The sequence below is a fragment of the Neoarius graeffei genome, chromosome 17 (genome assembly GCF_027579695.1).
Source record: "Neoarius graeffei isolate fNeoGra1 chromosome 17, fNeoGra1.pri, whole genome shotgun sequence".
NCBI lineage: Eukaryota > Metazoa > Chordata > Actinopteri > Siluriformes > Ariidae > Neoarius > Neoarius graeffei.
The window spans coordinates 61,662,055-61,734,143 of NC_083585.1; the positions used below are offsets into that span (position 1 = coordinate 61,662,055).

The 72,089-nt window shown below is 42.8% G+C and overlaps 2 protein-coding genes across 6 annotated transcripts; both read left to right on the plus strand.

Annotated features, from left to right (window-relative positions):
• The first annotated feature begins 7,356 nt into the window (after positions 1 to 7,356).
• LOC132864369 (E3 ubiquitin/ISG15 ligase TRIM25-like) lies at positions 7,357 to 38,126 on the plus strand. Of its 3 annotated transcripts, XM_060897788.1 has the most exons (6): positions 7,357 to 7,977; positions 24,611 to 24,706; positions 25,734 to 25,967; positions 26,156 to 26,315; positions 36,874 to 36,933; positions 37,262 to 38,126. In XM_060897788.1, the coding sequence occupies exons 1-6, from the start codon at positions 7,393 to 7,395 to the stop codon at positions 37,786 to 37,788; spliced, it is 1,662 nt and encodes a 553-aa protein (XP_060753771.1). In that variant the 5' UTR covers positions 7,357 to 7,392; the 3' UTR covers positions 37,789 to 38,126. The 3 variants fall into 3 exon arrangements, with proteins under 3 accessions (XP_060753771.1, XP_060753772.1, XP_060753770.1); XM_060897789.1 differs by lacking the exon at positions 36,874 to 36,933; XM_060897787.1 differs by lacking the exons at positions 36,874 to 36,933; positions 37,262 to 38,126 and adding an exon at positions 27,686 to 31,375.
• Positions 38,127 to 50,917: 12,791 nt separating this feature from the next.
• Positions 50,918 to 70,818, plus strand: LOC132864379 (E3 ubiquitin/ISG15 ligase TRIM25-like). Of its 3 annotated transcripts, XM_060897801.1 has the most exons (7): positions 50,921 to 51,520; positions 62,364 to 62,459; positions 62,692 to 62,925; positions 63,114 to 63,273; positions 64,149 to 64,205; positions 69,539 to 69,649; positions 70,054 to 70,112. In XM_060897801.1, exons 1-6 carry the CDS (start codon positions 50,921 to 50,923, stop codon positions 69,613 to 69,615), a joined length of 1,224 nt encoding a protein of 407 aa, XP_060753784.1. In that variant the 3' UTR covers positions 69,616 to 69,649; positions 70,054 to 70,112. The 3 variants fall into 3 exon arrangements, with proteins under 3 accessions (XP_060753785.1, XP_060753784.1, XP_060753783.1); XM_060897802.1 differs by lacking the exon at positions 69,539 to 69,649 and having other exon boundaries at positions 50,918 to 51,520; positions 70,054 to 70,818; XM_060897800.1 differs by having other exon boundaries at positions 69,539 to 70,105.
• The last annotated feature ends 1,271 nt before the right edge of the window (positions 70,819 to 72,089 follow it).

Consider the following 72,089-nt stretch of genomic DNA (forward strand, 5'->3'; position numbering starts at 1 on the left):
AGTTAACTTGTCATATGAAGTCACCAGGGAATTCCCCTGACTTCAACCCACAGTGGATGGAAGCCTGGCACCCTGCTCACAATAGGAGAACAAAAGTCTAAAATTCAAGGTAGTAAGTAAATATTTCACTTAACATGTATTTTCATCTTATTGTCTAATAAACCAAGATAACAATCACATTGTTGTTGTTGTTGTTGTTTATTAGGCATGTACTATGGTATTGTGTGATGACATAACCTGGGCCACATCCTTCCGTTCAAATGTAGGTCGACATCAGAAGCAATGGCGGGTCGTTTTGGGAGGAGTGAGCCTAGGCCCACTCCTCCCTTAACTAATCTTGTGTCATGGTGATACATTACCGTACTAATACTTTTACATGTAATTAAGGTATGGGGCTATAATCCACAGATTACCAATAATCCTACCAACCCTTACCATTGTTAAATCTCTTCTCTCCGGGCAACAATATTGCCTGTTAATCAAGATCAAATTTTCTCTAAACTATCACCCAAAATTGAAACGCTGTTAATTTGATTGTGATGGGATTTCTTTGCATTTCAGTCACTCCCAAAAGGTACCATGCCATTCCAGTACAAGAAAAAGAGGGAAAAGTTTGGATCAACGCCAGCTGCTGACATGTTACGGGCTGCAAAACGTGTTCTTGAAGGATCTGAAAGTATCCGTGCTGTTGCAAAGCAAACCGGTATACCACGTGCTACCCTCAGACGCTGTGTAGACAATGCTAGAAAAAATGGCCTGGAGGAAGCAAGAATGGCACCAAACTACAAAAATGTTAAGATTTTAGATTTTTTTTTTATATCTTTACTGTTTTACAAGTTTTACAGTCTGATTTGTTTTTTTTTTAATACGTTTCATTTGTTACAGTTCAAATAAAAGTTTGTATTTCATGACAAATGTCATTTGTTCATGATTTCAAGCCAGTGGTCCAGTCCTCCCCATGGGGTGGTTCACACCTCCCTTAGATCGGGAGGAGTGAGCCATAAAATTAACAGGCTTTTTCTCCCATCTGTAGAACTGATGGTTGCACGATTAGTTGTACAACTTGGTTCGTGTTGCAACTACTCTGAATACCTTTCATTTGCATAGGATCATTTTAACTTCGGCCCTTTTATTTTGGCTAGGGGTCCAAAAATAAAAAAGCGGCTCACTCCTCCCCACTCTCCCCTACATTCAGTACTTGGTTGGGGCTCCTTTGCCATGAATTACTCCGAGTGGTTCCCAAAGTGGGGGTCGCGGAGGGACTCCAGGGGGGTCGCGGAGAGACGGGACTGTTTGCATAACACAGAAAAAAAAAAAAAAACGGGCATTGGAATGTTTTGAATGGCGTCGGAATGTTGGTAATGCGTCAGCCGGCAGAGAGTCATTAAATCAGTCTATAGAACCCAATCACTCCATAATCGCTCCCCGCGCTCCAATCTGAATTTCATTCAGTGTATCGCTGCCACGGTCATTAGAATTCAACTGCTCCCTTTCACTCAGTAATCGCGCTCCGCCCCTCACCGCTGCGTCGCACCTGTGAGACAGAGGGTTTATGCTGACTAAAAAAAAAAAACACATAAAATTAGTAACGTTCGCTGTTTGAGAAGAAAACACATCTCCCCACAATATGCCATTTCTGACCAGCTCCGATGAAGAGTAGCGTGTTTAAAAAGTCCCAGGATGTGTGACGCGCGTCAGCAGCAGCTTCCTTTTGCAGTGCTGTGCGTCGACCGATGCTTTCAAATCCACCCATTCGAGCCGCAAAAATAATCATTAGGAAAATAATGGTACTAAACGCCAGCAAGTATGGTCAGGGCCGTAACCAGGATTTTTCAAATACCGAGGTCAAACATTGCGATACATCTTATTTGCCAAAAAAAAAAAAAAAAAAGTCCTAATATGGTGACTTTTCATACATTTTGGAAACGAGTCAAAATCACAAGCCCAACAAGATGAACATGTAGGTGAACATGTTTATTTTAACAATTTCAAAACTGCACGATCACAAAAGTATTTTGTGTGTGTGCGTGAGTGAGTGACAACGCAATCTAGCCGAGCCTGAATGGACTTCAATTGCTTTTTAAAAAATATCTGCCCTTTTCAATAGCAAAATACTAGACGGTTATTGGACAAAACCGACTAAACCGCTCCATTCGGAGACTGAGCCTCACTGGAGATGGGAGTCAATAAGAGGGGCGGGACAAGACTTCCCGAGAGGAGGCTCATCTCCAGCTGCTGATTGGAGGAGGAGCTGTGAACGCGGCTGGGCTGCTCATGATTGACAGAAAGCAGTCAGAGGCGGTACATCATGCTGTAAATAAAATGTGAACATAATAAGTTTGCTACCCGTTTTCATTTCCGTTCGAAAATACAACCAATGATCAAAACAATAGTGTCTTGTGTTCACGTTAGCCTATAGTCTGGCAAGTTAGCAAAATAGCTCAAGTCTCGTCAGCACCAATAACTTCATAAACAACAGGTCCCGACTGCCCAGCCTTTTCTGATCTGAAACACACCAAATCACATCGAGAGAGAGAATAAAAGAGTTTGTGCCGCCTGGAAAACGAAAATCCTATCTAGCTAAGTGGCTTCCACTGTTGTTGCTTGAAATGCTAATTAAAATTGCACTGTTAATGATCATAAGCATTCCGGACTGGCAAAATTAACTCCCCTTCTTCCCTCTTTCTTTTTCTCTCACTTGTTGACTTTCCAGAGCTGAGTTTGGTTTGTTTTAGTGTAGTAGACTTCTTCATCTTATGTCAATTTTCAGATTCATCTCATTATCTCTAGCCGCTTTATCCTGTTCTACAGGGATCCTATCCCAGCTGACTACGGGCGAAAGGCGGGGTACACCCTGGACAAGTCGCCAGGTCATCACAGGGCTGACACATAGACACAGACAACCATTCACACTCACATTCACACCTACGGTCAATTTAGAGTCACCAGTTAACCTAACCTGCATGTCTTTGGACTGTGGGGGAAACCGGAGCACCCGGAGGAAACCCACGCGGACGTGGGGAGAACATGCAAACTCCGCACAGAAAGGCCCTCGCCGGCCCCGGGGCTCGAACCCAGGACCTTCTTGCTGTGAGGCGACAGCGCTAACCACTACACCACCGTGCCGCCCCAATTTTCAGATTCCACGGCTAATTGACAAACTGACTGGCTGCGGAGTCGGACCTTGATGAGAACACTTCTCAGCTCTTGTGTATCCCGTGGTGCTTAGCTGACTATCGCGAGGCTGCCTGATATGAAATGTTTCCAATGTCGGATATTTCAGCTTCGTTTAAAAATGATTATGTGGACTTTATTTTTAGACAAACACATGAGAACAGGGGGATGCAAGCTGAATTTAGAATTTTCCACCGAACAAAGTCAGAACGATTTTCATCATATATTAATTTCACATTACTGAGTGAAAAAAAAAATACCGTTGGAAAAAAATGCCGAGGACATGACCTCGGTGTCCTCAATGGTAGTTACGGCCCTGAGTATGGTATGGTAGTATGGTTTTCAAAACTTCTGCAAATGTCTCCCATATTTTGGTCTTTCTGTTGGTGCGTTTTTGGAGCTTCAATTCCGTCTCGCGCTGCGCTCAGCAGTCAGTCAGCCAAGTCTCGTCTTTGAGAGAAAATTGTGTCAACGAAATTAATCGGCATTTCAAACATCATGTTTTTAAGTGGCTGGGTATCAGATTGAGACATGGCATTCACATCACTGGTGGTTTCACTTGGACAAATAATAAAGGACTCTTCAAATACACCTTTTATAAATCGTGGTTAAGCTTTAGAACGTTGTGCTCACGCCGTTTATAACTGCGGCACGGCTGAATAGCATTGAGTGCACAGTTTTACTAAGTCCGCTTTAGTAGGCTACAGGAGCGCAAGCTCGTGATTTAAATGTGAGCATGCTTTGCAAAGTGACTTGGCTGGCCAAAGGGAGAAGAGCAGCACATTCCACATGTGGCATGGCTCGCCAGCACCCTGAAGAGGACAACTACTTCAGCCCTGTTTGGAATTTTTTTTTTGTTTGTTTGTTCTCATGGAGGGAATCCATCATTTTGCATTTTTCAGTCAAGTTCCAAATTAGGGCGGCACGGTGGTGTAGTGGTTAGCGCTGTCGCCTCACAGCAAGAAGGTCCTGGATTCGAGCCCCGGGGCCGACGAGGGCCTTTCTGTGTGGAGTTTGCATGTTCTCCCCGTGTCCGCGTGGGTTTCCTCCGGGTGCTCTGGTTTCCCCCACAGTCCAAAGACATGCAGGTTAGGTTAACTGGTGACTCTAAATTGACCGTGAGTGTGAATGGTTGTCTGTGTCTATGTGTCAGCCCTGTGATGACCTGGCGACTTGTCCAGGGTGAACCCCGCCTTTCGCCCGTAGTCAGCTGGGATAGGCTCCAGCTTGCCTGCGACCCTGTAGAAGGATAAAGCGGCTAGAAATGATGAGATGAGATGAGAAGTTCCAAATTAAATGTACTGACAAGAAAGTTCTCACAGTAAAATATTTACAAACTGAAATATTTTGTAATGTCCTTTTTTGTACATAGCTACAACAAGGTAGGCCCTAGTTAAGAATATTAAGAAGTTATCTATCTCATGAAAAAGGTGTAAAACGCCTGTGGAAAAAAAACCAGGTAAAATGAGTTTTAAGAAAACAATAAAGTGACGCACTGGAGATTGTAGTACCGGTAAGAACTTATTCCACTGCATAATGGGTGGTGGTGGTGGTGGTGGTGGTGGTGGTGGGGGGGGGGGGGGTCGATGTCAGGGGGTCCCAAAAATATTCTGAAGTCCAAAAGGGGGTCCCCAGCCAAAAAGTTTGGGAACCACTGCGGCATGGAAGCGATCAGCCTGTGGCACTGCTGAGGTGTTATTGAAGCCCAGGTTGCTTTGATGTTGACCTTCAGCTTGTCTGTATTTTTGGGTCGGGTGTTTCTCATCTTCCTCTTGACAATACCCCATAGATTCTGTATGGGGTTCAGGTCAGATGAGTTGGCTGGCCAATCAAGCACAATAATATAATGATCAGCAAACCATTTGGTAGTAGTTTTGGCACTGTGGGCAGGTTCTAAGTCCTTCTGGAAAAGGAAATTGGCATCTCCATAAAGCTCGTCAGCAGATGGAAGCAAGAAGTGCTCTAAAATCTCCTGGTAGATGCTGCGTTGACTTTGGACTTGGTAAAACACAGTGGACCAACACCAGCAGATGACATGGCACCCCAAATCATCACAGACTGTGGAAACTTCACACTGGGCTTCAAACACCTTGGATTCTGTGCCTCTCCACTCTTCCTCCAGACTCTAGGACCTTGATTTCCAAATGAAATGCAAAATTTACTTTCATCTGAAAAGAAGACTTTGGATAGGGTGACCAGATTTCCCTAGTTTGAAACTGGAACACTTTTGCGCGCAACCATGCTCGTGCACGCACACCTTTTTTTTTAACGTAAACGTGACACTCAGAGAGGTGCTCTTATCATTTTGTTGAAGCTCACATTTATCAACATCTCACATGAAATAAAACAAACAGGCATTTTGTTATCTAGTAGCATAGTGGTATACAGATCAGTTAAATTATGGTCAGACAACAGATTTTGTAATGGCTGAGAATAGGCCAGGCTATGTCCATAGGCCAAATTTACACTGATTTATTTCACCTGTTTGTGAGAACACCAAGAAGAATGCATATGCACATGTAGGCTATATCTCTAAAATTGTATGCACTATAGCATGAACTTAAAAAGTAGATATGTGACCTCAACATAGCCTAGGTCAGAATCAACCTTACTAACCATTCCCCACAACTGAATGAATAAAGCAAGAAGATGTGGACAAAAGTGAACACTTTAATGGAAGGTGCAACAAGCTGTTCAATATGGCCAAACTGTCAGAATGGTATGTTAAACAGAAACTAAAAAGACACAAGTGATTTGAGAATATATACTACAGAAGCCGAGAGAGGCCCTTCATATAATCCTTTTTTTTATTCACCTTGTTATCCCGAGATAACGACATAATTAATTCAGGATCTCGAGAAAACAACACAACTAATTTGAGATCTCGAGAAAACAAAACAATTATTTCATGATCTCGAGTAAACAGCTGAGAAATGGTTCATTCAGGTGCGCCAAGAGACTTGTGATATGCTGACTTTGGGGCTATTTCTCATTCTGTATAGACGCAACTTTGGTCATTAGAATGTCTGGAATAATCGATCACCTAATAAGGCAATATTTTGATCAGGGATTGACACAGGGAGAGATTGCATTAAGTCTTTTAATAAGGGATAATTTCAAAATTAGTCCGCGGCACCTCCGCAGAAGACTGGCCCGGCTTCGTCTCTACCGACGGAGATACAGTGATCCAGCTGAGATCATGAAATAATTGTTTTGTTTTCTCGAGATCACGGAATAACGGTTTTGTTTTCTCGAGATCTCGAATTAGTTGTGTTGTTTTCTCGAGATCCTGAATTAATTATGTCGTTATCTAGGGATAACAAGGTGAATAAAAAAAGATTATATGAAGGGCCTCTCGTGGCTTCCATAAATATACACTCAAACAAAACAGCAGTAAAGGAGGAGAGGAGCGACAGCCCGAGGAAAGCCCCCACAGGAGCGCACAGCATTTGCAACATAGGCTACCCAACTCAGTACAAGAACAAAGCACTTACAGTGTGTGCAGTAGGCTTCGTGCGCATTGTTCTGCACCTCTCGGAGGAAGGGGTAGGTGCCCTGTAAATCTTTGGAAAAGGTACATTTTCTTTTCGGCATAATTGCTGCGGCATTACTGCTGCTAGCTGCTAGACAAAGAACATTCGTGCCAGTTAATGTTTATTTTATTGTTGCATGGCAACACGTTCTGTTGTCTGGAATAATGTGGCTAAATAAACACCCATGCCACAGGGCCAGGGGGCAGTAACCAGGAAAGTTTGCGATTCCTGTCAATTCATCAAAATAGTAAATGCAGACATTTCTCTGCTAATGATTCCCATGCTGCTCAGTCGCAAACGTCACGAGTGGCGAAAACCAGGACATATCCGTGTCCCAACAGACTTTTGTCGGGACTCGGGACACACAACCCCAAATCGGGACTGTCCCGGTAAAACCGGGACGTCTGGTCACCCTAACTTTGGACCACTGAGCAACTCAGTTCTTTGTGATTTAAAGCTGACACAGTGATTTAAATCTGAATCTAAAATTGTAGGATGGGAGTAATTGACAAAATGTGTTTAATTTCTAGAAATCTGGAATTTACCAGTAAGTGTGAGTTCCTAAAGTTGGCACTCTGTGCTCTAGTCCAATAGGTGGCAGTAAAGCACTTTAAGCTGTCAAAAACCATCAGAGAAGAAGGAGATCTGCTTCTCTCTCTCACACATAGTGTGTGCATGTAGGAAAATGGCAGAAGCCAGTATTTCAGTGGATCAGTTCAGCTGTCCAGTGTGTCTGGATCTTCTGAAGAATCCTGTAACTACTCCCTGTGGACACAGTTTCTGTAAAGTGTGTATTAATCACTTCTGGGATGAGGAAGATCAGAGGAGGGTCTACAGCTGCCCCCAGTGCAGAGAGACTTTCACCCCAAGGCCTGTTCTGTGCAGGAACAACATGCTGGCTGAAGTGGTGGAGAAACTGAAGAAGACTGAACTCCAAGCTGCTTCACCTGCTCACTGTTACGCTGGACCTGGAGATGTGGAGTGTGATTCCTGCACTGGGAGAAAACGCAAAGCCACTAATTCCTGTCTGGTGTGTCTGGCCTCCTATTGTGAAGATCATCTTAAACCTCACCATCAGTCTCCTGCCTTTAAGAAGCACAAGTTAGTTGAAGCCTGTGCAGAGCTCCAAGAGGAGATCTGCTCTGAACACAACCAACTGATCGAGATCTTCTGTCATACTGACCAAACCTTCATCTGTTATTTGTGTACAATGGATGAACATAAGGGTCATGATACTGTTGCAGCTAAAGCAGAAAGAAGTAAAAAACAGGTGAGGAAATGCAAGCTGTAGTTGGTTATGTGACATAAAATAATATTTCAATGTGTTGTTTGCATAAAAAGACTGAGAGAATTTTTATAAAAGTGGCTGCTGGTGTGGAAGTTCATACAAATGTACAAATAATCGTCATGACCATAATGACTGAACTTTACTAGCCAGCACCCATACAATAGATTTTTTTTTTTTTACCGTAGGTTATTAAATTAAACGCAAGATGGCATTATTTTTTATTACTGTTATTTTATGTTTTTAGTTAGGTTTTTTTATATTAGATTTTATGCTAGTTCTGTTGTTTTTTTTCCCCCCACCTAAAAAGTGATTTGTGCCTGATATTGTGTGTGTGTGAGAGAGAGAGACTCCAGGCTACTAATCAGAAGATCAGGGGTTCGAGCCCCAATACCCAACCATGGTTATGCTCACATAAGTTGTGGTGAACTCGGGTTGCACAAGGGTCAATTTCAATGTGAATTGTTCCACCTGGGTTGCTCATGGCTGTTGTGGGACGAATGAATCTCATGCAAATGTGGGTGCACATTGCTTTCCGTGCTTTGTTCCACCAGTCACTTAAAAAAAACTTAACTTTATTGCAGTTTATTCAAGACAAGCTGCAAAGTTACTCAGCGTGTGCATGAGTTCTGAGTGAAAATGAAAACACTGATCAAAATCTGCTACATCATAAGTGTCCACCATGATGGTGGATATACAAAGCACCTCAGATGGCGGCCGCTGAAAGCGTGTCTGCAAACAATGCTGAATTTTCTTAGTATTACCACGATTTGAACAGTCCAGCGAAGATTCGATACAAAGAGAAGATAGACGTGTGGTTTTAACCCATGTTATTTAAAGTCAAATTTTTCTGAAGATAAGACACTTCTGCCGACCATCGAGTACCCAGATATCACGTTCTATCTGGTTTTGTGGGTCGACAAATCTCAAATGAAGGCTTATAAGTCCATGGAAGCTTATAACTTTTGTCTCTGGATGGGTAAATATGTTATCAATTAAACCAGTCAATGATGATAAAGCAGTTGTACTTGCAAGGATAAGTTATGGCTTCTTTTGCATTTAGTTTACTTCTATGTGTAAACAACAGACGAAGTGTGAAATTTTGACAAGTCTCTAGCTTTATGGCTCACAAATCACATTTCAATTTACTTATTGCGCCCAGTCTGGATCGTTTCTATCGTATAATTTTGCTGGTGCTCCTAGAAGCGAAATGGTAATCCACGTTTTAAAATGATAACAATGACCGAGTGAACCACGACAAGAGAACACTCATTTTATAGCAAGATTCTAGCAACACAAGATACCGGTATAATTCTTCCATGATATTATTGGGAGAGCTTTTAAATCTGACCTGAGATTAAATGATCACTGCAAACACGAGTTGTTTTGGTTTTAGCCTTGGTTAAATCATTGTCAGCCCTGCCAGTGTTGTTCAGCCATGCTCGTCTCCTCTCTGTACTAAGCCTGAGAGTTTCCTCGCCCTCTTTCCGAATCACAGACGGAATTCTAAAAAATCTGAATTTACCATGGTCTCGAGTACTGTTGTGACCACAACTATACACAGCACAAAGATATGGCATAGCTTAGAGAACACTTAAAGCAGTGAAAACAAAGAGAGTTGTGCACGCGTGACTATAGAGTGCTCCGAGATGATGCTAAAAATAGTAACACTGCGGTCTGCGCGGCCATCTTGGAAGTCATTCGCTCCAGAGCGCTCATAGAGTACACATCATAGAGTACACATTCACCGATTCGTTTCCGCGTTAGAGGGCTTAGAAGCTTGGATTTTTTAAAGAATTTAGACATCTGAAGTGATGGAGCACTACTGTGAAAGTTTGGATAAGCAGGCACGGGAGCGTTATGCTGAGAAGGTACGTTTCATTGGGAATGTAGATCCATACACTGTTGGTGAGAAGGAATGGAAAGCTGACCCCAGCTTGTTGCCGCATGTGACATACACCGATCTTGTGAACTATCTAGTGTTTCACCCAAGTCCATTTTGTGAACTAAAGCATGTGTACATAAACATTACTAGGCCTAGATCTTAAATGCCATTTGATGCAACAATGCAGTGCAGTAGACATAAGCTACCTAATGTGACAAATATATCCATTAATCATTGCTGAAAGTACATAGAAAAGATAATAGTTTGTATCACATTTATTTTAGTAACTATGAAATTCAAGACAATTTAACCTACCTGTCACAAAGTGATCAGAACAAATCCAGATACAGTCAAGTTGTCCTAAATTTGATCGGTTGATGGCATCCAGCCACTGTCGTCTCCTCCGCTCGCTTTTCTCCTGTGCTGCAATTCCCTGGTTAGTCACGACTTTAGGGAGTCTGTGGAAGCTTTTGCCACCCTTTTCCCCCCGGCTACTACAGCCAACAATGACGCACGTATTCGGCATTGTCACCCCTTTTTGCTTCGCTGAACAACAACAATGCACTGACACAGCGACCTTTGACTTCCAATATGGCCGCCGCTGGGTTCGCGCTGACCTCGAAGCACTCTATAGTGTTTTATATGGAATGCCACTTGACCCCGCATTTCTATATCCACCAACATGGCTGACATCTGGTTTTCTAATTGGCTTTGATGTCGCTTGCAAGCCAAGGATTAAACACTCACATGTTCTCATGCATCTCCTTGATTATTATTAGTAGGTATGACTCTTTAATTATTTCTTAAGTTGTTACTGTTAATGGGGTGCAGGATGAAGAATGAAGCCTTTATTGTCACGTAGTCACAAGTACTAGTGAAATTAGTTGTCAACCCGTCCGTGCATCATACATACAGGTACATACATACATACATACATACATACATACAAGTGAGACAGGGGGAATAGACAGGACAGGAAGACAGGGATGAAAAATACAGAGTAACATGAGGGGAGGAGAAAAAAAGCAACCCCCACACTATGCTCCTACGGGGAGTACAGTGTGGGAACGTTAAAAATACACCTCAGCACATGAGCACAAAATAACACAATACAACACGAAAACTCGAGACTCAAGGGGGTGAGGGAGGGGGCGATCATGGGAGGGGGTAAGGGGGGAGGGACAGAGGTATTGAGGTATTTCACTCACGCGACCAAGTCATGTGATGCTGCCATTTTGGACGGCACGGCTCGAATCAGTTTGAATGCGAGGAAGGCGACAAACGAAAAACATAAAAGAAAAAGGAGCGAGATGCAGAAAACACCTTCACTATCCAGCGACGTAGGGCATTTACAGGGCGAGCAGAGGGAGAGGTATTTGCAAAAATTGAGGTTAGCAGGCTTAGAGAACGACGTTTACCTGCTTCCACCAGGATTGTTCACTGACAGCTAAGATTTGTTCACATTTTCATTTACTTTCGGTCCTCAGGATAAAATGTTATTAAATGTCATTGAAATAACTTCTTAGTCTGTTGAGACATGGCCCGTTATAAGTTTTTCCTTTACTGTATTTACTAGTTTACTGAGCGTGCGCCGGGGCGGGCTAGCTAGCTAGCGCTCCGGGGCTGGCCGGGGCTAGGTAGCGCTCCGGGGCTGGCCGGGGCTAGCTAGCGCTCCGGGGCTGGCCGGGGCTAGCTAGCGCTCCGGGGCTGGCCGGGGCTAGCTAGCGCTCCGGGGCTGGCCGGGGCTAGCTAGCGCTCCGGGGCTGGCCGGGGCTAGCTAGCGCTCCGGGGCTGGCCGGGGCTAGCTAGCGCTCCGGGGCTGGCCGGGGCTAGCTAGCGCTCCGGGGCTGGCCGGCGCTAGCTAGCGCTCCGGGGCTGGCCGGCGCTAGCTAGCGCTCCGGGGCTGGCCGGCGCTAGCTAGCGCTCCGGGGCTGGCCGGCGCTAGCTAGCGCTCCGGGGCTGGCCGGCGCTAGCTAGCGCTCCGGGGCTGGCCGGCGCTAGCTAGCGCTCCGGGGCTGGCCGGCGCTAGCTAGCGCTCCGGGGCTGGCCGGGGCTAGCTAGCGCTCCGGGGCTGGCCGGCTCAGTAAACTAGTAAATACAGTAAAGGAAAAACTTGAAACTGAAAGGTTTTAACAGTCATTCAAATGACTGAACGTAAACGTTGCTACAGCAACATACTAGATACTATGATGTTGACATTAGCTAGCTTGCCGTCCAAAATGGCGGACACCGGGGCGTCACGTGACCCTGTGACGTCAGGTGAAATACCTCAATAGGTAACCCCAGTGGCGATCCTAGAGTGATTTACTCCCCAGGGCGAAACCCCCTGCTGCCCCCCCCCCCGGCCCTTCTTGGTTTTTTTTTTTTTCGCTTTTTTTTTTTTTGGGACCTTTTTTTTGGGGGGGGGGCGTTTTTTTTTTTTTTTGCGCCCGCGTTCGTGCCGCCCCCCGCGTTGGGCTCTGTATTAGCCAACAGAATGTTAACAGCTTTTATGGCCCTTTTCCACTACCCTTTTTCAGCTCGCTTCAGCTCGCTTCAGCTCACTTCAGCCCGACACGGCTCGCGTTTCGACTACCAAAAACCAGCACGACTCAGCTCGTTTCAGCCCCGCTTAGCCCCTAAAACTCGCACCGTTTTGGAGTGGGGCTGAAGCGAGCCAAACCGTGCTGACTGAGGTTGGGGGCGTGAGCAGACACTCCCCTGTGCACTGATTGGTGAGGAGGAGTGTCCTCACATACCCACACACGCCCCGCGAGCGCGCTGGGATCTGTAAACACCGCAAACCCGGAAGAAGAATAATTATGAATTACGAGAATTTCTGAAGCCTTATGCGCCTCGCCTCATCTATACGCTCTTGCCAGTATCTGTCCGCGTTGTCGGTGACAACAAGCCACAGCACCGAGACCAGCAACACTAACGACTCCATGTCCTCCATGTTTATTGTTTACTATTCGGGTCGTGAGACTACCGCTTAAAAGATCACTGAATCAGTGACATACAGAGCATCGTGGACGAGTTCGCGGAGCGCAAGGCTCGTCGTATGCCCTTCAAATAATGCGCGCAGTAGGCTATTGATGTTTTATTATGAGCCATGTACAGTATGTCGCCGAATGTTTTTGTTTGAGTTACATGTTCGTTTGAAGGACTTAATGTACAAAATAACATAGTTGCACCCCGTAGTGTTGAAATTGGTAAACACAGTGCATTCAGTGAGGTTTGCACCGCCCTCCTTTTATTTCTGACTCTTCCTGTCAGCGTTGCAACCTCTGAGCGCTCATTCGTATGCCCTTCAAATAATGTGCGCAGTATAGGCTATTGATGTTTTATTATGAGCCATGTACAGTATCCTAATGTTTTTTGTTTCTGAGTTACATGTTCGTTTGAAGGACTTGATGTACTAAATAACATAGTTGCACCCGGTAGTGTTGAAATTGGTAAACACCGCAGTTGCGGACATTTTGTAGCCTAAAACGATGTTATGATAAGCTTTAATAAAGGGCCCGGTCATTTGCCCCGCCCCCGGCCCGGCTCTGACTTGTTCCGCCACTGTCACTGATGTCACTGTTTGCGCTGCTTAACGACATCACGTGACGTCCACCCACTTTCGCTAACTCCACCCAATGTGTCCACCCACTTCCAGCCAGCACGGTTCAGCGCGGTTGTAGTCGAAATGCAACTCCAACAGCCCCGCTCAGCTCGACTCAGCTCGACTCGGCACGGCACGGCTCAGCCGCGTTTGTAGTGGAAAAGCGGCATTAGAGATGGGATTTATGGCTCTTTGATGGGATCCTCATCTTTGTGATCCGTTCTTTGAAAAGAGCCGTTCAAAAGACTGGCTCATTTGGCTCTTTTTAAATATTTATTCAGTTTTAAGAAGACAGCGTCTAAAGAAGCCAGATCCCTCTGCTTAGACAGTGACATCAATATTTCTGGACATACCTTTTATATAAAGCAACCTAGACTTACATTATTGTAACCCCTAAACGCTCATAAATAACCATTAAAAAACAATGAGGGCTTCAATGAATGTCCATGCAGAACGGCTTTTCTGTAAAAAAAAAAAAAGAACCCACTCAAGAACATAGTTATCAAGAACGCAAGAATATTTTATAGAAAAACACTTGTTTTACAAAAATATTTAAGTCTGAGATACAAAATAGATACAACTACAATAAATATAACACAAGAACTAGTTATCACACAAGAACATTTTAATAGAAAAAAACAAACTTTCTATATGAAAAATATTGAAATTGTAACAAAATAGATACAACTAAACAGTCAGATAAATAGATAAAGTTATAACAAGAACACAAGATTATTTTAATAGGAAAAAACAAACTATTAATGCAAAAAATATATTATTATTAGAAAAATAGATACAACTAGACAAACAGATAAATAAATAAAATACATAAAAATAGAACAAACAAAATGACGAAAGAATAAATTAAATGAACGTCCGTGCAAAGTAGTTTTCCCACAATATTATAATTAATATCACACCAACATTATAAACTATATACAAAACAATTTGAACTATTAGGCAAACAGATAAAACTTGAATAAATAAAAGGCAAATGCTGTTTAGCCTACTTCTTGTCCTTGGGCAAAAAAGAACGACAGAAAGAACAGCTCCCCCAGCTCGAGACTCGGTTCTCATCGTTCATGCCTAGGAGCCGTTCAAAAGAATCAGTTCGTTCGCGAACGTCACAACACTAACAGCTTTACATGGTCGTTTAAACATTTCTCGTCGTGTGTTGTACGTCGCGGACACGGCCCGTTATAAATTTGCTGTTACCAGAATGGCAATGATCAAGTCGTAATGTATTACTTAAGACTCTGTGTAATGTCATAGTAGTGTAGTACTATGGTAGTAAAGTCTTTTTGATGACTAGTACAACATTCCGCTGCCGGGATTGTGCATATTATGGGGCTACGACAAGTTAGGCGCACACACACACACTGATGACGTCACCTGCGCAACTTTGGTATTGGGCTTCCCCATCCAAAATGTTCACTTTTTTTTGGGGGGGGGGGGGTTTTGGGACCGTTTTTTTTTTTTCGCGCCCGCGCTCGTGCCGCCCCCCCGCGATGCCGCCCTGGGCAGCTGCCCAGTCGGCCCGCCCCCAGGACCACCCCTGGGTAACCCAGTGCAACCAAGCAGTCCGGTCCTGCGCCCGACAACGGCGCTTACCCACTTGTCACACTGGGGGATAAAAACAGCAACCGTGGAAAGTGGGGGAAGGAATACGAGAGAGTCTAACAGCAGTGTTCTCCAGGGGAATTGTTGTCCCAGCAACGGCCTTGGCCAAGGCCAGTGCTGGCTGAGGGAGCCGAAAGTAGATAAGATTAGAATTGTTTGGTCTTGGCGAGCAGACACATTCTTTTTACACGACTACTCTGTGTCCCCATTCTGGTCTCCAAATCGATCCACTTTCCATTGCAAAGCCGAAAGCTTCTCCATGATGTTATCCATGTTGCGGTTCAAGTTCTGAATAGCCACAGTCTGAGTGCGGACAGCTCTGCCCACCGCTTTGATCATGTCAGGCAGCTTTATGGGGCTTTGAACAGCTGTCACCGTTTTCTGATTTCCTCGATAAACCAGGGCAATGCCTAATCCAATCAGCAAAAGTCCTGTAATCATGGTTCCAAATAGGTAGATGTCTTCAATGTCCTCCACAGAAAGAACCGCCAGGCACATGACTCACCACCGCTCCCACGCATCCATTGTGCAGCCGGCTGCAAACGATGTCATGTAATTAAGATATTTACCAGTTAATTTCTCTTAAATTTTTTTAGTTTTTGTGTGCCAAAATGATGCACAAATGAATTGAAATCCTTTTATTCATGTTCTCATCGTATGGGTTGCCAACTAAAGCCAGCACAGGGAAATCCTTGCATTTCAGGCATTTGAAATCTAAATTTCATACCAAAGACTAGGGTTAGACCTGGGTTAGTTGACCAATGTTCAACCCTTTTTTTTGTCAAGTCATACCAAGTGAGTCAACACGGATTAATAGTGTTGGATTTTAAACTTGTTGCTTAAATTAGATTAGATTCAACTTTGTCATTGTGCAGAGTATAGGTACAAAAGCCAATGAAATGCAGTTAGCATGTAACAAGAAGTGCAAAATACAGTATTATTTACAGATAAGTGCAGAATTAAGTCTTTTAGCATAGTGTTGCTATTTTTCGTTTGCAACCACCTGACCAAAACTGTTTGCGTTATTGACCGCTGCCATGTTGGAGGACATCCAGTCAAACAATATAGCATCTGTAAACAGCGGTCCAAGTGATAACTTATTCGCCTTATTTTAACTCGCTGGATGGCCTTTTTAAGAGAGTTACATTTAGAAGCTTGTAGTCATTTCTCAAATCTATTTTAAAAACAATCATTTTGACTGCTTCAAAAGATAAGTATTGAGCACACTATATAACATTTAGTGATAAAAGAGCACTCACGAAGCGAGGAGGCTGCCGTATTTGAGGTAGGAGATTGACATGAATCTTGTTTGATTGATTCTGTGATCGTTTGGGAAGATTCTTCAATAATTTTGCATTTCTTTCTGTGCTCTGTAAGCCTTGCATTTCGAGTTACCACTTTAGTACCATCTTTGAGTTTGTTGTGGCCCATATTTTGTGTTGGAGCCCAGTCTGGATCTGTAAAATTGTAGAGATCAGCTGGTTTCCATAATAGAAAGAAAAAGCAAAATAAAAACAGCGTCATCAAAAATTATATCCAGCTCTTTTTAAAATGAAGTAATTGTAGAAGCCTTTGATTGTTGGCTCACACACTCGATGATCACGGCTTTCTCATGTTTGACAGTGGCGAGTTTTTGCCTGACCATCCAATATTTCTTATACGGAGTGTTTCTAAAACAGTTTGATATTATTTGAGATGTAAATATCCCAGAAACTACATAGTCTAGGCAAATAAAACTGAACAGGTTTAATGTTGAGCAATGTAAGATTTATTCCTCAAAATTTGAATGAGAATTCAAAGGTATGTGGATTCCATGAACAATTTCACAAATTTTCAATATGCGTGCTGCCTGAGACACGGTACACGTCAAGTTGGTAGTCCAGCTCCTGTCAAACACACTGCAGCATGTTTTTAGTAACAATCTTTTCTGGTAACAGTGCATTTTTTGAGAATTCTCTCATAAATGCGTGCTGTACAGTCTTGTTCGACTGTGTTTCAGAATCAGAAGAATCAGAATCACTTTTATTGCCAGGTATGTGGACACACACGAGGAATTTGACTCCGGTTTCACTTAGCTCTCATAGTACAAAACAGATAAAAAGCGTATACACAAAACAAAAAAAAATGGTGCAATAGGTGCATAGTGCAAAGTAATCCAAGTAAGTCAAGTATGGAATAGATAAATATACAGTGTGCACAGAATGACGGTATGAGTGTGCAGATATTTTACAAGTAATATTACTGATATATGAATCTGGATTTTAGCTGTTCATCACAGAAAGGATTTTCCCTTTTGGTGCAATATGGTGCATAGTGCAAAGATGAAATAGTAAATATAAATAAGTATAAATATAAGTAACAGTGAGCACAGAATGACAGTATGAGTGTGCAGATATTTTGCAAGTGATACTACTGATATATGAATCTGGATTTTAGCCATTCATCACAGAGACAGCCTGAGGGGAAAAAACTATTCTTGTGTCTGGTTGTTTTTGCATACAGTGATCTATATCGCCTCCCTGTGGGGAGAAGATTAAACAGATTGTGACCAGGGTGTGATGGGTCCGCAGAGATGTTACCTGCCCGTTTCCTGACTCTGGACAAGTATAGGTCTTGGTTGGAGGGCAGGTTGACACCAATAATTTTCTCTGCAGACCTTATTGTCCGTTGCAGTCTGTTCTTCTCCTGTTTGGTGACCGATCCAAACCAAACAGTGATGGAAGAGCAAAGAACAGACTGAATGATGGCAGAGTAGAATTGTGTCAGCAACTCCTTTGGCAGGTTGAGCTCCCTGAGCTGGCGCAGAAAGTACAACCTCTGCTGAGCCTTTTTGATGATAGTGACTGTGTTGGTCTCCCACTTCAAGTCCTGAGAGATTGTGGAACCCAGAAACCTGAAGCTTTCAACAGCAGTCACAGTGTTGTTGGTGATGGGCAGCATAGTGGGGGGGGCTCCTCCTAAAGTCCACTGTCATCTCCACAGTTTTGAGCATGTTCCGTTCCAGATTGTTCTGATGGCACCACCAGACCAGCCGTTCAACCTCCCATCTGTATGCAGACTCGTCACCGTCTCGAATGAGGCCGATGACCGTTGTGTCGTCCTCAAATTTCAGGAGTTTAACAGACGGGTCTCTTGAGATGCAGTAGTTGGTATAAAGGGAGAAGAGCAGTGGGGAGAGCACACACCCTTGGGGGGGCGGTGCCAGTGCTGATTGTCCAAGTGCTGGATATGATGCTCCCCATCCTCACCTGCTGCTTCCTGTCAGTCAGGAAGTTTGTAATCCACTGACAGGTGGAGGAGGGCACAGTGAGCTTGGTGTGGAGGATGTCTGGAACAATGGTGTTGAATGCCGAACTGAAGTCCACGAACAGGATCCTGGCATACGTCCCTGCAGTGTCAAGGTGTTGCAGGATGTAGTGTAGACCCATATTTATTGCATCATCCACTGACCTGTTTGCCCGGTAGGCAAACAGCAGGGGGTCTGTGATGTCCTTCAGGTATGACAACACCAGTCTCTTGAAGGACTTCATGACTACAGATGTGAGGGCAACAGGCCTGTAGTCATTCAGTCCTGTGATATTGGTTTTCTTAGGAACTGGGATTATTGTGGAGCATTTGAAGCATGAGGGGACTTCACACAGCTCCAGGGATCTATTAAAGATCTGGATGAAGATGGGAGCCAGCTGGTCAGCACAGACCTTCAGACAAGTGGGTGACACACCATCTGAGCATACTCTAACACACAAAACGCCTTTTCTTTTCCAGTGAATGGCATTTCTATACCTAAAAAGATAAAAACATTAAACATAAAATTTTGACCTGTTTCCACACATGCTCTTAAAATTTGAGGTCAACTGAACGAGAATTGGCAAAGTTATTAGACTGTGAAATATCCAATTTTTTGAAACACCCTGTATATTGCAATCTTTCATTAATAGCTAGCTCATAGCACTTACCATTGATAAAATGTTCACTGGAGACTCATGTGGTTTTTGCTTTCTCATCACTTAGATCAGCTTGGTTTATGTTGGACAGCCAGTGACGTCGATGCGTCATGGACAACTTTTTTCCCCCCTTTCCTCCTTGATTATTTATAATTGCTGGAATTCTAAAGAACTTAAGTCCCCTTATCTCGAATAGAGTTGTGCCTGCATCCATTTACAGCACAAAGAGTCAGCATAACAAAGAAACAAAAGGAATTCTTGAGCGTAACAACCTCCCGAGCATATCTTCTATAGTAAATGTGCACCACGTGAGTTTGTGCATATCCTCCAACATGGCCCACTTCTGGTTCAAAGCCTCATGCATAATTAGCTATGTCATCATCTGCAAACAAAGAATGTGTTACCGTGTATACAGTGATGGACAGTGGAGAGTTACAATTTACAAATATTATGTTTGTAAATATTTAAATGCATATTTACAGAGGGAAAGTGGACAGGATTAGAGAGAATATAAGGTTGTATGTACAGTTAGCAGTATGAACACACATGTACAGTAATACTATCGGATAAAGGGGCACAGTTTGTGCAACAACGTAAGTGGTCCATTTCGTACAAGTAATTAGTAGTGCAAATGGCAGGTTAAAGTACTGAAAAGTTCAGGATGAGTGCAGTGATTCTAGCAGAGTGGTGGTGCGGAGGTCACCATCTCAGGAAAGAAGCTTCTCTTGAGCCTGCTGGTGTGGGAGCGGAGGCTCATCATGTAATGTCTGCCAGATGGGAGGAAGGAGAACAGTGCATGGTTAGGGTGGGTGGCATCCTTGATGATGTTACTCTCCCTGCCCAAGCATCGCTTGGGATAAATGTTCTTGCTGAAGGGTAACTGAGTGCCAGTAATCCACTGGGCAGGTTTCATCACCCGCTGGAGTACTTTATGGTCCGATATGGAGCAGTCGCCATACCATCCTGAAACGCAGTTCATGAGTATGCGGTCAATGGTACAACAGTAGAAGTCCACCAGTATCCTGGGACAGAGGTGAGCTTTCTTAAGGCTCTGTAGGAAGACACTGTTGCACCTTTTTTACCAGGATGGAGTTGTTTATGGTCCAGGTGAGATCATCAGAGATGTGGATACCAAGGAGCTTGAAGCTTGACACACACTCTACAACAGGTCCGTTGATGAAAATGGGAGTGTGTGCATGGCTCCTAATCCATCTAAAGTCATAGATAATCTCTATGATATTCTGTGTTAAGTTCCAGGTTGTTACGCAACCAGATGCTGGATCTCATCCCTATAGGCCGACTCATCACCTCTGATCCAACCCAACACTCTGGTGTCATCTGCAAACCTGATTATGGTGTTACAGCCATGGACAGGAATGCAGTCATTGGTGAACAAGGAGAACAGAAGAGGGCTTAGCACACAGCCTTGTGGAACACCAGTGTTCAGGGTTCTAGTGGTGGAGGAGAGATTATCGAACTTAACAGACTGGGTTGTGTTAGTCAGAAAGTCCAGAGACCAGCTGTAAAGGGATGTGCTAATAACAAGTTGGCTAAGCTTTGAGATCAGCTTGGAGGGGATCACAGTGTTAAATGCTGCATTGAGAGCAATGAACAGCATTCTGATGTATGAGTTGTGACAGTCCAGGTGGGTCAGAGCTGAGTGGAGTGCCATGGAGAAGGCATCCTCTGTTGACCTGTTGTGGCAGTAGGCAAACTGATGTAGGTCCATTATGGCAGGTAAACAAAATTTCAAGTGTAACGGAACCAGTATCTCAAAGTCCTTGGCAATGATGGGGTGAGTGTGACAGGACAAAAGGCGTTGAGGGCTGTGGCAGTGGAGAGCTTCAGCACAGTGGAGGTAGTTTTGAAGGTGGTGGGGACAACTGCCTGGGCCAGGGACAAGTTGAAATTGTCCATATAGACCCTGGCCAACTGCTCTGCACATGCTTGAAGATTCTTGAAAACGTTTCACCTCTCGTCCAAAAGGCTTCCTCAGTTCTGTCTGACTAATAGGGAGTATCAGATATTTATCCTCTCCTGGATCAGAATCAGAATTCTGATGACCAGCTCATCTAAGGTGTCATTGAGGTATCATGTTGGTGTGGGTCACTGGAGGCTGGGTGTGAACGGCGAGTCATTAGGGTGATCAAAGGATTGCCCGTTAGGGTGATCAATGGCAATCTGACTCTCTCTGTCCTCCTGTGAGTCACCGAAAACAGCTGGGTCCTGGCATACACCCAGCCGTCTGGGAAGAGTGTCCAATACCCAGACACAAACAGGACAACGTAGTGTATGCAATTCAGTGCAGTGAGAATTGCACGGATTCGTATATTGGTGAGACCAAACAACCGCTATACAGGCGCTTGGCCCAACACAGGAGAGCCAGCTCCTCAGGCCAGGACTCAGCTGTCTACATTCATCTTAACAACAAAGGACACTCATTTCAGGATTGTAACATACGCATTTTAGCCAGAGAGGATCGTTGGTATGAGCGAGGAGTTAAAGAAGCCATTTTTGTCAACCTGGAACGGCCATCACTGAACAGAGGTGGGGGTCTAAGGCTACGTTTACACTAGACCGTATCTGTCTCGTTTTCTTCGCGGACGCACTGTCCGTTTACATTAACCCCCCTGAAAAAGCGGGGAAACGGGAATCCGCCAGCGTCCACGTATTCAATCTAGATCATATCAGCTCCGGTGCTGTGTAAACATTGAGAATACGCGAATACGCTGTGCTGAGCTCTAGCTGGCGTCTCATTGGACAACGTCACTGTGACATCCACCTTCCTGATTCGCTGGCGTTGGTCATGTGACACGACTGCTGAAAAACGGCGCAGACTTCCGCCTTGTATCACCTTTCATTAAAGAGTATAAAAGTATGAAAATACTGCAAATACTGATGCAAATACTGCCCATTGTGTAGTTATGATTGTCTTTAGGCTTGCCATCCTTCCACTTGCAAGTAATAAGTGATATGCGCTGGGATCACACACACAGCGGCTCAGTCCCGAATCGTGGCTTGTTGACTTCACTCGCGCACTCTGTGAGCTGCGCAGGGCCGGAGTGCGCACCCTCCAGAGGGCACTCGCTGTTCAGGGCGGAGTGATTTGGAGCGCAGGATGCCTGCGGAGCCGAGCGTATCCGCGTATTGGTGTTGCTGTGTGCACGGCTAACGGTTTTAGTGTCAACGTGAATCGTTTTAAGAACGTTAATCTGATGATCCGCTGATTCGACGTAATGTAAACGTAGCCTAAGACATCATTTGTCAACCATCTACAAGGCGGTATTGGACACTCTTCCCAGACGGCTGGATGTACGCCAGGACCCAGCTGTTTTTGGTGACTCACAGGAGGACAGAGAGAGTCAGATTGCCATTGATCACCCTAACAGGCAATCCTTTGATCACCCTAATGACTCGCCGTTCACACCCAGCCTCCAGTGACCCACACCAACATGATACCTCAATGACACCTTAGATGAGCTGGTGATCAGAATTCTGATTCTGATCCAGGAGAGGATAAATATCTGATACTCCCTATTAGTCAGACAGAACTGAGGAAGCCTTTTGGACGAGAGGTGAAACGTTTTCAAGAATCTTCAAGCAAGTCCAGTTGCCCATTTCTACCACCCACAGTTTACTATGACCTGGATGATTGAGAATCTTCACAGACATGCTCTGCACATGCTCTAAGCCTGTTATGTGTTCTGTTAGTCTATGTGCTTCATTATGAACCCTGTTTAATGAGTATAACCACTGAGCTTTTCAACTCTAGAGGGCACTACACATATACACCATCCATCCATTATCCGTAACCACTTATCCTGTTGCATAGGCAAGCTGGAGCCTATCCCAGCTGACTATGGCCGAGAGGCGGGTACACCCTGGATAAGTCACCAGATCATCACGTAGAGACAAACACAAATTCACACCTACGGTCAATTTAGAGCCATCAATTAACCTAACCTGCATGTCTTTTGGATTGTGGGGGAAACCGGAGCACCTGGAGGAAACCCACGCAGACATGGGGAGAACATGCAAACTCCACACAGAAAGGCCCCTGCTAGCCACTGGGCTTGAACCCAGAACCTTCTTGCTGTGAGGTGACAGTGCTAACCACTACACCACCGTGCTGCCCATATAGACACCATTTTAGAATCATGACACTATTTACTTAAGTTTAACCACTGAGTTTGTATTCCAATTATTTTAGATTTATGCTAGTCAATTTTTCAGAAGAAATGTACATCACTGATTTCAGGCCTGTGATATTTAGTCAAGAAGGAAAGGTGCATGTATTCACCAATAATTTTTTATTTAATAGTTTCAGTATAAGAGAACTGTGTTCTTTATCACTGACTCCCTGAATCATAATCTCTTTCTAAAATCAGCTGCACTAGCAGAAGCACAGACTTTCTTTGTTAGAGAAAGGCCCGAGGAAGAATTATATATCATATTAATCTTGTAAGAATGTACACTCTCCTTGAACTGAAGTTTGTTTAGGTAACTTTTTTTTTTTTCACTCACTGAAAGTGTGTGTGTGTGTGTGTATTCATGCATGCACACACACATGTATGTTATGGCCCTTTTCCACTACCCTTTTTCAGCTCACTTCAGCTCGCTTCAGCCCGACACGGCTCGCGTTTCGACTACCTTAAAACAGCACGACTCAGCTCGCTTCAGCCCTGCTTAGCCCCCAAAACTCGCACGGTTTTGGAGTGGGGCTGAAGTGAGCCAAACCGAGCTGAGTGAGGCTGGGGGCGTGAGCAGACACTCCCCTGTGCACTGATTGGTGAGGAGGAGTGTCCTCACACGCCCACACACGCCCCGCGAGCACGCTGAGATCTGTAAACCCGGAAGAAGGAGAATTACGAATTACGAGAATTTCTGAAGCCTTATGCGCCTCGTCTCATCTATGCGCTCTTGCCAGTATCTGTTGGCGTTGTCGGTGACAACAAGCCACAGCACCAAGACCAGCAACACTAACGACTCCATGTCCTCCATGTTTATTGTTTACTATCCGGGCTGTGAGACTACCGCTTAAAAGATCACTGATGTCACTGTTTGCGCCGCTTAACGACATCACGTGACGTCCACCCACTTTCGCTAACTCCACCCAATGTGTCCACCCACTTCCAGCCAGCACGGTTCAGCGCGGTGGTAGTCGAAATGCAACTCCAATAGCCCCACTCAGCTCGACTCAGCCCAACTCAGCACGGCACGGCTCAGCCGCGTTTGTAGTGGAAAAGCGGCATTAATCTACACAAATGAGATACTTGCTTGATCTGTCCTGCTGAGGCCCGAAACCAGACAAAGAAAGTTTCAGATTTCATCCACAATTTGATAAAGGGCAGTCCTTTCGTCTCTAGTATACATCTGAACAGCCATTTTGTTTCCAAGTTGGTCTTGCTTGATCAACTGGTGACTCGGCACGATGTTACAAACTCTGTAATAAAGCATCTAACCAACCTTTGTTGCTGTGTTAATTTTTATTTTTTTGTCTGATTGGATGTCAAATTCCATGACAACAGTGACACACTTATCTCCTGATGCATAAATAATGTAATGTGTTTTATTTGGTCTCAGAATGAGCTAAAGGAGGAGCAGATGAAATCCCAGCAGAGGATCCAGGAAAAGCAGAAGAAGGTGCAGGAGCTGAAAGAGACTGTTGACACTATTAAGGTGAGGAGTGAACAGAAAGATTGTCCTATACCCCTTTTCATACTGTGTGGCCAACCTGGGTTAGATCGACATTGATTTGTCCCTGAAATACCTCTTACATACCAAAGGCCAGGGTTGGACCTGGGTTAGTTGACCAATGTTCAACTCTTCTTTTGTCCGTTCAAACCAAGTGAGTCAAGATGGGTTAACCCCTGGTCATGACGGTTCAGATAGAACCTGAGTCACAATCTGGGATTTAAAGCCTTGCTTTTGACTGGCATAGAGATGCAGGGTGGCATGGTGGTGTAGTGGTTAGCGCTGTCGCCTCACAGCAAGAAGGTCCGGGTTCGAGCCCCGTGGCCGGCGAGGGCCTTTCTGTGTGGAGTTTGCATGTTCTCCCCGTGTCCGCATGGGTTTCCTCCGGGTGCTCCGGTTTCCCCCACAGTCTAAAGACATGCAGGTTAGGTTAACTGGTGGCTCTAAATTGACCGTAGGTGTGAATGTGAGTGTGAATGGTTGTCTGTGTCTATGTGTCAGCCCTGTGATGACCTGGTGACTTGTCCAGGGTGTACCCCGCCTTTCGTCCATAGTCAGCTGGGATAGGCTCCAGCTTGCCTGCAACCCTGTAGGACAGGATAAAGCGGCTAGGGATAATGAGATGAGATAATGAGAGATGATGAGGAAGTGTGTGTGTGTGTGTGTGTGTGTGTGTGTGTGTGTGTGTGTGTGTGTGTGAGAGCCACTGAGTAAGTGAGCGTGTGCATGCATGCGTCCGTGGGTGGGTGGGGTAGACATCTGTCCTTTCTTCCTTCCTTCCTGGGTTGTGACCCAGCTCCTGTCTGAATTGTCATGACCAGGGGTTAACCTGTGTTGAATCACCTCATTTGAATTGACAAAAGAAGGGTTGAACATTGGTCAAATATCCCAGGTACAACTCTGGTCTTTGGTATGAAAGAGGTACGACAAAAGATACAAAAAATACAGGGTCATAGTAAAAGAAAGGGTTGATCTTTAAATAGAATTTAATTGTGTGTGTGTCCCCTAACAGAAGCGTTCACAGGCAGCAGTAGATGACAGTGAGAGGATCTTTACTCAGATGATCAGCTCCATGGAGAAAAAGCGCTCGGAGGTGACAGAGCTGATCAGAGCTCAGGAGAAAGCTGAACTGAGTCGAGCTGAACGACTCCTGAAGCAACTGGAGCAGGAGATTGCTGATCTTCAGAGGAGAGTCACTGAGCTGGAGCAGCTTTCACACACACACGATCACGTCCACTTCCTCCAGGTAACACTCACTGTCTGATCTACAGTGGGCGCTGTTCCTCACAAAGTTTCCTCCTAAAAGCTCATTACAGCAACAATAAATGTTCCTGTCTGAGATCTCAAGTGTGTCTTTGGTCTGATTCAGTCTGAGATTCATTCGTTCCTCTCCTACACTTTTCTCCTTCTCTATTCTGTGTTTCCTCTCTGTAGAGTTTCCCGTCTCTCTGTGTTTCTCCTGGATGTGACGACTCACCCAGCTTCACTGTCAATCAACATCTCTCATTTGATGGAGTGAGGAAATCTCTCTCAGATCTGAAAAAACGAGTCGAGGAAATCTGTGAGGAGGAATTCAACAAAATCTGTCCACGAGGTAAACAAGCAAACATTTGTTCTGTATCACAGTAAAGAGAGCCATAAAATTCATATAGCAGAAATAAGAAGGAAGCAGGAACAAGACTGGATAAAATCACAAAGCATTAGTATTAGCCTCAGAAAATACCTCAAGATAAATTTAACAGACAAACACGACCTTAACTGTGGCTCACACAGACTATATCAGAAGTGTCACTCCTCAGGAAGATTATTTTACACAGCAAGAGCTGATACGTGTAAGTATTAACTTCATATAATATTGTGTGTGTGTCTTTCATGACTGTTATTATTATTTATCAACAAATTAGCCTACTTTATAACTAGCTAACAGTAGCTAGTTAACTAAGTTGGCTAACATTCCTATAGTGTGTGTGTGTGTGTGTGTGTGTGTGTGTGTGTGTGTGTGTGTGTGTGTGTTTATTTATATAGCTACCACAGGTGGCTTCTCCAGTGAGGAGAGGGAGGAAGATCCTCCTTAAAAATTCTAAGAATAAAAAGTTGAAATTGTCTTGACCAATTTAATGAATTGCTGTCCTTGAATATTACTATTTTACTGCCAAATACGACATGTACATTATATTCGTTTCTCTGGGTGAAATTACATTAGCACCCCCTATCGCTCGCTATTAGAAATTACTGCACGGAGGATCTTCCTCCCTTCGGCTCCCATTCACTCCGATTCAAACAGTCTCCGGCACTGGCGGCTCGTGGTTAACATAGACTTCAATGAGAGAGAGGAGGAAAATCCTCCTCTAAGAGGGTGGGACTAGCTAAGAGATCTGACAAGTGCTACAAAATATCAACCAATAGGCTGCAGCCCTAGTTGCGCAATGAACCAATAAGTAGAGGCCTTAGCTGCCTGGGGGGAGGGGTTATCTTATCAAACTTAACTTCTAGATCCGGTGACTCGGGCACTTCGGCAGTCAGAGTGAGAACGGCGAGGTGGAAGTGGATTGACTATGTTATAGATATTCTACGAATAAAGTAATGGAAACAGAGGACGTGGTGAATGTTTTGCTTGCAAAACCCTTCCATGGGCTGAGCTACAAACATGGCCGCCAGGTTTGCTTCGTTAAATACGGAAGATTTTGAGAGAATTTTGAAAGAGAAAGATGTGTTGAACACCTGAAAGTAATGTGTACAGCAGCTATAAAAAGTGTACACACCCCGTTAAAATGATAGGTTTTTCAACTATTATCAACTCAACCCGTGCGTGTAACTATAGCCGGTCCAGCAGGTGCGGTCGCATTGGGGCCCGTGACCTTCAACCAAGCATTCCTTCCTCCCTCACTTTTACAAAAGCCAGCCGCTACTGATAGCTACATACTGATCTATTGAAAACATTACTCTTATGTTTCCTCATCCAAGGTGTCATGGCTGCTAGAGACACAGTTGAAATGGTCCTACAGATGCTGGATGATGAAGAGGCAGTAACGGGGTTGGACTCTGATTCTGAAATTTCTGATGATGAGGACCCAGACTATTGTCCAGGTGGCAGTGGCAGTCGTCCAACTGGAAATCCAACTGAACAGGATCAATCTGACTCAGAAGATTCCTCTTCTGTGTCCTCTGAAGAAAAAAGTGTCCAAATCATGTCCAACAGAATGAGTCAGAAGGGCTCTTACTGGAGCGAGTTACCTCCCACCCAGGGCAGAACACAGAGCCACAATATCCTCAGAAGTCGGTCAGGGCCTGCACCAGGGCTTAGCACCACTGTCTCACCAAAAGATGCATGGGAGCTCTTTATCACTGATGATATAATACAAGAGGTGATGAAGTGCACAAACTTGGAAGGACGGAGACAAGCAACAGCTAGAGGAAAAAAATGGACAAATGTCACCAAAGATGAATTCATGGCCTTCATTGGATTGACCCTGCTTGCAGGAAGTGAGAAGAACTGGGATGTATCAGTCCGTGAGCTGTTTGGGAGTCCTCTACATAATCCCATGTACAAGGCCACTATGGCTGTTGGAAGATTTGAAGACATTCGCCGTACCTTGCGCTTCGATGATAAGAGGACCAGAGCCACCCGACTGGAAACAGACCATATGGCAGCCTTCCGCTATGTATGGGACCTGTTCCTGGTCAACTGCAGACAGCGATTCATCCCCAGTGATTGTGTCACTGTGGACGAACAGCTTGTGCCATTCAGGGGAAGGTGCAAGTTTCAACAGTACATGCCAAGCAAGCCTGCCAAGTACGGCCTAAAGATCTTCTGGGTTTGTGATGCACGCATCCCCTATGCAATAGATGGCATAGTTTACATGGGGAGACAACCAGGGGAAGAAGTTCAGAAGAATCTGGGGGAAAACATTGTCCAGCAGTTGTGTAGTAGATTTAGAAACACAGGTCGCAACATCACCATGGATAACTTTTTCACCAGTGTGCCTCTTGCGCAGCATCTCCTGGAGAAGGATCTCACTATTGTGGGGACTCTACGTCAGAACAAGCCAGACATCCCTCCTCTGATGAAGCCTTCCGAGTCCAGGGAGGTTCACAGCACAGAGTTTGGATTCAATGACGGCCTTACCATGGTCAGCTATGTCACAAAAAAAGGAAAAGCTGTTGTGCTCCTGAGCACGATGCACCACGACAAAGTAGTGGATGAAAATAGCAGAAAGAAAAAACCAGAAGTGATCCTGTTTTACAACAAGACGAAAGGAGGTGTAGACACCGTTGACCAGATGGTTGGCACGTACACCTGCAAGCGCCAAACACAGAGGTGGCCCATGGTGCTGTGGTACAACATAATTGACATCGCCACCCTGAATGCCTACACCTTTTTCACGGTTCAGCACCCAGAATTCAAGAGCGGCATCACCAATGCACGACGGCTCTTCCTCAAAGAGCTGTCAAAGGAGCTTGTCACACCACACATGAGGAGTCGACTGGAAGGCTGCCCCCAACTGCAAGCCCCAATTATTGAAGCAATGGGAAGGTGTGGGGTGACAAAAGCCACAACCCAGCCACAGGAAAGAAGCAGACAGGGCCAACTAAAGAGAAAGAGGTGTCAGATCTGCCCAAGAAACAGAGATTGGAAAGTCAAGAATAGGTGTGGGAAATGCAATGTACCTGTGTGCAATGATCACAGCCAGAAACAGGTAGTTTGTCTGAACTGCATACAGTGATGAGACAAGAAGGCAAAACAGGGAAAAGAGAAAAGAGAGAGGAACTGTCAATGACTGGACAGTTACACACATACATACACACAAACAGGGTGCGATTTGTCAAAAAAACAGAAGGGGGGATGTTTTTTTTTTTTAATCATGAAACGTCACAAAATTAAGGTAACAATAGGCTAACAGCTCAATAACATCCGATGATATCAAATGAATAACACTAAATGAAAACGAACACTAAACCAGAGATAGTAAATTCATCTTCCTAACTCTCTGACTAAATACACGAACACTAACACACAACAAAGTTCGCATTGCTTGTCGCGTTGCTGTGATGTTTCTCTCCCTCCGGATTAAATGGACAGTGACTCGGAAATCACTAAAATACATGAATACTAAATGAACAGTTTGCTCTGATGGCGCAGTTCATGTGGCCTTTTCTGCTTTCCCGTCGGTGCGCTATCCGCCGCGTTTCGCCCTTCTTTAATCCACATTTCTGCGAATTTCTCAGCAGGGAAGGAACGCACGTCTGGCCCATTGACAGCGAGGAAAAGAAGGCTGTTCAGTGTGGATACATTCATTCTGTTGCGCTCATCAGTAAGGATGTGATTCATGGCGCTAAATCCACGTTCACACTCCGGATATTGTTATTATCTACAATGTATCTATTTGCTGGGGACGTTCGTGAACATCAAAGCTGCCACTTTGGGTCATTTTGGAAGTGAGTGCAATGTAGACCATAGAAAACTGTGTCACAACATGCCTGTCATGTCAACTTTTTTTTTGGTTTGTTTGTTTTATAGAGTGCTCCGAGATGATGCTAAAAATAGTAACACTGCGGTCTGCGCGGTCATCTTGGAAGTCATTCGCTCCAGAGCGCTCATAGAGTACACATCATAGAGTACACATTCACCGATTCGTTTCCGCGTTAGAGGGCTTAGAAGCTTGGATTTTTTAAGAATTTAGACATCTGAAGTGGTGGAGCACCACTGTGAAAGTTTGGATAAGCAGGCACGGGAGCGTTATGCTGAGAAGGTACGTTTCATTGGGAATGTAGATCCATACACTTTTAGTGAGAAGGAATGGAAAGCTGACCCCAGCTTGTTGCCGCATGTGACATACACCGATCTTGTGAACTATCTAGTGTTTCACCCAAGTCCATTTTGTGAACTAAAGCATGTGTACATAAACATTACTAGGCCTAGATCTTAAATGCCATTTGATGCAACAATGCACTGCAGTAGACATAAGCTACCTAATGTGACAAATATATCCATTAATCATTGCTGAAAGTACATAGAAAAGATAATAGTTTGTATCACATTTATTTTAGTAACTATGAAATTCAAGACAATTTAACCTACCTGTCACAAAGTGATCAGAACAAATCCGGATACAGTCAAGTTGTCCTAAATTTGATCGGTTGACGGCATCCAGCCACTGTCGTCTCCTCCGCTCGCTTTTCTCCTGTGCTGCAATTCCCTGGTTAGTCACGACTTTAGGGAGTCTGTGGAAGCTTTTGCCACCCTTTTCCCCCCGGCTACTACAGCCAACAATGACACACGTATTCGGCATTGTCACCCCTTTTTGCTTCGCTGAACAACAACAATGCACTGACACAGTGACCTTTGACTTCCAATATGGCCGCCGCTGGGTTCGCGCTGACCTCGAAGCACTCTATTGATGGGGTTGTCCCCGAGGATTTTTTTTCAGGAGAGATAAAAACCAGAGGGGGGGGATGATCCCCACCATCCCCGCCAGCAAATCGCACCCAGCACACAGACAGACAGACACACACACACACAGACACACACACACAGACACACACACACACACACACACACACACAAAATGATGTTTACATTTTTCTATTGCTGTTCTGGGTAATTTTCTTTTTCAAAAATGTTAAGTGAAAAATAAAGATATTTCAAACATGAAATCATTTTTGTGTGGTCCTAAATATAATACTAAATATTATACAAGTGATTATTCTTAACCAAAATGACAAAAGTGGCATAAAAACGCATTGATTCTAATATGGGTCATTTTTGACCCACTTATGGAAGAGTGTAGGGTCCAGTCACTCGTGCATCTAAGGGTTAATCAGAAATCTACAAACTAATCTGACATTTTTTGGAGAAAATCATAGTTGATGCCTTTTAATTTAACATCACCCCACTGAGATAATGATTTTGTCTATCTGAATTAATGCCTTCAGAAATGACCTCTTAAAACAAGAGTGGAAATGGGGTGTATATAGATGAGGTGAATACTGCATATGAGTCATTCTTAAATTGTTATTTAGTTTTCCATGATGAACATTGTCCAACAATTTTACATATGCCTAGACATTCTTATAATAAAAAACCCTGGATAACAAAAGCGTTGCAAAATGCATGTAAAAAGAAAAACAAACTTTATAGAGACTTCATAAAATCTAGAACAGAGACTGCTGCAAAACAATACAAGAAGTACAAAAAAAATAAGTTAACCACACGGGCGATTGCTCTAAGACAACGAGGGAGGCTCAGCCTCATCTAAAAATGACGAACATCGAATCATAGAAATATATGTGCTCAACCCAACTCCAGTGTGAAATCATTCCGTTATAACTTTCCCCAGTTCGCCTAATGTGTGTGTGAGTTTTTCCCCCTCGTGACAGCGCGATGCAGCCCAGCCTCAGTGCACTTCAATGGCATTTGGGAGCTCTGCGCTTTTCAATCTCAAAATGCAAGACGATTATTGGACAAATACTGTGAAAACGCCCGCCTACGGACTCCCACGGACTCCCAGCCTCAGTGCACTTCAACGGCATTTGGGAGCTATGCTCTTTCAATCTCAAAATGCAAGACGGTTATTGGACAAATACTGCGAAAATGCCCGCCCACGGACTCCGAGCCTCACATGGGAGGGACATGGCAGTTTCCGCGAGGAGACTGGTGATTGGTGAAAGCGGCCGGATATTTTCTTTGATTGACAGCTCGTTTCAAATATAGACAGGCAGCGGTGAATTTCAGTTCAGTCCCATGCGGATTCGCAAGTGCTGTGGTGTATTGTAAGAGATCAGCTTACATTCCGATTTCATTCATTACATACGGTTTCTACCAGCTTTTTTAGTTTGTATATATTTTCATTGTAAATAAAGTGTAAATATAGTGTTGTCAAGTTTGCTATCTTAGTTCCAGAAATTTTGTTTATTTGAGTGACTGAACTTGAACTTGAGGGGGCTAGTCAGCTAGCAAGAAAGCTGCGCACGGATGCCAAGCATTGCTGATTTAATTTTGGTGAAGCCATTTGCCAGTCTTCCTTTCGAGGAAAAAATTAAAGAGCAGGGTAGACCAACGCCTCAAATTGACTTGGTGAAAAAGGTAGGGAATAATACTCGTTCCTTTCAGCTCTCCTGGTACGAGAAAGTGAATTGGCTAACAGCAAGTGACCCACATCAACAACAGTAAATAGGCTACTTTAGTAATATGTCATGGATGGACCAAAAATATAGAATCTATTTAAAATGTTTATGCTGAGTATATTATATTGGAATATATATTTCTCTGGATATGAATTAAACACAGCTACAATTTGGAAAACATTTTAAAACAAAAACACAGCCGAGAACATTTCACACTACAGACCTGGATTAAAAGTGAAGGGTTATCAAAATTGCCAGTAAAACATTTCTCAGTCAAAATAAGTAAAATATAGGGAAAGTGTCATTGAATGCTGAGGTTCCTGACAAAGAGCTTCTTTCAATAATGATCACTTTTTAAACAACATGCCACAATTTTAAAATATAAAATGTTAAAATATACCCCCCCAACACCACCATCATGTATATTGGACAGTAGGCTAATGGGCCAAAAGAACCTGTTATTTCACAGTTTGTGACGCTGCCAACAATCAGGCAGATCAGAGGCAAGAGTATGGGCAAAACTGATGTGTTTTTTCTTTTTTCTTTTAAAATCTGGAAATATCATAACCGACCAGCCTCCCTTGTTTGAAAGACTACCAGCCGCCACTGGTTAACCAACATATTGAGACAAGCGAAAAAGGAATATTATAATAAAATTTTACGAGTAAATAAAAACAACATTAGGGGTACATGGAATATACTGAACAATGTAATAAGGAACAAATTGGGATCAACAGATCTACCCAACCATTTTATAAAGGACAATAAGATGATTTAAAAACATGAATGAAGTGGTTAATTAATTTAATTCTTTTTTTTGTGAATGTTGGGCCTAGTTTGGCATATGAAATTACAAAAAAATGTGGACAAACAAAAAGTGTCTGGAAAGGGGAAAATAAAGTGATGCAGTCAATGTTTCTAGGTGAAGTGAATGAAAATCAAATCATTTCTGTGGCAGCTAAATCAAAAAGTAAGACATCTACTGATGGTGATGGAATTGATATTAAAAATAGTAAAAATGACCATTGATTGTATAGTTAAACCACTATGTTATGTTTACAGTCTTTCATTTAAAACCGGTGTTTTTCCGGATAGGATGAAAACGGCAAAGGTCATACCACTTTTCAAAGCAGGAGACAAACACAACATTACCAATTATAGACCAGTATCACTGCTTTCACAATTTTCAAAAGTGCTAGAAAAATTGTTTGTTGAAAAATTAGATAGCTTTATCGAAAATAATGACTTATTGAGAGTCAATATAGTTTTAGGACAAACCGGTCTACAGCTCTAGCAATAATGAATATAATAGAAGAAATCACAACAGCTATTGATAAAAAGAAATATACAATATGGGTATTCATTGGTTTTAAAGAAAGCATTCGATACAATAGATAATTCTATTTTAATTTCAAAGTTGAATGCATATGGTGTGAGAGGAGTTGTCCTTAACTGGTTAACCAGATGTTTACAGAACAGACAACAATATGTGCATTTTGCTGGTAATACTTCAGAATGTTTGACAACTGAATGTGGAGTTCCACAAGGTTCTGTTTTGGGGCCTAAACTCTTTATTTTATATATAAATGACATTTGTGAAGCCTCAAATTTATTCAAGTTTGTCTTGTTTGCAGATGACACAGATTTCTTTTGTTCTGGAGATAATTTAAAATCATTATCTGAAAGTATTGAAAATGAAATGGTTCAACTTAAGTCTTGGTTTGATGAAAATAAGTTATTAAATGTGAAAAACATTTTTATGTTTTTTGCAAATAAAAGAAAGGATGAAGTTTCATTATCTATTAATGGAGTTAACATTGCGAAAGTATCGGAGTTTAGGTTTCTAGGAGTTATAATGGATGAAAAATTGACATGGAAATCTCATATATGTTAAACAAAAGGTGTAAAAGAATATTTTTCTTCTGAACAAAGTCAAGTATGTTTTGGATTGTAAAACAATGAGAATGCTGTACTGTTCACTTATATTGCCTTATTTTAGTTATTGTGTAGAAGTGTGGGGTAACACATACATAAGCAATATAATGCCATTGATTTTAATGCAGAAAAGAGCAATTTGAATAATTCACAAAGTTGAGTTTAGAGAACATACCAATATATTATTTATTAAGTCAGGGTTATTGAAACTTAGAGATAAATCGAACTGCAGACATTATTAGTAATGTTTAAAGCCAAGAACAGAATATTGCCAGAGAACATGCAGAAGTTGCTTGTGTTTACCTCAGAAGATGAAAATCACAGAAGGAGATTTGATTTTAAGCATCAAGTTGCTCGCATCACTTTAAAACAAATGTGTATTTCTGTTGTTGGTGTAAAACTTTGGAATTCTCAACAGAATGATTTAAAGTGTTGTACCGATATTTTTCAGTTAAAAAAAATGCATAAAGAGAGACAAATGAAACAATATGCACGTGAAATTTAACTGGATGTTCATTTTATTTGTTATGAGCTTGTAAAATTTGACTTTTATGGGTTATTTTTTGTTTTATGTTGTTGGCATTGAATGTAGATGATTATTTTTTATTGTTTTGTGCTTATAAATTTTTGCTTTTATTGGTTATTTTTTCCTTTAAGTTGTTGGCATATGTAGCTGATGGTGTAGGTAACTGATATGCGGTGTAGGTAATGGGAATTTACAGACCATCTAAGATTCTTTGTTTTACTAAGGGGCAGACAAAAATAAGAATTATATTCTTCTTGCTGGGGCGGCACGGTGGTGTAGTGGTTAGTGCTGTCGCCTCATAGCAAGAAGATCTGGGTTCGAGCTCCGTGGCCGGCGAGGGCCTTTCTGTGCGGAGTTTGCATGTTCTCCCCGTGTCCGCGTGGGTTTCCTCCGGGTGCTCCGGTTTCCCCCACAGTCCAAAGACATGCAGGTTAGGTTAACTGGTGACTCTAAATTGAGCGTAGGTGTGAATGTGAGTGTGAATGGTTGTCTGTGTCTATGTGTCAGCCCTGTGATGACCTGGCGACTTGTCCAGGGTGTACCCCGCCTTTCGCCCGTAGTCAGCTGGGATAGGCTCCAGCTTGCCTGCGACCCTGTAGAACAGGATAAAGTGGCTAGAGATAATGAGATGAGATGCTTTAAAGCAGACCTGGGCATTTTGCGGGCCGCATCCGGCCCTTTGGTTCATTCTGACCGGCCTGCATAAGGTTAATTAGAAATTACAAAATAAACATATTTTCTAATTTTGCCTCATGCATGGACTGAATGTGCATTGCTTTTATTTTGAAGTTGTGTTCAACAAAAACGCAATGCGCGCGACATGAACATGACATGAAATCCCACGAAACCTAATCCCGCGATAACTACTTCCGTAATTTGTCCAGACCAACCACAAACTTGTACGTCATCCTTCAAACGGTCCAGCCAATCACATAGTGTGACGTCACCAGCAGGCGCCGGAGCCCGAGCCGATCTGTAGATCTGATGCCTACACCGAATCGACTGATGATCATCTGTCAGCTGTGCTTCGCATCTCCACCTCAGACATTCAACCTGACTCTGATGCACTCGTTAAAGACCAACAGAGACGAGATTTCTCTCACTGAACAAATAAAAAACTGAAAAACACCAAATGAGGTGATTAGACTACAAATGTGGGCATCATTATTATAATATGATGTATCTTGCTTGATATTTGGAGTAGAAAGACAATATTGTGATGTCTTTATTGTGTTTTGGGGTGAATGTGACTGAAAAAAAAAGGTACAAACGTTCACATTTTGTTAACCATTGTTTTGGGAAATTTGATTGAATAAATGTCATTTTTTGTAAGGCAACCTCGTTTTTTCCATACTCTTACCAGTCTTAGCCGCTTGTAAAAACAATGATATTTACTGCTTTATATAAAGAAATACAATTAATATTATGCAGAATTTAGTTCAGCCTTATGGTCCGGCCCTCCACAAAGTTTTCTGTTTCTCATGTGGCCCCATGGAAAAAATAATTGCCCACCCCTGCTTTAAACTGTTTTCATGTCATTTTTCAATCTCCATTCTTGTCTCCACAGCTGCAGCAGTTCACATGATTTTACCCTTAGAACAAAAGAACAGAGAAGAGATTCTGCAGTGTAGGTGTATAAAACACACACATTTGTGTTCAAATTTCTTTACTGTAATTCATTTTGCCCTGATGACTGATCTTGTGTAATACTGTCATAATTTTTATGTTTAATGTTTTTTAATTATTTTTTATTATTATGCGTTTAACTGTACTTCTCTGTGTGCCTTTAAATTGCCCCAGGGGACAAATAAAGTGTTTTGAATTGAATTTGAATTGAATATTTAAAATATGTCCTATAGAACATTAGGAGGATGGAAACACAGACAGGTGTCTCTCACACACTTCTTATAAATCCTGTGCTTAACATCTAACCTGTGGATATTTTATTGTTTTAGATTTCTGTTATCTGACTCTGGATCCCAACACAGTAAATCCTGAACTCATTCTGTCTGAGAAGAACAGAGCGGTGACACACATTGGGACGGAACAGAGATACTCTGATCATCCAGAGAGATTTGACTACTGGCCTCAGGTGTTGTGTAAGGAGAGTGTGTGTGGACGCTGTTACTGGGAGGTGGAATGGAACAGTGATGTGAACATATCAGTCTCGTATAAAGAGATCAGCCGGAGAGGACAGGGTGATGAGTGTGTGTTTGGATTCAACAGTCAGTCCTGGAGTCTGGAGTGTTCTTCTTTCTCTTTGTCGTTCTGGCACAACAACATTGAGACTGATCTCCAAGGTCCAGCATCCTCCAGAATAGGAGTGTATGTGGATCACAGTGCAGGAACTCTATCCTTCTACAGCGTCTCTGACATGATGAGGCTCCTCCACAGAGTCCACACCACATTCACTCAGCCTCTATACGCTGGGGTCTGCCTCTTGAGTTCTGACTCAAATATGAGGTTTTGTGATCTGAAATGAAATGCTGGGAAAAGTGTTCAATAAAATTATCACTGAGGTGTATAACTGATAATTAATATAATTATTAATTAAATAAAATAATTTTATAATTAAGTATATCACTTTATTGCAATTATTAACTTTGTTCATTTTGGTGCACTTTTATTCAATTACAACAAATTGTCATGCTTGGGGGAAAAATAATGTCTATACAGTTTACACTAAAATATGCACTTAAAGCTGATGTGCAATGGAGCCCAGATAACAAAGAGAGAGAGAATGCAGGGGCATTAGTTAAATGCGTTTTTGATTTATGAAAAATTACTTATGCTACACATGACTTTGGGCTTTAATACTTTCTTTATTCCTCTTCAGCGTTACTGTAACTTTTCTAGAAAAGTAAAACTACTTCAGTTTTCAAAAAAAATCTTCTCGGGTGCTCTTTGTTGTCAAATCTCGTGTTCATTCAGTCTCTGAATTAAAAAAAAATATGTGTGATTGAACTGAATGCCATTATTGTCATTGCATTGTGGTATGATGTTGAAGGAGATGGAGCTCAGCTCTGGCAGAGTGCATCCTTTACCACTGATTTGAGATCACCTTCAAAAGAATTGGTATGGCTGTCATTGGGCCATTAGATTGATCTGTACAAGGGTACTGCTTTGTGTTGGTCTTAGTGGGTTATGCAACAGGATACCTGGAAGCAGTGTCTCTACATAACATTTCTGCATGCAGTGATGTGGAAACACTTTTTTCTATGTTATCTCCCAAGTTGGGATTCCGAAAGAGATCTTGACTGATAAAAGCACAACCTTTATGTCACACACACTTTGCAAACTGTACATTATTTACTGGGAATTAAATTGATTCATACCAGTATTTACCATCTGCAAACGGATGGCCTAGTCAACTGATTTAATCAAATACTTAAAGACATGATTCATAAATTTGTTTACGAGGATGGTAGAAATTGGGACAGCTGGTTGGAACCCCTCTTATTTGCAGTAAAAGAGGTTCTGCAAGCCTCCATGTGGTTCTTCCCATTTGAATTATTGTATGGTAGCACGTTTCATGGCATCTTTGATGTCATTAGGGAAAATTGGGAGGAGGAACCTTCTGTTATCCGTCATTTGTAACCGCTTATCCTGTGCAGGGTTGCAGGCAAGCTGGGGCCTATTCCAGCTGACTATGGGTGAGAGACAGGGTAGACTCTGGACATGTTGCCAGATCATTGCAGGGCTGACACATAAAGACACAACCATTCACACAGTCAATTTAGAGCCACCAATTAGCCTAACCTGCATGTCTTTGGGGGAAACCAGAGCAAGCCCACACAGACACAGGGAGAACATGCAAACTCCATACAGAAAGGCCCCCATTGGCCACTGGACTTGAACCCAGAACCTTCTTGCTGTGAGGCAACAGTGCTAACCACTACACCACCGTGCCACCAGACCTTCTGCTAGTAAAAATGAAATTCAGTATGTTCTTGACTTGGGAGCAAAACTCCACACAGACACCTAAGCTAGGAGAACTTGCTACAGGGACAAGAATGGCAATCTGGGCTGTATAATAGTCAAGTCAAGTTTATTTGTATAGCGCTTTTAACAATAAACAGCTTTACAGAATTTGAAAGACTTAAAATATGAGCTAATTTTATCCCTAATCTATCCCCAATGAGCATGCTTGTGGCGATGGTGGCAAGGAAAAACTCCCTCAGACAACATGAGGAAGAAACCTCAAGAGGAACCAGAGGGTTTGGTGATGGACATTTGCACAGGGATGTGATTTTTCCGCGAATTCGCGGAATTCCGCTTTTTTCACCTCAAAATTTGAAAAAAAAAATTTTTTTCCGATTTTTCGCTCAAAAATCCGCATTCATATCCTATTCGTTCCGACTTTCAGTAATTCCGTCATTGAGATGAAACGAGGTACGTGATTGGCCCATCGCTCTGTAACAACCAATGAATGCGCTTGTTAGATAGCTGTACGTAAGCTCGCTTCAAACAAAGAGTTGAAAGATGGCAGCCTCCGTGATCGAGCGTAAAGATGCCCCTGATCATCAGTTTGGTGTGCGTGTTTAAAGTAAATAAACATGGGGAAGAAGAAAAAACAACCCAGCTCATTTCTTTCCCCATAATGAGCCTGTGAGTGGTGATGGCGTCACTGCATGTGCGACAGTTGGGTATGTTTTCGCGGGGTGACGAAGGTCGCCGTTGCAACGGGACCTCGCGCCATCTGTTGCTTCCTGGATGCGCATGCGCACGCTATGAAAGCTGTGGTGAAAAGATTAGCATCGGAGGCTAAACCTTCTGAGGGGAAAAGAAGGGGCGGTTTTTATTTCAGTTTGTTTTAGTTACGTCCGAAGAAACAGCAGTTTAAATCACGGCTCTCGTTTACAAATAGTGAAAACAAAACAAAAGCTAGAGAGCGGGGGAGTGGTGTAGAGAGAGGGGGAGCGGTGGGAGTTTAACCCGGGAAAGTGAGTCTGTGAGGCGGCAGTGATGCTTGACCCCTCCCCCCTCCCGCCTCCTCTCACTTTACCTCAGAGTCTCTGCCAACTTCATCACAGATTATTTCACCTTTTTCACTCCAAGTTAGTTTTAATTTTCGCTCAAAACTTTTCCCACAGCGTGGATGTAAGGTAATATACACAATTTTGATTTGTTTATTCAATATTAAAATGTTAGTGCAAATAATACATACTTGCCAACTTTTCAAAATTCTCATGAGGGAGAAAAGTGCATGAAAGACATTTTCAATTGGCCGAGGGTCTGATGCGCGGTTGAAATGATAAAAACAGTGGAGCCCAATTAATTGCAAACACATTTTTTGTGAATGTTGTTTAGTGAAAAAGTGATTTTTATTCTTGCATATGAAAATCCTCAAGTGAGTGAACACTGTACAGTTCTGTATATGAGTCAATTTCACAGAAAACGTATTTTTTTTTTGTCCGGACGTGTTTTATTTACATTTTGAGATTTCTAAAACCTTTTTATGGTCTCATATGATAAAACATTATCAGTTCTACCTTGCATTTCAAAATTTGACTACTTTGGTTCGTAAATGTGCATTTTGTAGCAAATTTTAGGGTCGAAAATGAGCAAAAATGGCTGTCCCACTGAAAAGAGACTTTTTTTCAGACATGATTCTTAATGTTAGACAAAGGTGGAATTGAAACTTTTTCACGTTCAACGACAAGACTGTGGAAACCACAATGGACATATGATGTCACAAATTGAAAATGCCATTAAGAAAAGATATTTTTTCGATGTTTTGTTAATTTTTGTACCTGTCCCAGAGGTTTATGTCAGTTCTGTTACCGTGATTAATCACATAACAAAAATAAATGCTCCCAAAAGCTATTATTGAAATTATTTGTTGCCAAGGATCTACATATTCTCACCTTTTATATGGATGGCAGAATGAACTGAATCTGAGAATATTTACTTAAAAATTTCAGTTTTGGTAAGTAGTCTATGCATGACTAATTTTTTTGTGTCAATCCTGTTACCCTGTCTAAATGGGGTGTGCAGTAACTTAATCAAATATTAGAAGTTGCCATACATAAGAAGCAAACCGGGAGACTACCGGGAGCAATAGAGTTTAATAAATAATGGTGGATGAATTCTTATGTTGCATCATGTTTGTTTGAAAAGGCACATTTAGGTATGTTCAACTTCTACAGTAATTGAAAGTATAAATTTTGTTTTTCCTTATACAATTTTCTATTTATTCTAATGCAGATGATTTAATTTAGAATGACATTTTTAGGTTTCATGTTTTGGCTTTTTGCCAGTTAAGAATCACTGAATTTACTATAGGGGCTCAGAGTTGCATGTTGACCATTAAATTGGCTTGAATTTGTTAATCATGACAAGTTTTTTCTTGTGTGTTTGCTTGCCATTTTAGTACAATTTTTAAGTCAGAAAACCCCAGAACCCAGGAGCTTCGGGGGGCTTCGCCCCCCCTTGTCCCCCCACCAGGGCGCTGCCCTGGACCAGCTGGGGGCCTATGGCCCCCAGACCCCCAGCTAAAATTTTCAGATAATTTTACCAGCCCCAAATCACATCCCTGTTTGCACCAGGAGATAAAGTGCTTGTTTTACTATCTACATCAATGTCTAAATTACTCACAAAGTGGCAAGAACCCTTTGTCACATGGCGAGTTGCAGAAGTTGAGTATGAGGACAGGTGAACATACAGAGGCAATGTACTTCAGATTTACCACCTCAAGCTCCTGAAACCATGAAGAGAGGAGGTTCCTGTGGCTCGAGCAATGGTGCTTCCTGAAAGGGAGGAGCTAGGACCAGAGGTACAGGTATGCCCATAAAGTGAGGCTCAATTCATCCTGGTCCCCTGTGGAAAGCACCTGTTGCTGTCCCAGAGAGAACAGATTGCAGGAGGAATTCTTCAATGTGTTTTTGCCATTGCTCGGTTGTACTAACTTGATGGAGCCCACATTAAGCCTCCTCCTGTGGAGGCATTTTGCAGCTGCCCATATCAGCTCACTGAAGATAAAAAAAATGTGGTTCAGGATGACTTTGTTTGACATGGGGGTAACTGAGGAGTCACACAGTGACTGGAGCAGCCCAGAGGTTTTGGTTCCCAGAGGTTTTGGTTCCCAAAACTGATGGGTGGGGCGGCACGGTGGTGTAGTGGTTAGCGCTGTCGCCTCAAAGCAAGAAGGTCCGGGTTCGATCCCTGTGGCCGGCGAGGGCCTTTCTGTGCGGAGTTTGCATATTCTCCCTGTGTCCGCGTGGGTTTCCTCCGGGTGCTCCGGTTTCCCCCACAGTCCAAAGACATGCAGGTTAGGTTAACTGGTGACTAAATTGACCGTAGGTGTGAATGGTTGTCTGTGTCTATGTGTCAGCCCTGCAATGACCTGGCAACTTGTCCAGGGTGTACCCCGCCTTTCGCCCGTAGTCAGCTGGGATAAGCTCCAGCTTGCCTGCGACCCTGTAGAAGGATAAAGCGGCAAGAGATAATGAGATGAGATTAGAACTGATGGGTGGTCCAGTTCTGTGTAGACTATAAAAGTCAATGCAGTGTCTAAATTTGACAAATATCCGATGCCTGGTGTTGATGAACTGCTCAATTAGGCATGGCTTACTTTTATTCAAGACTGGATTTGACTAAAGGATATTGGCAGATACCCTTGACTCCAATATCCTGAGAAAAAAAACAGCCTTTTCCACTCTGTTTGGGTTACACCAGATTGTCACACTTTTGTTTGGGTTGTTTGGAATCCCAGCTATGTTTCAATGGGTCACTGACGGAATCCACCACCCACACAGTGCATCTACTGCTCCCTATTTAGATGACATAATTATTTACAGTAATGATTGACAGCGGCATTTACAACATCTGAGGGTTTTCCTGAGATTTTTGAGGTGTGCAGGACTCACAGCAAACCCAAGGACATGTGCAACTGGGTAGGTGGAAGTACGATATTTGGGCTTTCACTTAGGTTATGAGCAGATACTTCCTCAAACTGGCAAGAAGGCTCTGATTATGGCCTGCCCAAGATCCAAGACCAAAAAGGGGGTGAGGCAGTTCCTGGGGTTGACTGGCTATTACATGAGGTTTGTACCTAATTTTTCAGACATCACAGCACATTGATTTGACCTCACTAAAAAGTGGGCACGAGATACAGTCCAGTGGATAGATTCCCTTTTGTTTTCTTAAGAAATTCTTATTATACACAACTGAAGTAATTTTCACTTACTTATGACATTTCTTAGCTGTCTTTCTTAGCTGACATCTTGATCACCAACTCAGCCATACTGTACATGGGATCAGCTGATTTCTAGGTCACATGCACCATCCAGCAGTAGCCAGAGACACCAAGCATTAGATGTAATCAAGATGTCAGCTAAGAAAGACATCAAAATGTCATAAGTAAGTGAAAATTACTTCAATTGTGTATAATAAGAATTTCTTAAGATTAGTAATCAACCAACTGGATTAAACTTTTTGAAAAATCCCTTTTGTTTTGCAGACTGATGCATCAGACAGAGGGCTAGGAGCTGTTTTGTCCCAGGTGTTGTAGGGGGAGGAGTGCCTCACGCTGTACATCAGTCACAAATTCTCAGTGCAGGAGATAAAGTACAGCAGTACTTTATACAAGGAGTATCTGGTCATCAAATGGGTGACCCTCACTGTCCAATACTGCCTGCTGGCATGCCTTTTTACTCTCTGTTGTGGCCACACCCTGCTCCAGTGACTCCACTGCATGAAGGATATCAATGTGCGGGTCACTCATTGGTGAGTCCTTTAAGTTTGAGGTGTTCCACAGGCCAGGAGCACAAATGGTAGTGTCGGATTACCTCTCTTGCCAGGGAGGGGCATCAGCTGCAGGCCAGAGGGCTCCCTGTCTTGAGTCAGGTGGTGGGAGTATGTGGCAGCGGGGATGTGATCAAGTTTCGGCTCTGAGTGGGGAGAAGTCGGCTAGAACCAGCAGATAATGTGATGAGTTTCACATGTGTCTGATTACTGGGATTTTATTTGTGTGTCTCTTGTGTTCTTGTTGAGAGAAGCCGGTAACCAGAAAGAGAACTGAGCACCCTATTGCCACGTGTGTGCGTGCACGCCTAATTAAAGTTGCTGAAAAAGTGAAAGTAAATGGAGAATAAACCCATGTTGTATTCTTGCAAGCCTGTCTCCCAGTTCCTCATTTTCCACAAGCCTCGAAAGTGTTTCAATATAATCCATGGCAGCTGAAAGCTGAGAGGGACCGGAGAGGCAGGCAACTGGTCACTCAGTTTTTCCCAAAGAAAGGTAGCTATCGCTCACATGTGTGTTCAAAATATTAGCGAATGGTAAATGAACAGTATGAACGTGGTTGGATTAGCCTATCAAGAGAACACTTTTACAGTTTGTACAGTGACATTTTTTCCATTTTAATAACTGAACTGACTTGTGTGATAAACAAGATGAAATATTACGTTATGCTGGTGCTAATAACTAGTGCTAATAACCAGTTTCATAACTAATGGGGTGCCTTAAATATGCATAGATTCAGCCTCAGGGGGACCTCCACCCTACCAAACCACTGAACCCCCCTTTGGAGAAGGAGGTAAGCAACAATACAACCCATAAATGCTTTAGGATTGAAGTTTTTAATGAGCGAGCGCCATATACAGTTTGCTAGATTAAAGTGTTGCTAATAACGGACACCAGTCAAGTGTTTGACATGGTTACGTGTGTGGAATGTTACGCTCAAATTTCTGTCTAGACACACTTTGCTTTGAACATATTCCCTTTTTGCAGAACAGTACACACAGCTTTCTACTTAACACATAACAATCCATGGGATTTCCATAAGTATTTTGATGCTGGGTAGAAAACTTTTTCTATGATTTATTAGCAGTCATATCACACATTTCACTACCAATTGTCCTAGCACAAGAAGGCATGTGGCAAAATCTTTAATTTTCATCTGTGATTGTAAATGCACCAGAATTAGTCACTGACCAGTTTTCATCTAGTCCCTGGTAGGTTAATACATAAAATGTAATAACAAAGTCACAAACTCAAGGTCCATGGGCTATCAAAAGTCAAATAATGACAATAGTGCAATTGTGACAAGGGTGGGCAAAGTTGGGGGGCCCAAAATTCTAATCTTTCATGGGGCCCAAAATTTCTGGCAGCGCCCCTGATATAATCTAATGTATTCGGGGGGGTCAGTGTGTGTGCACAGAAGGAGGCAAACTTGCATTTTCTTAAATTAATTATTAAATAATACCGTATACAAAGTGCTCCACTGCAAATATTAAAATTTTTAGTACTTTGTGACAAATAGATAATCCACTTGCATGTGCAGTCAATTGACTATAACTCAGCTGTATATAGTGATACAACCCCGATTCCAAAAAAGTTGGGACAAAGTACAAATTGTAAATAAAAACGGAATGCAATAATTTACAAATCTCAAAAACTGATATTGTATTCACAATAGAACATAGACAACATATCAAATGTCGAAAGTGAGACATTTTGAAATTTCATGCCAAATATTGGCTCATTTGAAATTTCATGACAGCAACACATCTCAAAAAAGTTGGGACAGGGGCAATAAGAGGCTGGAAAAGTTAAAGGTACAAAAAAGGAACAGCTGGAGGACCAAATTGCAACTCATTAGGTCAATTGGTAATAGGTCATTAACATGACTGGGTATAAAAAGAGCATCTTGGAGTGGCAGTGGCTCTCAGAAGTAAAGATGGGAAGAGGATCACCAATCCCCCTAATTCTGCACCGACAAATAGTGGAGCAATATCAGAAAGGAGTTCAACAGTGTAAAATTGCAAAGAGTTTGAACATATCATCATCTACAGTGCATAATATCATCAAAAGATTCAGAGAATCTGGAAGAATCTCTGTGTGTAAGGGTCAAGGCCGGAAAACCATACTGGGTGCCCGTGATCTTCGGGCCCTTAGACGGCACTGCATCACATACAGGCATGCTTCTGTATTGGAAATCACAAAATGGGCTCAGGAATATTTCCAGAGAACATTATCTGTGAACACAATTCACCGTGCCATCCGCCGTTGCCAGCTAAAACTCTATAGTTCAAAGAAGAAGCCGTATCTAAACATGATCCAGAAGCGCAGACGTCTTCTCTGGGCCAAGGCTCATTTAAAATGGACTGTGGCAAAGTGGAAAACTGTTCTGTCGTCAGACGAATCAAAATTTGAAGTTCTTTATGGAAATCAGGGACGCCGTGTCATTCGGACTGAAGAGGAGAAGGATGACCCAAGTTGTTATCAGCGCTCAGTTCAGAAGCCTGCATCTCTGATGGTATGGGGCTGCATTAGTGCGTGTGGCATGGGCAGCTTACACATCTGGAAAGACACCATCAAGGTATATCCAGGTTCTAGAGCAACATATGCTCCCATCCAGATGACGTCTCTTTCAGGGAAGACCTTGCATTTTCCAACATGACAATGCCAAACCACATACTGCATCAATTACAGCATCATGGCTGCATAGAAGAAGGGTCCGGGTACTGAACTGGCCAGCCTGCAGTCCAGATCTTTCACCCATAGAAAACATTTGGCGCATCATAAAACGGAAGATACGACAAAAAAGACCTAAGACAGTTGAGCAACTAGAATCCTACATTAGACAAGAATGGGTTAACATTCCTATCCCTAAACTTGAGCAACTTGTCTCCTCAGTCCCCAGACGTTTACAGACTGTTGTAAAGAGAAAAGGGGATGTCTCACAGTGGGAAACATGGCCTTGTCCCAACTTTTTTGAGATGTGTTGTTGTCATGAAATTTAAAATCACCTAATTTTTCTCTTTAAATGATACATTTTCTCAGTTTAAACATTTGATATGTCATCTATGTTCTATTTTGAATAAAATATGGAATTTTGAAACATCCACATCATTGCATTCTATTTTTATTTACAATTTGTACTTTGTCCCAACTTTTTTGGAATCGGGGTTGTACTTTACAGCTATCCTTACATAACTAAAATAAATTACGAGTAAATTACATGAAGACATTGGCAAGCATATATCACATACAGCTAAAGCATTAAAGCATTAAAGTCTCATCTCATCTCATTATCTCTTGCCGCTTTATCCTGTTCTACAGGGTCGCAGGCAAGCTGGAGCCTATCCCAGCTGACTACGGGCGAAAGGCGGGGTACACCCTGGACAAGTCGCCAGGTCATCACAGGGCTGACACATAGACACAGACAACCATTCACACTCACATTCACACCTACGGTCAATTTAGAGTCACCAGTTAACCTAACCTGCATGTCTTTGGACTGTGGGGGAAACCGGAGCACCTGGAGGAAACCCACGTGGACACGGGGAGAACATGCAAACTGCACAGAAAGGCCCTCGCCAGCCACGGGGCTCGAACCCGGACCTTCTTGCTGTGAGGCGACAGCGCTAACCACTACACCACCGTGCCACCAAGCATTAAAGTATTTCAGTCAAACAATTTGGAATGTTTCCACACACATTCTGGGTTTGGTAAATTTGAATGCAGCTCAGGTTTTGAGTTACAGTCAGCGTTGCCAGATTGGGTTGGTTTAATCATGCCCCTTTTCCACCAAAGCAGTTCCAGGGCTGGTTCGGGGCCAGTGCTTAGTTTGGAACTGGGTTTTCTGTTTCCACTGACAAAGAATTGGCTCTGGGGCCAGAAAAACCGGTTCCAGGCTAGCACCAACTCTTTGCTGGGCCAGAGGAAAGAACCGCTTATGTCAGCAGGGGGGCGGAGTTGTTAAGACCAACAACAATAACAAGACCGCGAAAGATCGCCATTTTTAAGCGACAAGAAGCAGCAGCTGTACAAACGCGAAGTCATCCATTATTATTGTTGTTGTTGTTGCTGCTGCTGCTGCTTCTTCCGTGTTGTTTTTGCTTTGATATTCGCACCAAGGTTTATGCAAACGTAGCGACGTAACTGACGTATACAGCGACGTAATGACGTGGCTTCCCTTAGCACCGCAAACTATGGAAAAGCAAACTGGTTCTCAGCTGGCTCGCAAGTTGAACGAGTTGTGAACCAGCACCAGCACTAGCCCCGAACCAGCCCTGGAACTGATTTGGTGGAAAAGGGGTATCAGTGTCATCCTTTCTATGTGTGTTGTTCCAGACATTTAGATTGAATTCAGTCATGATGTAGGGAAAATAATCAATAATTCCCCTCAAATGCATTAAAACTCAAATAATAAGACTGATTTGAAAATGTAAAGAGTAAAAAAGACAGATATTTGTGTTAAAATGTAGGGAGTAAAAGAAGAAAGCTGTTACAAAAAATACTCAAGTAAAATACAGATACCTGAAAACTATACTTAATTACAGTAACAAAGTGTACTTCGTTAAATCCAAACCTTGCCAAAGTATAATAATTCAGCCAAAGTTGTATTAGTCAGATACATAAACACAGTACTGCTCTGATGTTAACTAACAAGTGTGAGTGACTACTGTTAATATTAAAGGAGACAGCAAGAGGAGGGTGGAGGATGTCGTTCATAAGCTCGCACCACTTATCATCAGAGCTGCAGTGCTGGACCAGGAAGTGAGACCTGATGGCCACTGTCCTCATTACATATGATACACTGTCTGGCCAAAAAAAAAAAGTCAGTTTGGATTTAAATAAGAAAATACATAAGAGCCTTTGATTGGATAATTACTGCAGTGATTAATATGTTTTGCATTAATATGTGAGCCGGAAGCAATTCTTTTAACCTTAACTGATGCACTGAGTCAGTTATCATTTCTTTAACAACCATGTCAGAAGATGTATCACATGGTCATGGAAAAGATGTTACTGTGTTTCAGAAGGTCAAATTAGGGCCTGCATCAAGCAAAGAAAACAACTAAGTTTCTGAAATGACTGGAATTGGGTTAAGAACTCTTTCATGAATTATTAAAGTGTGGAAGGATAGTGGTGAACCGTCCATCTTGCAGAAGAAATCTCATCTCATCTCATTATCTCTAGCCGCTTTATCCTTCTACAGGGTCGCAGGCAAGCTGGAGCCTATCCCAGCTGACTACGGGCGAAAGGCGGGGTACACCCTGGACAAGTCGCCAGGTCATCACAGGGCTGACACATAGACACAGACACCCATTCACACTCACATTCACACCTATGGTCAATTTAGAGTCACCAGTTAACCTAACCTGCATGTCTTTGGACTGTGGGGGAAACCGGAGCACCCGGAGGAAACCCACGCGGACACGGGGAGAACGTGCAAACTCCGCACAGAAAGGCCCTCGCCAGCCACGGGGCTCGAACCCGGACCTTCTTGCTGTGAGGTGACAGCGCTAACCACTACACCACCATGCCACCCTGCAGAAGAAATGTGGTCATAAATTATTTTTGACTGACTGTTATTGGAGATCACTTAAACACTTGGGATGTGTCTGTTTAAAATTAGCATGCTTTTTGTTTGAGATAATCTCACAACCATTGTCAAAATTCATGTTGGGTGGGGGGAAGGGTCACAACATAGGCAGGCAGCATCAAACAAAGATAATCTAGAACAATGAAGAACATAGTAGCTGGAGGAGCCATGGCCTAATGATTGCAGAAGCAGCTTTGGGACCAAAAGGTCACCAGTTCAATTCCATGGACCAGCAAGAATGGCTGAAGTGCCCTTGAGCAATAGCCTGGGCCCGCCCGTCCTAAGTGTGATGCAACACGGGGGGCAGAGCTTTGAAGTTGCGTTAGCCAGACTAGCAAGGCACCTAACCCCAGGCTGCTCCTCAGGCTGCTCTGGGTTTGTTGTATGTCACTCTGGATAAGAGCGTCTGCTAAATACCTGTACTGTAATGTAATGTAACTGGAAAACACAGAAATAAAGGCTTAGACCTAACAACAATAATGATGTAACAATAATGAAACATCAGGCTTAAATGCACAAACTTATTCGGGCTGAACTGAAAACAGCTGAGAACAATCATGACACGGTAGTGAGATAAATCAATGATGAGACAGAGGTGCAGAAAAGACATGACTCCAAATCAAACACATTTGGGGAGAGGGGCAGTCGTGACAGTATGTTCCAGCAGCAGGGACTCTAAGACTTCTTAAGAGTGAGGAAAAGATGAACAAATCAAAGTTAAGAGATATGCTTGAGGAAAAAATCTCAAAAGCACCCAGGACCTCAGATTGGAGTCAGTTTCCACCTTCCAACATTTGGACAATGACCCAAAACACAACTAATACAATGGGTTAATATACAGTAAGTGTGTAAATGTTCTTCAGTGGCCCATTCAGAGCCTGGATATGAATCCAAATTAACATCTCTCTGGTGAGATCTGAAAACAGCAGTACAGGAACACTCCCAAACCCACATGACAGATTATGAAAGGCACTGCAGACAGTAAATGGGGAAGTTTGAATCCAGCTATAAAGACATAATGTACTGAATAAAGGGTCTGAATGTTGTAAATTTAATATTTCAGTGATTATTCAAATACACAACAAAGAACAAATCAGATCTCAGTGAATTGGATAGCTCAAATCAGAAAGAATCTCCTGTATTAAAGGCTACACTTTTCCTTAAAAGCCTAAACGCTCTCTCTTTAAAGCCATACACAGAATCAGGAAGTTCCTTCCAGAGAAAACGAAACTCAGAAAACACACGAACTCTCTTTCACATATGCTCTCAGTACAGGAAAATGGCAGAGGCTGGTATTTCAGTAGATAATTTTTCTGTGGATCAGTTCAGCTGTTCAGTGTGTCTGGATCTCCTGAAGGATCCTGTAACTATTCACTGTGGACACAGTTACTGTAAGGTGTGTATTAATGGATTCTGGGATCAGGAGGATGTGAAGGGCGTCTACAGCTGCCCACAGTGCAGAGAGACTTTCACCCCACGGCCTGTTCTGTGCAGGAACAACATGCTGGCTGAAGTGGTGGAGAAACTGAAGAAGACTGAACTCCAAGCTGCTTCTCCTGCTCACTGTTACGCTGGACCTGGAGATGTGGAGTGTGATTCCTGCACCGGGAGAAAACACAAAGCTCTCAAGTCCTGTCTGGTGTGTCTGGCATCCTATTGTGAAGATCATCTTAAACCTCACTATCAGTCTCCTGCCTTTAAGAAGCACAAGTTAGTTGAAGCCTGTGCAGAGCTCCAAGAGAAGATCTGCTCTCAGCATGAAAAACTGATCGAGATCTTCTGTCGTACTGACCAAAGCTTCATCTGTTGTTTGTGTACGATGGATGAACATAAAGGTCATAACACGATTACAGCTAAAACAGAAAGAACTAATAAACAGGTGAGAACTGGACATCATTATTCTTTTCCAAGTCAATTTATACAAATTCTATTTCTAATACAGTTTATATTTAGTCGATTCAACTGGTTATATGGCTGTTATTCACAATGAAGTGAATCTTGATTTACAGTTAAAGGGTTATATATAGGCAGTACTGTGGTGTAATGGTTAGCGCTGTCACCTCACAGCAAGAAGGTTCTGGGTTCAAGCCAAGTGGCCGTCGAGGGCCTTTCTGTGTGGAGTTTGCATGTTCTCCCCGTGTCTGCGTGGGTTTCCTCCGGGTGCTCCGGTTTCCCCCACAGTCCAAAGACATGCAGGTTAGGCTAATTGGTGGCTCTAAATTGACCGGAGGTGTGAATGTGAGTGTGAATGGTTGTTTGTTTCTATGTGTTAGCTCTGCGATGACCTGGCGACTTGTCCAGAGTGTACCCTGTCTCTAGCCCATAGTCAGCTGGGATAGGCTCCAGCTAGCCTGCGACCCTGCACTGGATAAGCGGCTACAGATAATGTATGGATGGATGGGTTATATGTAAAGAAGTATTAAACAGGTCAGACCAGTCAGTCAGTGTACTTTAAACAACAAACATCCAAGAACATTCTTGAAGCTAAAGTACACACATGACTGTGTTAAAGCTCTCTAACCGGGCAATCATGGTGCTGATGATTAAATTATTTCTCATTTTCATTTGGGCAAAACTCTTTGATTTTAGGCTTTTTACTTTCTAAACTTCCTGATTCAAGATGGCACTGGTGTGTGTGGCCTGCCGTCAGCCGCTGTCAGCCCTTGTGTGTCTCTCGGTGTTTGTCCTGACGCTACTTTATCTGACAAATCAAGTAAGCGGTATCATTGTCTATGATCGTCAATCACTCCTCAGTATCCGCACAAATTTTGAAAATCTATTGCGCTGGGGTTATGGAGGACGGAGCCTTCCTCCCCCTCTACTTTTATCGGACTTACCTGCGTGCATACTCCGCCAACCTCACTTGAAGCGGAGCCGAAGGCACAGACGTCGGGGAAAACGCAGTGGTCGACTGGTGAAGCTGAAAATCCGTCTGGCGCGGGCTCCTGGATCAAGTCATCGGACCTGGAGATGGGATTATCCTCCAGAGTGCCTCTTTGTGTCATGGCGCTCCATGGAACCTGCGTACACCTGGCTGAGAACCCTCGTTGCTACCCCCGGGGCCGCCTGCCACACCCAACGCGTCCTGTCACCTTGGCTTCGCAGAGGAGGGGTGAACCGCTGTTATCTCCGGCCAGTAGGCCGTGCACCCCGAAAGGATGGTGAACCAGCCCCTATCAGGTTTGCGCTGGTGAATGCACGATCGCTATGCAACAAGACTTTCATCCTAAACGATTTTTTTAAGACGCACCAGCTGGATTTGTTGTGTATTACAGAAACCTGGTTGAGCCCTGGGAATCTGAGCCCCCTGACAGAACTTTTACCACCCGACTGTTCATTCTTCAACGCACCGAGAACTTCGGGGCGTGGTGGTGGTTTGGCTTCTGTTTTTAAAAACTCCTTGAAATGTAAGCAGCTGCAGTTGGCGCAGCACGCTAGTTTTGAAATTAATGCCTTTGAACTTATCTCCTCGCAACCATGTCTATGCGCTGTGATCTACCGCCCCCCCCCCCAAATATAATAAGGACTTCATACTGGACTTCTCCCAGTTTTTGTCCGGGGTCATGACCAAATATGATCGTGTGTTGTTAATGGGTGATTTCAACATCCATGTTTGCTGTCCGTCCAAACCACTGTCAACTGATTTTTTAAATCTTATTGACTCTTTTAATCTTGCTCAATCAGTGACTGGCCCTACCCAAATACACGGCCACACGTTAGATTTGGTGTTATCCTTTGGGCTCCCTGTGCAAAAGCTGAATATTCTCGATGCAGTTTTCTCAGATCACATGCCGATATGTTTTGAAACCACAGTCACAAATGTGCCAAGTGCGGGTGCCCCCGCGAGTCGCCGCCGCATTATTAACTCTACCACAGCTCCCCGTTTCTCTGCTGCTTTCTCTGCGGCTGGGCCCCGCGACCCGGCTGCTTGCGGTGATGTTGAACACTTGACCTCTTTCTTTCACTCAACGTGCAGCTCCATCCTGGACTCCATTGCGCCTTTCAAATCCTGGCGCCCTAAAACTAAGCAACAACCTTGGCTGACAGACGTTTCCCGTGCTGTCAGACGAGAGTGCAGGAGGGCAGAGCGCAGGTGGAAGAAAGACAGACTGCATGTGTCACTCGAAATTCTGAAAGAATCCTGGGCAAAATACCAGAAAGCTGTCAAAACCGAGAAAAACAACTATTTTTCAGACATTGTCCAGCGAAATTGTGACAAACCCCGCATTCTGTTTAGCACCATTAACAGTGCACTTAACCCCAAACTGCATTTAGCTCTGGACACCTCTGTAAATGCTGACCAGTTTTTAAATTTCTTTGTCTCAAAAGTTACTAACATCAGAGCTACTATTGCCCCTCCTTCCTTTGACCCCTCCATCAAAATTACATCCACTGCCACTTTGAATCAATTTGAACCAGTATCTCTGGCTAACTTAACCAAAACTATTGGCCAAATGAAAGCCTCTTCTGGTCAAACAGATGTATTACCCTCTTCTCTTCTTAAGCAAACACTTGAGTCCACAGGCCCTAGCATCTTGAACATCATGAACTGTAGCCTAACCTCAAGTTGTGTACCACAATCTTTCAAGCATGCAGTTGTACAGCCACTAATCAAAAAACCTAACTTAGACACCACAATTCTTTCAAACTACAGACCCATCTCCAAGCTTCCATTTTTATCCAAGGTCCTTGAAAAACTGGTACTCCAGCAACTGCAATCCTTTCTTGACACCTATGGCATCCTGGAACCTCTTCAGTCGGGTTTTAAAGCACTACACAGTACAGAATCAGCGTTACTCAAGGTTTTTAATGATCTTTTATTAGCTACAGACTCTGGTCACCCTGCGATTTTAATTCTACTTGATCTCACTGCTGCTTTTGATACTGTTGATCACAACATTTTAATTTCACGTCTAGAACATTGTGTTGGCATCAGAGACGCCGCCCTTCAATGGTTCAGATCCTTCCTTTCGAATAGAAGTTTTTCTATTTGCTTGGGAGACTCATTGTCCTCCTCTGCACATCTCTCCTGTGGTGTCCCGCAAGGTTCCATTCTTTCCCCTTTACTCTTTTCCTTGTATATGCTCCCCCTTGGCTCTATTTTTAGAAAATACAATGTTTCCTTTCACTGCTATGCTGATGACACACAAATATATATGCCCTTAAGTCACAACGACCCCCACTCTTTCAAACGTCTGCTAAACTGCCTGGAGGATATTAAAGCCTGGATGGCCCTAAATTTTTTAAATTTTAATGAGAGCAAAACTGAAATTCTAGTATTTCAGCCTAGCGCTTCCCGTGGCCGACACATTGACCTTGGCCCTCTTGGACCCTACGAGAAAGGTACTGCAAAAAACCTTGGCGTGTACTTAGATCCCCTCTTTAAAATGGAAAAACAAATAAGTATGGTTGTTAGATCTAGCTTTTATCAATTACGGCTTTTATCCAAGGTTAAACCTTTTTTATCTTTTAAAAATTTCGAAATGGTCATCCATGCATTTGTCTCCTCACGCCTGGACTATGGTAATGCTTTGTATGCTGGCATAAGCGCTACTGCCCTCTCACGCCTACAACTAGTTCAAAATGCTGCAGCCCACCTTCTTACCAAAACAAGAAGGCGTGAGCATATTACACCGGTGCTGACTGCCCTCCACTGGCTCCCTATACAGTATAGAATACATTTTAAGATTCTTTTATTTGTTTTTAAATCTTTACACGGGTTGGCACCATCCTACCTGGCTGATCTTTTAAAAATTCACACTCCCGCCAGAGCACTGAGGTCAGCTGACCAACTACTACTAGATGTGCCCCCCTCCAGACTAAAGAGTAGAGGGGACAGGGCCTTTGCTGCCATTGGCCCTAAACTCTGGAATGAGCTCCCTCTTCACATCCGCCTGGCCCCCTCCTTGTCTGATTTTAAAACCTACCTTAAAACACACTTCTATGCACAGGCTTTTAACTCTATAAGACCTTAGTCTCGTCTGTTTTAATATACCTAGGGCTTTTGAGGTTTTATTTTATCTATCTATGTCTGAAATCCCGCTTTTAACCCATCTTTTATTGGCAAAATTGTCACTTTGTTTTATTCTTTTAATATATTTATATTCCATCTACTGTAAATAGCCCCCCTCTTGTGCTGGTATTTTATTATTGTTCTCCTATGTGTTTTATGGTTGTTTTCAAGTCCTGTGTGTCTTTCAAGTCTTGCGTGTTTAGGGCCTTTTGTCAGCACTTTGGTCAACTGCCCTGTTGTTGTTTTTTAAAGTGCTTTATAAATAAACTTTGACTTGACTTGACTTAAACATTTTTATTTTAGACCTGTTAATATTTATATTAACATATATTTATATTAACATTATGGTGGAGGTAAAGAGATGTTGCTGATGTGTTGTTCTTTAATAAATAATAAATATTGGCAAATTGATAAACAATAAGAGGAATAAAATAATAGCACACCACTGTATTACATAATAATAATATTATTATTATATTTTATTATTATATATATATATTATTATAATATTATTATATTATTAATATTATTAACTGATATAGTTATCATACTGGAAAACAGTAAATGGTCAGCTAGCAGTGGGATGTTTTCTTCTTGCCCTGTTAATAACAAAAACACAGGAGATATCAGTGATGCAATGTCATAATAATATTGTCAGGAATTAAGTGCTTTAAATTTGTAATGATTGACTCGTACCTTTTATTTCTTCGATTTTTGTTTGATGACCCTTGGTAAAGGAAAGAGTACAGTATCAACCAGTGATACAAATTGTGTGTTTGATATTTTAAGGTATTAAAAAAACCTCCATGAACTGAAAATTGCAACAACAAAAAAATTGCACTGCACAACATACACTCCATATTAATCGGAACACCTTTACACCTGCGCATTCCTGCAATTATCCAATCAGCCAATCATGTAGCAGCAGCACAATACACCAAATCAGGCAGATACAGGTTTCACAGAATAAAAAAAAAAAAGCACTCGGAGAGTGCAGACCTCCGCCAAGAATCCTTTAAAAAATTCCGGGATCCAGACGGTGATCCGGATCACTGCCAAAATTTAATGGATTGTTACTTGTGCCCAGTCACACCTCTGGGACAATTTTCAGAGCAATCCGTTCATAACTTTTTCTGTAATGTTGCTAACAGACAAACCAACAAACAAACCAACAAACCAACGCTACTGAAAACATAACCTCCTTGGCGGAGGTAAATATTCTTGCATGGTCCAGTAATAGCACTGGAATGTGTAAAAGCTGTTTAAAATCATATTCGTGAGTACAGACCACACCCTCAACAAAAATAAATAAGAAGAGATTGTGGAACAAAGTTCTGGACAGCTTCTGCAGTATCCAGGCCCCAAAGAGCTGCAAGTCAAATTGAGATATCTTTTCCAAGACCCCATGTAGCCCTGCTGTCTGCATGGAGTTGTCCTGATCAGGGGTGAGGTGGATCCAGAATCTATCCTTGTAAAAGCAGGAGCAAGATGGGAGAATTCAGTCCAGATGGGATGCCAGTCTATCGCAGGGCAGCAGACATGCACATTCACACATTTATTCATACCGTAACCAGTCTACCTATCTGCATGTTTTTTTTTTAAGGTGGAAGGAGACTAGAGAACCCAAAGGAAACCCACATAACCTGGGGAGAACATGCAAAACTCCACACAGACATTAATCTGAGCTCAGGGTTGAATGCAGGACCCTGGAGCTGTGTAGCTGTAATGGTACATTCAGACCAAATGTGGCAAGAGTGTCAAAATTCGCTCTGGCTGCCTTGCCAATGATGCTGTCGAAGTTCAGGGATGTTCTGTGACGTAGATGAAATTGGCAGCTGCACGTTTGTTCAGAATGCTTGGTCTTGCACACTTTATTTAAAGGGGGTACAAAACAAATGGATATGCCAACCGGTATCTTTGTGCCAACTGACTAGTTAACATCATGCAGTGGTTAGCACTGTCACCTCACAACAAGAAGGTTCTGGGTTCAAACCTCATGGCTGGCTGGGGATTTTCTGTATGGAGTTTGTTTCTTCTCCCCATACCTGTGTGGTTTTCCTCCAGGTACTCCAGTTTCCTCCCACAGTCCAAAGACATGTGGATTAGATCAACTAGCTACTCTAAATTTCCTATAGGTGTGTATGGGAGTATGAATGGTTTGTTGTCTCTGTGTTAGCTCTGCGATATATTGGTGACCTGTCCAGGGCGTACCCTGCCTCTTGTCCGAAGTTAGCTGGTATTGTTTCCACCTTCCCCTGTGAGCCTGACGTATAAACAGCATAGATGATGGATGATTACAACCCCAAATCAGAAAAAGTTGGGACAGTATGTTGAAATTAAATTGGAAAACAATGATATGTAAATTATATTTGATGTGTATTGCACTCAAAACAATACCATAGTGCATTATTTGATGTTTTACCTCATGAATTTTGTTTTTTTTCAAAATAAACAAATCTCCATATTGATTCTTGCAACATATTTTTAAAAAATGTAGGGGTGCTAAATCATTTACCACTTTATTCAAGATGTTTGTCATATACACAATAACAGACACAGCGGTTTATTATTGAAATAAGAAGAAACCTTTATTCGTCACTTTACAGTGAAATTCATCCTCTGCATTTAACCCATCTGAAGCAGTGAACACATGCACACACACTCAGAGCAGTGGGCAGCCACACCAGAGCGCCTGGGGAGCAGTCAGGGGTTCGGTACCCTGCTCAAGGGCACCTCAGCCCAAGGCTGCCCCACGTTAATCTAACTGCATGTCTTTGGACTGTGGGGGAAACCGGAGCACCTGGAGGAAACCCACGCAGACACGGGGAGAACATGCAAACTCCGCACAGAAAGGCCCTCGCCGGCCACTGGGTTCGAACCCGGAACCTTCTTGCTGTGAGGCGACTGCGCTAACCACCACACCACCGTGCCGCCGTTTCGAATTTCATTGAGTAATGAAATTCTTATTTTGCAACTGCCCGACCAAACTATGCTTACCAATATAAAAAGAAATATATATATATATATATATATATATGAAATATAAAATATAAAGTGCATATGGAATGCAAAATATAAAAGTAAAATGAAAAATGAAGATAACATTTAAATAAAAAAAGGAGAGGCGAACAAACAATGTGCAAACATAGAGGTAGATATACTGTGCAATGTCTTAAAAAAAAGGAGAGGCAAACAATGTGCAGACATAGAGGTAGATATACTGTGCAATGTCTTGTGCAAAATTGCTTATATGGTTCAAAGCCTGGTGGAAATATAGAGGTAGATGGTGATTATAATCCGTGGTTCAAAAGCCTGATGGCCTGGGGGTAAAAACTGTTTGTCAGTCTAGTAGTCCTTGCTTTCACACTCCTGTAGCGTCTGCCAGATGGTAGGAGTGTGAATAGTCTGTGTTGTGGGTGTGTTTGGTCCCTGATGATGCTCTGTGCCCTTTTTGTGACCCGGGTGTTGTAAATGTCCTGTAGTGGGGGGAGGACAGCTCCACAGATGAACTGTGCCATTTTAATGACATGCTGGAGAGCCTTTCTGTCCTGAGTTGTGCAGTTCCCGTACCACACAGTGATGGAATTTGTCAGGATACTTTCCACTGTGCACCTGTAGAAGTTGCTGAGGAGTTTGGTGGACAGTCCAAATTTCCTCAGCTTCCTCAGGAAGAAGAGTCTCTGTTGAGCCTTCTTGATGGTCTGCTGTGTGTTGTGTGTCCAGGTGAGATCCTCACTGATGTGAGTTCCGAGGAATTTAAATGTTTTCACCCTCTCCACCTGTGTCCCGTTGATGTGCAGCGAGGCGTGCTGGTCTCCCTCCTCTTCCTTGGGTCAATAATCATCTCCTTGGTCTTCTCAGCATTCAAGGAGAGGTTATTTTCCTGGCACCAGGAGACCAGCTGAGCCACCTCCTCCCTGTAGGCTCTCTCATCTCCGCCAGTGATCAGCCCAATGACAGTGGTGTCGTCAGCGAACTTGATGATGGAAGTGTTGCTCTGGGTGGGGGTGCAGTCATAGGTGAAGAGGGTGTACAGGAGTGGACTGAGCACACAGCCTTGGGGGGGTCCCTGTGCTCACTGTCTTGGTGCTGGATATTCTGGTACCGACTCTGACAGCCTGGGGTCTGTTTGTGAGAAAGTCCAGGACCCAGCAGCAGAGGGAAGATGGCAGTCCAAGGGTGGAGAGCTTCTCTGTCAGTCTGCTGGGGATGACGGTGTTGAAGGCTGAACTGTAGTCCACAAACAGTATTCAAACATAGGTGTCCCTGTGTTCCAGGTGTGACAAGGCTGTGTGGATGGCTGCATTGACGGCATCATCAGTTGAACGGTTCTGACGATATGCAAATTGAAGGGGGTCTATTGTGTCTGGGATACCCTTTTTGATGTATGACATGACTATCCTCTCAAAACACTTCATTACAACTGAAGTGAGTGCAATTGGGCGACAGTCATTCAGGCATGTTATATTGTTTTTCTTTGGGAGGGGCACTATGGTGGTGGTCTTGAAGCATGTGGGCACAGAAGACATGGAGAGGGACAGGTTGAAAATGTCTGTGAAGACCTCTGCTAACTGTGTGGAGCAGGCCCTCAAAGCACAGCTGGGGATGTTGTCAGGGTCGGCTGCCTTTCGGGGGTTAGTCCTCCTGAAGACCTTGCTCACCTCGATTATGGTCATAATAGGTGAAGAACTCTGTGCTGCCTCTGTTGGTAGAATCCCTCTGTGTTGGTTGGTGTTGTGGGTGTTGAAGCGAGCATAGAACTCGTTCAGCTTATCTGGTGATGTGTTGTGGTTGGCTGTGACCCTGCTGTTCTTCTGCTGAAAATTGGTGATGTGTTGCAGGCCCTGCCACATGCATCTGGAGTCTGAGGTGTTGTAATATCCTTCCAGCTTCAGTCTGTACTGCCTCTTGGCTTCCCTGATGGATCTGCGTAGGTCATATCTGGCCTTTTTATATCCATCTGCGTCACCAGAGGCAAAAGCGGTGGAGCATGCATGTAGCATGGAGCGTACTTCACTGTTAATCCAAGGTTTTTGGTTAGGATATATTTTGCAGCGCTTGGTGGGGACAATGTCATTAATACACGTACTGATGTAGCTGGTGACCACAGATGCATATTCCTCTAAATCCACAGAACAGTCTTCTCTCAAAGCAGCAGTCTTAAACACATCCCAGTTTGTAGAACTGAAGCAGTCCTGGAGCACCAGATCAGTCTCTTCATTCCAAACTTTAACAGTTGTACTCACTGAGGGGCCTTGTTTGAGAAGGGCCTTGTAGGCTGGGTAGAGGAACACAGAGATGTGGTCAGACTGTCCAAAGTGGGGGTGGGGCACAGCCTTATAGCCATTTCTCATGTTGCTGTAGACATGGTCCAGGATGTTGTTGTCCCTTGTCGGAATGGTTCCATTCCTTCTCACAACACTTAAAAAATGTTTAGGGACCAAAGACACAAAGTCATGAGTTTCAGGTGTTATTTTGTCCCATTCTTCCTGCAAACAGGTCTTAAAGTGTGCAACAGTACAGGGTAGTCCTTGTCATATTTTTCATTTCTAAATTTACCACACATTCTCTATTGGGGACAGAAGGGACATGACCTCTTCTTCCACAGCTATGCCTTTGTGGGCAGAATGTGGTTTTGCATTGTCTTGTTGAAATCTCCCTGGAAAAGATGTTGTCTTGAAGACAGCAGATGTTGCTCCAAAATCTCAGTGCACTTTTCTGCATTAATGCTCCATCACAGAAGTGTAAGTTACCTTTGCCGAGGGCACTGACTCAACCCCATACCATGACACACCCTGGCTTTTGGACTTGTTCCTGGTAACAGACTGGATAGTCCTTTTAATCTTCAGAGCACATGGCGTCCATTTCTTCCAAAAGAGATCTGGAATGTTGATTCGTCTGACTACAATATTTCCACTGTGTGATGGTCCATCCCAGATGTCTCCAAGCCCAGAGAAGTTGACGCCATTTCTGGACACAGTTAACTTTACCTTACCTTACCGGGTCGATCTAGCTCGGCTATAGTTAACATAAGGCTTCCTTTTTGCAAAGTAAAGTTTTAACTGGTGTTTGTGGATGTAACTCTGTATTGTAGTAGTTGCCAAAGGCTTGCCAAAGTAATCCTGAGCCCATGTGGTTCTATCAGATGTAGATGAATGATGGTTCTTGATGCAGTGAGGGATCAGAGATCACGGGGGTTCAGATTAGGCTTGAGCCCTTTGTTCTTTATGCACTAAAATTCCTCCAGATTCCTTGAATCATTCAATGATATGCACCATAGAGGGTGAAATATCCAAATCTCTTCCTATCTTTCTTTAAGGAACATTGTTTTTAAATATTTCAATAATTTTCTTGTGCATTTGTTGACAAACTTGACATCCTCGGCCCATCTTTGCTCCTCAAAGACTAGGTCTTTCCTGGATACTGATTTTGTACACAATCATGATTACAACCACCTGTTGACATCACCTGTTTCAAAATCACATCACCATTTAATTGTTTTACCTCATTCTCGAGTATTCTTTAGAGCACAGCACTTCTATATTCTGATTGGTTGCTGATGAACCATATCATAGCTCAGTACCATAAAGTTGCCCAGACTTCAACTTTATTCTGATGCCCCCCACTGTTTTTTTTTTTTTTCATTTTTACTGGTGTCTTTTGTAGAACATAATTAAATGCATTTAAAATACATTTCATTTGTTCTCAGAATGAGCTAAAGGAGGAGCAGCTGAAATCGCAGCAGAGGATCCAGGAGAAGCAGAAGAAGGTGCAGGAGCTGAAACAGACTGTGGACAGTATTAAGGTGAATGCATCTGTAAGGAGAGAGAGAGAGAAAATCAAATTTATTTAAAAGCATATTTAAAACAGCTGGTGTTGAACCAAAGTGCTGTACAAAACGCAAAAATTGAACACAATACCAGCAATGATACAAAACTACTATTACCACCACCACTCACACCCCTGAGCAGGAGAGAGAATTTATCTTGAAAAAAGTTCTCCTTCTTGACATCCATTTTGTGTGTGTGTCCTAACAGAAGCGTTCACAGGCAGCAGTAGATGACAGTGAGAGGATCTTTACTGAGATGATCAGCTCCATGGAGAAAAAGCGCTCGGTGGTGACGGAGCTGATCAGAGCTCAGGAGAAAGCTGAATTGAGTCAAGCTGAACGACTCCTGAAGCAAGTGGAGCAGGAGATTGCTGATCTTCAGAGGAGAGTCACTGAGCTGGAGCAGCTTTCACACACACACGATCACATCCACTTCCTCCAGGTAACACTCACTGTCTGATCTACAGAGGGCGCTGTTCCTCACAAAGTTTCCTCCTAAAAGCTCATTACAGCAACAATAAATGTTCCTGTCTGAGATCCCAAGTGTGTCTTTGGTCTGATTCAGTCTGAGATTCATTCGTTCCTCTCCTACACTTTTCTCCTTCTCTATTCTGTGTTTCCTCTCTGTAGAGTTTCCCGTCTCTCTGTGTTTCTCCTGGATGTGACGACTCACCCAGCTTCACTGTCAATCAACATCTCTCAGTTGACGGAGTGAGGAAATCTCTCTTAGATCTGAAAAAACGAGTCGAGGAAATCTGTGAGGAGGAATTCAGAGTAATCCATCCACAAGGTAAACAAACAAACATTTGTTCTGTATCACAGTAAAGACAGCCATAAAATTCATAAAACAGAAATAAGAAGGAAGCAGGAACCAGACTGGATAAAATCACAAAGCATGAGTCTCAGAAATTACGTCTCATTCTCATCTCATTATCTCTAGCCGCTTTATCCTGTTCTACAGGGTCGCAGGCGAGCTGGAGCCTATCCCAGCTGACTACGGGCGAAAGGCGGGGTACACCCTGGACAAGTCGCCAGGTCATCACAGGGCTGACACATAGACACAGACAACCATTCACACTCACATTCACACCTACGCTCAATTTAGAGTCACCAGTTAACCTAACCTGCATGTCTTTGGACTGTGGGGGAAACCGGAGCACCCGGAGGAAACCCACGCAGACACGGGGAGAACGTGCAAACTCCGCACAGAAAGGCCCTCGCCAGCCACGGGGCTCGAACCCGGACCTTCTTGCTGTGAGGTGACAACGCTAACCACAACACCACCGTGCCGCCCGAAATTACATGTGCACATTACAAATAAATTTCCCAGATAAACAGGATCTTAATCACAAATCCACAATCTAATCTTATTGAACTTTACACATAACAAATATGATGAACATTAGATCAGAACCGAGGCCTTAATTCCTCCATAAAATCCATCAGAAAGTAAAAACACACACATTGTCAGAGCTTCAGCTGGGCAAAGTTTTTTGCTGCTTCTCATGATTCTTACATTCAAATGCTGCACAGTGTGATGACATTTTGGCCGATCTCTAAATCGTGTCTGACTGAGAGCAGTGAGGAATCTAATTTTTCATTTTCATGCTTTAAACTGTTTTTGTGTCATTTTTCAGTCTCCATTTTGTCTCTGTGTCTCTACAGCTGCAGCAGTTCACATGATTTTACCCTCAGAACTAATGACCAGAGATTTTCTTCAGTGTAAGTGTAAAACACACACACACACACACACACACACTCTCTCTCTCTCTCTCTCTCTCTGTGACAGCACATACTGTCAATAGAGAGAACAAAAATGAGGAATCGGGAGGCAGGCTTGAGGATAATTTAAATGTTTTTCTTACTCGTTTTTGTAATGGTTTTCACTTCCTAACTTGTGGTCTCGAACAAACACAAACTCAAGCACACACACAGTTCAGCTTGGAGGAAGTACACCACTACTCTCAGGACCCCAGACCTGTGGACCAGCTCAACATTGAAGAGCAGACGTGTTGGGTACCAATGAGATCCACGTGTTTGACCCATCCCAACAGTTAGTATTGGAAAGTGAGCACACCCCACTTGATGACCAGACACTATTTATTGTTTGTGCTGTACTTTGCTCTCCTGCACAGAGAGCTTGTATTTTATGTACAGCACTGGGTACTCTGCCCCATCCACTGCCTGGGACAACATGGCCCCCAATTCTCTGCCTGATGTGTCCATTTGTTAAATAAAAGGACAGAGAAGTCAGGACAGGAGAAATCAGTACAGCTTTTAAGTAAAGGCCCTTTAGCACAGCCCCGTCCACTGGATTGGATATAGTGCTCCCTTTTGAGTGACATCAGTCAGAAGGCTGCTGACATCTAAATATTTAGGTACAAACCACAGATACCGTAATAGTCAGCCAGCCCTAGAAACTGTCTCACCTCCTTTTTGGTCTTGGGTCTCGGGAAGGCCACAATCACTTGCTATCTTATCAATATGGGGATGCACCTCTCCATGACCCAAGTGGAAGCCAAGATACTGTACTTCCACTCATCCAATTGCACACTTCTTTGGGGTTGCTCTGAGTTCTGCCCATCTCAAGGATCTCAGGAAAGTTCTCAGATGCTGCAGGTGCCACTGCCAGTAATCACTATGAATAATAATGTACTGTTATCTAAATAGGCTGCAGCATAGACAGCATGTGGGTCGAGAATTCTGTCCATAAGTCATTGAAACATGGCCAGGGCTCTGAACAACCTGAAAGGAAGGGTGGTCAATTGGTTTAACCCAAACAGAGTGGAAAAGGCCACTTAAAAGACACAGGAGTCAAGGGATCTGCCAATATCCTTTAGTCAAATCCAGAGTGAATAAAAGTGAGCCACCACTAACCAATTGAGCAGCTCATCAATGCATGGCATTAGTGTCAAATTTAGGCACCGCATTGACTTATTTCAAGTCAGCACAGCACCGAACTGACCCATCAGCCTTGGGAACCAGGACCCATCTAAAGCATGGCTGTGAGCTTCTCCCAAACCACGTTTTTGTGTTCAGATAAACGATAGAGCTGGCTGCATACAAGCATTCCAGGGATGTCTCGATTTATTGGTTTATAACATTAGTTCAACCACATAGAAGCAAAAGCACATCAGAAAACTCTGATTGGAACTTTCTTTCCTTGTTGCTTTGAATTTGCCACCAGTTGTTTTACAGTGAGGCAGTATGAGTATTCAGATTCAGAATGAATTATAGATAAATAATAATAAACATACAATAATAATGAACTGTATCGTTAGAAGGAACTGTGTTGTGCTAGAACGATTGGCCAACTTGTTGACCACATGAATAGAGAGGTTTCACGCTGTAAAGTCTTAGGCCCTGTCCACACGGCAACGGATTCAGGTGACTCCGATACAATTGCTTATCGTTTAGGCCTGGCGTCCACACGGCACCGGCGTTTTGGGTGCCCAAAACGCAATCTTTTTGAGAACGGGTTCCAGAGTGGAAAGATCTGGCAACGTTGCCGTTGTGAAGTCGTCTGGATGAGTAAAACGGATTTGTTTACGATGACGTCACAACCACATGACTGTGAGTGCTTCACGCCGGGTAGAAGTGTAACGAATATCACCAGGAAAAAGCCTTACAGAGCACTAATGAGAGTGAAACACGAGCTTGGATATTATTATTATTATTATGTTCAGTGTTAGTTCACAGTAGTAATGCAAGAAGCAGAATAGTGACAGTAATAGTGAAGCAAAAACATGCAATTGTACAAACACTGCAGCTCTACAGCAAAATATTCATTTATGAAATGGTCTGAGTCTTAACACCAGTAGTGCCAATGATCTCATTGCGATGTGATGCGAGTTGTCAACAAATCCTATAACTTGGTTCATGAAACGCGCTTACAAAATATTTTCACTGTGAATATTTATTGTGTAATGGTGCAAAGTGAGAGAGAGAGAGAATAGCCCTTAGGGCAGAGTCAATCCCACCAGCAAAACTAGGGGGAAAAAAGAGCGATCTCACCTCTTCAGATGATGGTTTAAGTCCTAGAATACATTCCTCAGAAAAGCAAATTAATCCATCAACGTGTATCATTCAATTTATTCCGGACCATTAAAGACGCCGCCTTCCGCGTACGTCATCTTCGCCGCCATATTGGAAAGGTCAAAGCGGAGAATAAAGATTAGCTGCGTTTAACTGTACCAACAGATTTACCGTCCAAACGAGATCACATGGGATTGCCTTTCACAGGTGAGAAACAACAAATTAATCCATCAACGTGTAGTATTCAATTTTTTCCGGACCATTAAAGACGCCGCCTTCCGCGTACGTCATCCTCGCCGCCATATTGGAAAGGTCAAAGCGGAGAATAAAGATTGGCTGCGTTTAACTGTACCAACAGGTTTACCGTCCAAACGAGATCACATGGGATTACCTTTCACAGGTGAGACTGGAAAAATACTTTTCATTGTATTTGGTCATTACAATGTAATTTTCCGAACAGATTTTCCTGACTTTGTGGCTAATATGAAGTCTCGCGCATAATAGTTTATGCGCATGCGTCCTTACTTCTTCTATTCCCATACGAAAAAGAACAGTAAAGAACTTATAAGAGTTTACCACTGTCTTAGTAGTAAATCCTTATAAATATAAGGATAAATCCTTATAAGGATTTATAAATAAATATATATGCCATGTATGATTTACTCCTGAAAGTGGCCCATTTTGCATTTTCCTCATACAAATTTATGAAAATCTAGTATATATGAAGTGAACATTGTGCATGGTTTTTACAGATAATGTGTATGATGAATTACACCGTCTTTGTATGCTTCACGTAATGTTTGTAGTTTTAAATTATATTTTACAGTTTAAAATGTATATGCCTTTTATATGTAAATCCACATATGTTTGTGTTGGATTTACATATAAAAGGCATATACATTTTAAACTGTAAAATATAATTTAAAACTACAAACATTACGTGAAGCATACAAAGACGGTGTAATTCATCATACACATTATCTGTAAAAACCATGCACAATGTTCATACATACTAGATTTTCGTAAAAAATTTGTATGAGGAAAATGCAAAATGGGCCACTTTCAGGAGTAAATCAGACATGGCATATATATTTATAAATCCTTATAAGGATTTACTACTAAGACAGTGGTAAACTCTTATAAGTTCTTTACTGTTCTTTTTCGTATGGGTTGTTCTGGTGTCTCCGAAGGGACCGTCTTACAGCGCCCCTAGAGGTGTGGCATGTGTATTGCATCGTTTTCAGCAAGCGTTGCGTTGCCATATGGACCTGATATTTTACTGATTGTTGCCCATTTGGACGCGATATATTTTTAAATAACATCTCGTTGCCGTTGTCGTGTGGATGTAGCCTTAATCAGTATGCATATTACATGTTATTGTCAACATTACCATGACACATGAAGCACTTGAGCCCAGTCAGTGCATTCAGCTGTGTAATGATTCGTGAACAAAAATGAACAAAGGCACAAATTCACTTTTGTTAATTTCTTAAACAACCTTTTGGACTATAACCTATTGTGTTTTTCATTTGAAATGACTGATTACTTCCATTTTCCATAAGAGAGCACTATACCTCGCCTCATCTCATCTCATCTCATTATCTCTAGCTGCTTTATCCTGTTCTACAGGGTCGCAGGCAAGCTGGAGCCTATCCCAGCTGGCTATGGGCGAAAGGCAGGGTACACCCTGGACAAGTCGCCAGGTCATCACAGGGCTGACACATAGAAACACAGCCACTCACATTCACACCTACGGTCAATTTAGAGTCACCAGTTAACCTAACCTGCATGTCTTTGGACTGTGGGGGAAACCGGAGCACCCGGAGGAAACCCATGCGGACATGGGGAGAACGTGCAAGCTCCACACAGAAAGGCCCTCGCCGGCCACGGGGCTCAAACCTGGACCTTCTTGCTGTGAGGCGACAGCACTAACCACTACACCACCATGCCGCCCAGCACTATGCCTATCAATAAAATATATCATTATATTCACTAGCTCATCTGGCAGACAGGTGATGAGCTTATACCTTCATGTGTTGTCCGTCGTTTGTCCCTCGTCTGTCATCCGTTGTCCGTCCAGCATTGCCCACATTTCATGAAAATCACTTCTTCTCTCTCAATTCTTCACCAATTCTTATTCTTTTTGGCAGGAAGGTGGGTCTGCCTGGGGTACATATAACTTCTACCCAAATTTGCATAATTGCAATTAATATTGAAGATATAGAGTAATTAAGCCCTAACAAGCAGTTTCCACACAAATCGCTTCTTCTCCCTCAATTCTTAACCAATTTTTATTCTTTTTGCCAAGAAGGTGGGTATGCCTGGGGTGCATATGGCTTCTACCCAAATTTGCATAATTGCAGTTAAAAATGAAGATATGAAGTAATTAAGTCCTAATGAGCAGTTTCCACACAAATTGCTTCTTCTCCCTCAATTCTTCACCAATTTTTATTTATTCTGGCATGAAGGTAGGGGTACCTAGGGTGCATATAACTTCTACCCAAATTTGGGCTGGAGTGAGCTATGCTGTCATTGACGGTCTTGATGTATGATAGCTATGGACCAGCAGCAAGCACATGGCCAGGGTGGAAGAGCATGATGATTTTGCATGGCTAGAGCCCACTCAGAGGCACTCCCTTTCACCCTACATGAGGTGCAGGGGGTATAAAAGGGTGAAGCACCTCCACTCATGAGTATGATTCTTGACTCTCTGCAAACTGAGGAAAGAGCCAGCCCCAGATGCCTCCACTGCACACCAGATGGCAAGAGCCTGCCTGCCACACCTCACAAAGAATACCTCACCTGGACACCATCTGTATCTCACTCCAGCTTCCATTTCCTCTTTCACTGAAAGAGCAAATAAACAAAGAGCACTTTCCACCCAGCCTCGGTGTCCCTGCATCTGGACCCCTGAGCAAGAAAGCTTACAGTGGGGTAAGACAGGAGGCAGGAATGCCTGCAATCACCGGTGTGTGAGATTACTGCCATTTTACTGAGATGTGCTTTGTTTCTTCTTTCAGTTACACTGCAGGCGAGAGAGGCAGAAAGCTGGCAGAGTTTGTTGATGACCCAAGCACCTGCTTGGAACATGATTTAATTAGAATTGAACTTGGACTTGAAAATAACAAGCTGTGAGTAGCTTAGTGTGTTGGATTCAGTTGATTTGATTTATAAAGTGGAAGAGGTACATGGTAACAAGTATGTCGTTGACATAAAGAAAAGAAAAATGAAGGTCCACAATAATTCGCCTGTGTCCTCACTGAATCCTCCTGCACACACAATCACACTGTGTTTTACAGTGATGCGTCTTCCGCAAATTCCCATGTGTGTTTACTCTCTAACACACATACTGTATACAGGTTTACATGTCTGTATTGTTTATCAAAAGCTGATCAATTTTCCCCTGATGACTGATGTAGTAAAATATTTGATATAGAGCAGCATTAGTAGGATAGAAACACAGACAGGTGTCTAACACACATTTATTACAAATCCTACGAGTAATATTTAACCTGTGGATATTTTATTGTTTTAGATTTCTGTTATCTGACTCTGGATCCCAACACAGTACATCCTGAACTTATTCTGTCTGAGAAGAACAGAGCAGTGACACTCAGTGAGACAGAACAGAGATACTCTGATCATCCAGAGAGATTTGACTCCAGGTCTCAGGTGTTGTGTAAGGAGAGTATGTGTGGACGCTGTTACTGGGAGGTGGAGTGGAGGGGTGATGTGGAAATATCAGTCTCATATAAAGAGATCAGCAGGAAAGGAGCAGGTTATGAGTGTGGGTTTGGATGCAATCGTCAGTCCTGGAGTCTGTCATGTTCTTCTTCCTCTGTCTCGTTCTGGCATGACTACACCGAGACTGTGCTCCAAGGTCCATCATCCTCCAGAATAGGAGTGTATGTGGATCACAGTGCAGGAACTCTGTCCTTCTATAGTGTCTCTGACACGATGAGGCTCCTCCACAGAGTCCACACCACATTCACTCAGCCTCTATATGCTGGGGTCTGGATTGGTTCTGACTCATCTGTGAGGTTTTGTGATCCAGTGAAAAAGTGAAATGTTGGTAAAAGTTGAAATGTTTAGTAAAATTATAACTGAGGTGTCAGACTGAATTTCTCCCTGAAATACAAAGACATTTTTGTGTACAGAAACTGTAGCATTAAATAATGATGTTCAAAGTGCTTATGCTTTACAGATGAATAATAGACGCGACATAAAATGTCAATGTATGATGTTTCTAGTCAAAAATTTTATCAAACAGACCATTTTAAATGTATGCACTATTATGAGATTTATTATACTGACATGAAAAATGTACAATGTATCAAAAATTCTATCTTTTACCTCCTTGGCAAAACTGTTTCCTCAGAAAGAATAAAACATTCATACAGTACTACTGTCTTTCTTTCCTACTGTGGCGGAAAACCACTCTACTGTGTGTAATTTTATTTATGTCTCTAACCATTTTCTGTTAAAAAAATGCACTCAGCATAAGGCCATTTGCTTTGAGGAGCAAAGATGGGCCAAGGATCTCCAGTTTGTCAACAAATGCATGAGAAAATTATTAAAATGGTTAAAAATAATTTTCCTCAAAGAAAGATATGAAGGGATTTGAACATTTCACCCTATGTGGTGCATAATATCATGAAATGATTCAAGGAATCTGGAAGAATTTTGGTGCTTAATGGGCAAGGGTGCAAGCCTAAGCTGAACACCTATCATCTCAGATCCGTCATTCATCTATAGCTGATAGAACCACATAGGCTTGGGATTATTTTGGCAAACCTTTCTCAAGCTACATTATAGAGTTACATCCACAAACACCAGTTAAAACTTTACTGTGCAAAAAGGAAGGCTTATGCAGTGGCTTCAGCTTATTGGCCAGATTAGGTATGAACTTTGCAACTTTACGTACACAGATGAAGAAAGGATCTTAGCTGACTCACATTCTTCAGGGATGGCAGCTCCACAATAGCCTTCACCTTTGATTGTGTTTTGTGGACTGTCAATTATGTACTGTCAATTATTAGCCTGGCAAGCCAGACTAAATGTAAATATTTAGTCTGGCCTCGATCCGTAGACATTTCTGAAGGGTGGGGGTGGAACAAATCGCTGTCTTTCAAACTGTCTCTGTGCGTATAGGCCAACGCTCTGACCAATCAGCGCAACAGTGACTGTGACGTAGTCAGAGCGCGCAGTGGGGGAGACCTTGAAATAAATAATTTTTCAAAATGCGTATTAATTAATAAACAGGTTCTAGATATTAAGAAGTTTGGAGATAATGACCACAAGTTTGGAGTCTGTACCACATACACATTTTTTTTTTCAAGCGTTTTTCAAGGGTTTGCTTAAACTGTTTTTGAGAGTTTTAATTTAGTGGTGTTTGATGAAATAATTTCCCTTAAATTTAAAATAATGGGGTCATTCCGTGCCAACTCACCTAAATTTCAGGAACTCCCCCACATCACCGTCTCAGATTTTACTCAAAAAATTCTCTAATCAAGAATCATATGTTTGTACCACACATGCAAAATATTAGCCCCCAATTATGTTGTAGTTTTG

Excerpts from the sequence above, each read along its gene's own strand:
- LOC132864369 (XM_060897787.1), top strand. The coding sequence starts at position 7,393 with ATGGCAGAAGCCAGTATTTCAGTGGATCAGTTCAGCTGTCCAGTGTGT. Across the intron at positions 25,968-26,155 it reads ATCACGTCCACTTCCTCCAG|AGTTTCCCGTCTCTCTGTGT; the intron begins GTAACACTCACT and ends TCCTCTCTGTAG. Across the intron at positions 26,316-27,685 it reads CAACAAAATCTGTCCACGAG|GTGTCATGGCTGCTAGAGAC; the intron begins GTAAACAAGCAA and ends TCCTCATCCAAG.
- LOC132864379 (XM_060897802.1), top strand. The coding sequence starts at position 50,921 with ATGGCAGAGGCTGGTATTTCAGTAGATAATTTTTCTGTGGATCAGTTC. Across the intron at positions 51,521-62,363 it reads CAGAAAGAACTAATAAACAG|AATGAGCTAAAGGAGGAGCA; the intron begins GTGAGAACTGGA and ends ATTTGTTCTCAG. Across the intron at positions 63,274-64,148 it reads CAGAGTAATCCATCCACAAG|CTGCAGCAGTTCACATGATT; the intron begins GTAAACAAACAA and ends GTGTCTCTACAG.